The sequence below is a fragment of the Pelobates fuscus genome, chromosome 13, assembly GCF_036172605.1.
Source record: "Pelobates fuscus isolate aPelFus1 chromosome 13, aPelFus1.pri, whole genome shotgun sequence".
Taxonomy (NCBI): Eukaryota; Metazoa; Chordata; class Amphibia; order Anura; family Pelobatidae; genus Pelobates; species Pelobates fuscus.
In genome coordinates this window covers 70,484,372-70,556,460 of record NC_086329.1, presented here as the reverse complement: position 1 = coordinate 70,556,460, position 72,089 = coordinate 70,484,372, and the positions used below count along the sequence as shown (strand labels likewise).

The window sequence follows — 72,089 nt, the reverse complement described above, 5'->3', positions numbered from 1 at the left end:
TGGCTACTACCTCGGCTCTTGGCTAGTACTCTGGCTCTCGGCTAGTACTTTTGCTAGGCTAGTACTTTTGCTTGGCTAGTACTTTCGCTCTTGGCTACTACTCCAGCTCAAGTAGTACTTCAACTTTTGGTTAGTACTCCTGCTTGGCTAGTACTCCAGATCAAGTAGTACTTTGGGACTTGGCGAGTACTTTGGCTGTTGGCTCGCACTCCATCTCGAGTAGTACTCTGGTTCTTGGCTAGTACTTCGGTTTTGGCTAGTATTTCGACTCTTGGCTAGTACTCATACCCCTGCTCAGCTAGCATTCCAGCTCTCGGGTAGTATTCCAGCTTGGTTAGTACTGTGGCTCTCGGCTAGTATTCCAGCTCTAGGCTAGTACTCCAGCTTTGCTAGTAATCTTGACCAGCTAGTATTCCAGCTCTTATTATTATTATATTACAGATTAAGTACAGCGCACACATAAAAATAATGTTTTGCAAAATCATCTTAGCGAACAAATATGAAGATTCAGTTCCACCGTATTGCCATATTGTGTTAAACCCTCCAATACTTCACAGTACCCCAATATCGGTGGGTCCTACACTAATTCCAACGTGGAGACAGATTAAATAGTGCTAGTGCTAAATAAGCTAAAGTGTATTTTAATAATCTGCTGTAAGAGCATTGTGAATATATAATGCAATATCAATGTGATAAACACAATTCAATTCAGTGTCTAGACTAAATAATTAAAGTGATAGTGCTCTGGTGTATATACTCACTATGCATATAATAGATCTGCTCTATGAAAATTATAATAAAAGTGACATTACTATCCAAAAACCTCCTCAAATAAATACCTTCTTGTAGTCACCTCCAAAGGGGCCTCTGAAGTATTCCTGCTCGGCTAGTACTCTGATTGACGTATGTTGACATCAGCATTTCACATCCTCCCTGGTTGCTATGGTGACGGGATGCCTAGCACGGTTGCCATGGTTTCCCAGACGCTGCTGATTGAAATTCCACTGCAATACCGGCGCCGGCCAGTAGGTGGCGCTGTGTGGAGAGAGGCAGAGATAGGAAGTGACATCACCTCCCCCTCTCTCTACTCTCTGATTCCGCAGGGGAGCAGCTCTGAACTCTATCAGGCAGCAAGTTCAGCTCCAGCCTTTAATCAGCCAACAGATCAGGTAAGTGAGGGATGGAGGGGACACAAGTAGGAGAGCAAGGAGAGACATAGATAGGGGTTAATATACTGAGACAGAGACAGATAGGGGTTAATATACTGAGACAGAGACAGATAGGGGTTAATATACTGAGACAGATAGGGGTTAATATACTGAGACAGAGAGACAGATAGGGGTTAATATACTGAGACAGAGAGACAGATAGGGGTTAATATACTGAGACAGAGAGACAGATAGGGGTTAATATACTGAGACAGAGAGACAGATAGGGGTTAATATACTGAGACAGAGAGACAGGGGTTAATATACTGAGACAGAGAGACAGGGGTTAATATACTGAGACAGAGAGACAGATAGGGGTTAATATACTGAGACAGAGAGACAGATAGGGGTTAATATACTGAGACAGAGAGACAGATAGGGGTTAATATACTGAGACAGAGAGACAGATAGGGGTTAATATACTGAGACAGAGAGACAGATAGGGGTTAATATACTGAGACAGAGAGACAGATAGGGGTTAATATACTGAGACAGAGAGACAGATAGGGGTTAATATACTGAGACAGAGAGACAGATAGGGGTTAATATACTGAGACAGAGAGACAGATAGGGGTTAATATACTGAGACAGAGAGACAGATAGGGGTTAATATACTGAGACAGAGAGACAGATAGGGGTTAATATACTGAGACAGAGAGACAGATAGGGGTTAATATACTGAGACAGAGAGACAGATAGGGGTTAATATACTGAGACAGAGAGACAGATAGGGGTTAATATACTGAGACAGATGTGGGTAGGGTGCCCCTGTGTCCCGGATCGTCCGGGACAGTCCCGCATTTTATGGGTCTGTCCCGTGTCCCGGGCACTTTCATTCTGGGACAATTTAATGTCCCAGAATGAGCTGGGACCCGTGTTAGTAAAGAGGGGGCCTGTTGGCTTCCCCACTATGCCAACGCCGTAGGCCCCCATTTGCTGCCTCTCGGTGGAGATGTCCCTCCCTCCCTCTCTCGCTCCCCTCCCAGCGCTTCGAGGAAGTGAGGTCACACGCGATGATGTCACTTCCTCCCCGCGCTCTTTGAAGACAGCAGCGCAGGAGAAAAGAGTGAGAAGCTCCCAGGACCAGGTAAGTGCATACAGACAATCATTCTTCTGGCCTTATCTCCAGTGCTACTGTATTGTTTACCAAAATTCCAAATAAGTCGTTCCTCTTCTGTTACCATAAGTTAATGACCTGTATACCTACAACCCACTCATTTGTCTGATCCTCCAGTTTTCTAATTCATTTCTCATCTGATTAACTCAACTTTTGGTCGCCTGACACTGGGCATGCTCACTCTATGCATGGAGACATCCAGTGTCACCCAAAACCCCATAGGGTTTGAACCTCTTCAGCCCAGCGGGAGGGGGGCCGTGAGGGTGCCTAATGACCATATTGTGCCAGGTAAACAAGTTTGTTTTCTTGGCACTATAGTACTCCTTTAATTTCTAGGAAATTCTTAAGTTATCTTTTTGATAGTTATCCAGGATTCTAATATTTCACTTAATACTACTTTGTTGTTTTAGATAAGAAATTAACATTTTTTTCTTTTTGCATTCCATATAATTGAAGATAAATGATTATGATCCAACATAATTCATTCTTTTATTTATGTTTTTGGATTTGTAGTTGGTATATATGGGTCATTATACTGGCTTGATATATCTTTTTCATATTTGGAAATTCTATAGCTCTTTTGTTCTTATTCATTGATAGAATCTTTGTGCTAATCCTATGTTGCTTTGCTTTCCATATGAAATTTGTTAGGCTAGATTGTAACATAAGCCAATAATTTGGAAGATATATAACCATCTAGGGAGAATGATACTGATAACAAGGTTGATGCGACCCGACCATGATAGTTCCACCTTCCTCCATTCTTTAAGTGAAGGGTTTGTTGATTTTAGCATCTCTAGAAAGTTTATTTCAATTACCGTACCGTAGTCTATTTAGATTTTTGGGGGTGATTTTAACACCTAAATATGAAAAGCTATGTTTAATCCAATCAAAATTATAGAGACTTTTGAGCAGATTGTGTTGATCTTTTTTTTTTATATTTGTAGGAAGAATCATATATTTTTCTATATTAATTTTGTAGTTAGAGACTTTACTGTATTCACGAAATTTTTCAATAAGATTTGGTAATGATTCCTCTGGATTCCTCTAAGCTAAAGATGTTTTGGTGACTATAGTGCCCCTTTAAGATCAAAATACCCACACTGGAAAATTCAGCTGGAAAGAAATGTATGCTTCCAGTTCAGCTTCTCTGGCCTTATATTTGAAATTTACTTTAATGCCCTCTTTAGTAAATAACTCTGTTAGTGTCTCTGAATTGAGAGATAGTAGCCTAATTAGTGTCAACAGCAATTTGCCAAATTCTGCTAACTCCCACACATTTTACACATACATAATGTTTTATGTGTTGTTGTACCTGTTTGTCACTGTTTATCTGTCTCTGTTATAACAACTATGTTCACATCTGTTTGCAGCAAACATCACACTGGATAGGACACAACTGACTGAAGGTAAGGACTATTATTAACCATTATTCATATTAATAAAGGTGAAATCCCTCTAAAATAGTTTGGTTTGCTCAACTTTATAACCAGCCTCTAATTGTGCTGCCATTATAAGATTTTAAAAAATGTGACAATTTTCAAGGAAAGTCAACGTATTTAAAGCGGCACTGTCATGCCGAACTTACCTTTCCTCAATCTCTTCCTCTTCTCCCCCTCTCTCGGGATCTGTTATTCTTTTCTTCCTGTCAAAGTTCCTTGCAGTGATATTTACTTTCAGGGGACACATGACATTTGGCTGTGATATCCGGGGAATGCATGGCAAGGTTTACAACACCTGGTACGGTAAAGAGAAACTCATAAACTCTAACATTGTCAAACCTTATTTAACTTTTTTGTGTCACAGGGTGGAAGATTGAAAGTAGAATGATTGGTGTTCTTGCTAAGTGTCTGCCTGCACTCACCAATCTGTAAGCTGTCACGTGAAGAATACCCCCAATCAGGGCCGGACTGGCCTACCGGGATACCGGGAAATTTCCCGGTGGGCCTCGGCACCTGGGGCTGGGCTGACAGCCCCATTCAAAACTGAACAGGCTCCTGTAATCCCGGCCGGCTACGTGTGAGCTGTGCGGACAGGACCCCATGAAAGCAGGGGGAGCCAGGCGGCCGGCACAGCTCACACATGGCCGGACGGAATAATAATAATAATTGGGGCGGGGCTTAGCGTGCGGCGGGGGGGGGGGGGCTGGTTAATGCAGCATGGGAAGCAGGAAGGAGTCCCTGCTTCTCCAACAACCAGTCTCCAGGAGCTCCAAGGGATGTGGAGGTAAGAAGCAGGTCAGTGTGTCTGTAAGTGACTGTCTGTGTGTGTATGTATGACTGTCTGCCTGTGTGTGTGACTGTCTGCCTCTATGTGTATGTATGACTGTGTGTGACTGTCTGCCTCTGTGTGTATGTATGAATGTCTGCCTGTGTGTGTGTATGACTATCTGCCTGTGTGAGTGTGTGGCTATCTGCCTGTGTGTGTGAGGCTTTTGGGGTGTGTGTGGCTGTCTGCTTGTCCCTGTGTGTGTGTGGGTGCCTGCCTCTGTGTGTGTGGATGTCTTTGTGTGTGTGCGCATCTGCTAGTGAGTGAGCTTCTGTGTATGTGTGTGCGCATCTGCTAGTGAGTGAGTGAGCTTCTGTGTATGTGTGTGCGCATCTGCTAGGGAGTGAGCTTCTGTGTGTATGCACCTGCTAGTGAGTTTTTGTGTGTGCCGGCTAGTGAGTGAGCTTGTATGTGTGTCAGTGAGCTTGTCTGTTGGGATTGTGTGTGTGTTAGTGAGCTTGTCTGTAGGGAGCATGGGTATGTCTGCTCCTATCTGTGGTGAGCATGTGTATGCAGTGAGCTTGTCTGTAGTAAGCTTGTGTGTGTACCAGTAACCTTGTCTGTGTGTGTCATTTAGATTGTCTGTCAATGAGCTTATTTGTGTGCATCAGTAAGATTGGCTGTGTCTGCATGTGAGTATGCCTTACTGTATAATTTACAGTTGCAAGAAAAAGTATGTGAACCCTTTGGAATGATATGGATTTCTGCACAAATTGGTCATAAAATGTGATCTGATCATCATCTAAGTCACAACAAGAGACAATCACAGTCTGCTTAAACTAATAACACACAAGGAATTAAATGTTGCCATGTTTTTATTGAACACACCATGTAAACATTCACAGTGCATGTAGAAAAAGTATGTGAACCCTTGGCTTTAATAACTGGTTGACTTTGGCAGCAATAACTTAAACCAAACGTTTTCTGTAGTTGCAGATCAGACGTGCACAACGGTCAGGAGTAAGTCTTGACCATTCTTCTTTACAGAACTGTTTCAGTTCAGCAATATTCTTGTGATGTCTGGTGTGAATCGCTTTCTTGAGGTCATGTCACAGCATCTCAATCGGGTTGAGATCAGGACTCTGACTGGACCACTTCAGAAGGCGTATTTTCTTCTGTTTAAGCCATTCGGTTGTTGATTTACTTCTATGATTTGGGTCATTGTACTGTTGCAACACCCATCTTCTGTTGAGCTTCAGCTGGTAGACAGATGGCCTTAAGTTCTCCTGCAAAATGTCTTGATAAACTTGGGAATTAATTTTTCCTTCGATGATAGCAATCCGTCCAGGCCCTGACGCAGCAAAGGAGCCCCAAACCATGATACCCCCACCACCATACTTCACAGTTAGGATGAGGTTTTGATGTTGGTGTCTTTTTCGCCACACATAGTGTTGTGTGTTTCTTCCAAACAACTGAATTTTGGTTTCATCTGTCCACAGAATATTTTGCCAGTACTGCTGTGGAACATCCAGGTGCTCTTGTGCAAACTGTAAATGTGCAGCAATGTTTTGTTTGGACATCAGTGACTTCCTCTGTGGTATCCTCCCATGAAATCCATTCTTGTTTAGTGTTTTACGTATTGTAGATTCGCTAACAGGGATGTTGGCATTTGCCAGTGACTTTTGTAAGTCTTTAGCTGACACTCTAGGATTCTACTTCACCTCATTGAGCAGTCTGCGCTGTGCTCTTGCAGTCATCTTTACAGGACGGCCACTCCTAGGGAGAGTAGCAGCAGTGCTGAACTTTCTCCATTTATAGACAATTTGTCTTACCGTGGACTGATGAACAGCAAGGCATTTGGAGATACTTTTATAACCCTTTCCAGCTTTTTCAAGTCAACAATTCTTAATCGTAGGTCTTCTGAGAGCTCTTTTGCGCAGGGCATCATTCACATCAGGCAATGCTTCTAGTGAAAAGCAAACCCAGAACTGGTGTGTGTTTTTTATAGGGCAGGGCAGCTGTGACCAATCCCATCTCATTGATTGGACTCCAGTTGGCTGACATCTCACTCCAATTAGCTCTTGGAGATGTAATTTGTCTAGGGGATCACATACTTTTTCCACCTGCACTGTGAATGTTTACATGGTGTGTTCAATAAAAACATGGCAACATTTCATTCTTTGTGTGTTATTAGTTTAAGCAGACTGTGATTGTCTATTGTTGTGACTTAGATGATGATCAGATCACATTTTATGACCAATTTGTGCAGAAATCCATATCATTCCAAAGGGTTCACATACTTTTTCTTGCAACTGTAATTACCCTAAAAGGACTAATATTTTGAATTGAAAAATAAATATTCCAATAATATATATATATATACCGGTGTGTGTGTGTGTGTATATAGATATGTGTGTGCACAATGACTTATGGGGCTGCCATAGATTTTTTTTTTTCCAGGGCTGCTTCGTGTCCCCAGTCCGGCCCTGCCCCCAATCCCTTCTTTCTCCAGTCACTTCTAAACAGCGAACGTAGGAAACGTATCCCCTGTGTGCAGATTACTTTATACTGTTATGTGTTGTCCTCCTTTTTTTTTTTTATTGAAATAAAGGTGAAGATGATATGGCTTGATATCATTTTCAATAATAAAACAATTCTCCTAGGTCTGTATTTCTCTTTGCTAGTTTTTGTTTTTGTTTTTTGTAATGTTTCTGATTTGCACACAGTTTGAAATATTCCACGTTAAAGGCATGGCTGAACGTGACTGATGGTTAAAATCAAGTTATGCAGGTATTGGTTATATTTAAAAAGGTTAATGGGAAATGGAAAATGAATTCATATCCTGCTTGTGTCTTTAGACAGATTTCAGGATAGTAAGCTCATTCATTTAACCCCTTAAGGACGGCTGGCGTACTATGCCGTCCTTGGGGACCCGGCTCTAATCGCCGACGGGCGGCGTAGTACGTCCCCACCATACAAGGGACTTGCCTGTTCGGTGGGTATCCCCCGCCGGCGATCCACTGATGACAAGCCCATGCTTTGAATATACTCTATTGACTACAACCCTCTGTTGCCTGTCACTCAGCCACTGCCTTACCCATTCAACAATATTGGAATCCAAAGATTGCAGTTTATTGATAAGCCTTCTGTGTGCAAGTGTCAAAAGCCTTACTGAAATCTAGGTAAGCAATGTCTACTGCAAGACCCTGATCTATTATTTTAGTTACCCAATCAAATAAATCAATAAGATTAGTTTGGCATGGTCTCCTTGAAGTAAACCCATGTTGTCTCTGATCTTGAAATCCATGTGTTTTTAGATGTTCAACAATCTGATCCTTTAACATGGTTTCCATAACTTTCCCCACTACTGAAGTAAGGCTTACTGGCCTATAGTTGCCCGACTCCTCCCTACTACCTTTCTTGTGAATGGGCACAACATTCGCAAACTTCCAATCTTCTAGGACTACTTCTGTTAACAATGATTGGTTAAATAAATCTGTTAATGGTTTTGCTAGTACACCACTAAGCTTTTTTAATAACTTTGGGTGTATTCCATCAGGTCCCATTGACTTATTTGTCTTTACTTTTGGCAGTTGAAATAGAACCTCTTCCTCTGTAAACTCACATGTAACATATGACTCATTTGTCCTTTCCCTAAATGAGGCCCATTTCCTTCATTTTCATCTGTAAATACTGAACAAAAATATTCATTGAGGCAGTCAGCTAGACCTTTATCCTCTTCTACATACCTTCCTTCTTTTGTTTTGAATCTAACTAAACCTTGTTTTACTTTCCTTTTATCATGTATGTATCTAAAAAAAGTTTTGTCCCTTTTTTTTTTTTTAAATTAAATTTTTTTACTGGCTCTGCTATTTTCTCTTCTGTGTGTGATTTGGAAGCTCTTATAACTATGTTTAATTATGTTTTAAAGGGACACTATAGTCACCTGAACAACTTTAGCTTAATGAAGCAGTTTTGGTGTATAGAACATGCCCCTGCAGCCTCACTGCTCAATCCTCTGCCATTTAGGAGTTAAATCCCTTTGTTTATGAACCCTAGTCACACCTCCCTGCATGTGACTTGCACAGCCTTCCATAAACACTTCCTGTAAAGAGAGCCCTATTTAGGCTTTCTTTATTGCAAGTTCTGTTTAATTAAGATTTTCTTAGCCCCTGCTATGTTAATAGCTTGCTAGACCCTGCAAGATCCTCCTGTATGTGATTTAAAGTTCACTTTAGAGATTGAGATACAATTATTTAAGGTAAATTACATCTGTCTGAAAGTGAAACCAGTTTTCTTTTCATGCAGGCTCTGTCAATCATAGCCAGGGGAGGTGTGGCTAGGGCTGCATAAACAGAAACAAAGTGATTTAACTCCTAAATGACAGTGAATTGAGCAGTGAAATTGCAGGGGAATGATCTATACACTAAAACTGCTTTATTTAGCTAAAGTAATTTAGGTGACTATAGTGTTCCTTTAAAGAAAACTAGATCAGTTTGGGAAAAAAGAACAGATCCTGAGCGAGGAAGAGAAGAGGAGCGATTGGGGAATGGCATGACAGTGCAGCTTTAAGAGTTATTATAGTCCCAACCAATGTGTTGTTACGTCTCGGTTGTTTTTATAATTCAGTATGGACTTGCAGACTCCAGCAGTGTAAATCCTTGTGCCAAGATTTCCTCCTTTGTGTGTAAGCTACTGATTATAATAAATAGAATGTGAAGACTTCAGTATGAAAGTGATACACGGGTGCAACCGTTTTTGTGGTGATTAATGAAACTATTTATTTAGTAAAACCTTTTTAAATCATTAAAAACCTTCATTGACATGTCTTGCTCTTTACACTAGGAAAGTTATCTTGGAAGGAACTCCACTGCCTCAACAATCCTTTCATAAGCTGATCAAGGACGATTTGCCGTAAGTAACTCAGTAATCTGAACTCCCAGCGGAAATGGAAAGGACATTGTATTAGTAAGTTTGCCTTATATATTGTAAATATTCATGGGTTAATTCGCTATACAGGAATATTAGATAAATGATAAGAAAATTGCAAATGTTAACTAGAATATCAAAAAGAGCTGAATAGTTGGAGAATTTTTCCAGTTTTCCCTTGTGCCCCTCTCCCCACTACTCTTCTATGGGAACCACTGGATTGGACAACAGTCATCTTTTCTAGGGCGGAGTGTCTGGTCCCAAGAGACTGACCAGGCATTGGATTAAAGGTAAGTTTTAGAGCCTACATGCAGGGCCGGTGCAATGATTTCTGACATCCTAGACAAAGATCCATTTTGCCGCCCTCTCATGTCACTTACTCGTTGACACACACACACACACTCGCTGGCTGACAGACACACACACACTCGCTGGCTGACAGACACACACACACACTCGCTGGCTGACAGACACACACACACACTCGCTGGCTGACAGACACACACACACTCGCTGGCTGACAGACACACACACACTCGCTGGCTGACAGACACACACACACACTCGCTGGCTGACAGACACACACACACACTCGCTGGCTGACAGACACACACACACACACTCGCTGGCTGACAGACACACACACACACTCGCTGGCTGACAGACACACACACTCGCTGGCTGACAGACACACACACACTCGCTGGCTGACACACACACACACACTCGCTGGCTGACAGACACACACACACACACTCGCTGGCCGACTGACTGAGACACACACTCGCTCACTGACTGACTGAGACACACACTCTCTGACATACATACTCTCACTCACTGCCTCTCTGTGAGAGGCGGCCGGAGAGTCTGGTGCGTAACCGTCTGTTCCACCCTCTGCCAGCCCAGCCACCCCATCACCCTCTGCCATCCACCCTCTGCCAGGCCTATCACCCTCTGCCAGTCCTATCACCCTCTGCTATCCACCCTCTGCCACCCCATCACCCTCTGCCATCCACTTTCTGCCATCCCTATCACCATCTGTATTAACAAAAGAAAGATAGGCACACCCGATTAATAGCCATTAACGGTGGACTAAGAAAACTAATACACAAAAAGGGTGCTCACTCCAAAAGCTCAATTTCCAAAGAGCTACTAATATAATCATTTAATAATGAAAGGAGGAGCACAACCAATAAAAATTCAAAAAGCTTAATGAGAAGAGGGCGAAGCATGCTCCCTTGATAAAGGCTGATAGTGCCGAAACATTGCGGGCTATTTCACCCTCTTCTCATGTTCCTTGATAGGGTCTGTGTTTGTTATGTATTTTTTGGTTCACTATCTTATACAGGTATCATAACCTTGCTCTGTTGCATCAGTGGTTACACCACGTATTGTTGATTTATTTAGATCAGAATTTTCTTCTTTTTGATCTTTTTTTCTTTGGTCCTAGTCATTGCTTACATATTGGGTAGATATGTTTAAGTATATTGACACTCTATGATGTCCTTGTTGATACTTGTTATATGTGTGCCTGTACAATAACTTTTTTTGCATTTTTATTGGTTGTGCTCCTCTTTTCATTATTATATCCCTATCACCCTCTGCCAGTCCAGCCACCTCCATCACTCTCTGCCAGTCCAGCCACCTCCATCACTCTCTTCCAGTCCTATCACCCTCTGTCAGCCAAGCCAAGCCAAGCAGCAATTGCCTAAAACACCTGCCTTGCAAAGACTTCTCATCGAGCTGCATTGGGAAGTCTGTGATTGGACAGACACAGAAAGTCTGGCGGGGTTAGAAGGGGGGGGGGGGGGGGGATGGAGCTTGCAAAGGATGCTGACAAGAGGTCTGCAGGTTTAGCAAACTGTTTTCATTTTTTTTTTCAACTTGTATTTTATTGATATTTTTTTTTTTTGGCGTGAGAACAACATAGAGAACGACAAAGGATCTACAGCTGATTTTTGATATACCGCAAGCAAAAATGCTTAATTAAACATATGCATTTTTGCATATGGGCTATATCTACAAAACAGCGATTTTTATTTATTTTGTATTTGGGCAGGGGAGTGTCCCTTTAATTTATTTATATATCTTGTGAATCTGTTGTACAATGCAGCTGAAATTGTTGGCGCCTTTAAAATAATATTGTGGGGGGGCAAAAAGAAAATGTGATAAATGAATGTGGTTTTCATTTAACATTACATTTATTTCATTCTAATGCAGCGTTTTCCAATTGGTGTTCCGCGGAACCCTAGGGTTCTGCGAGAACAAAACTGGGGTACTGCCATGATTCGCCACATCAAAGATGGCCACTGCTCCCTGCTGTCCCAGGACAGTCAGAAACAATTGTTTTTTGTAAAAGTGTATGGGGTACAGAAAAGAAATGGGAAAATTGAATTTGTAAAGCAGGTATTACTTTGTCGACATAATTGACCGGTTTTCGGTACATTCATAACATCGTCATTCGTTTTGTAGTACGTCAATAAGTTAAACACATAATATAGAGCGCAGTACAATAAACAAAATGGTAACCCATAGTATAATGTGCCTTTAGGGCAACATAAAATATGAAACAGGCTCTGGTACATATTAGAACTCGCCTTTTACAATTGTTATTGATACACAGGTTACAACAACTTTGATGACGTCAAAGCGTGTATTAAGTGGCATCGTAGTTGTTCAACAGCACTTTACAACTTTAGACAGTAACAAAAAATCGATATTGCATTCTATTGTTCAATTTGGGTAATTGTACACATATTCATATATTATGTAGGCATACATTACATACACATATGTTAAATAGATTTATTCCCACGTCTCAGGAGTTGGCTTCTCCCACCCCATGTACTCTTTATTATGCTATTACATCTTATGTAACATATGGGGTATGTTGTGCTGTGGATCTGTAGAATTGTGCTGTGTGTGTGTGTGAAGGTTGGTGGTGACTGTGTGGCTAAACAGTACCTGCTTGTCTGTATTGAAACCTATAACATATGATGTTGGGGAAAGAAACTATTTACAATGTGGGTAGCTCTCATGTGCGACACCGCCTCCCATCCAGGAATATCGAATTTGTAGATGTATTACTAAACCTTCAAGCCATTTACCAAACACTACCAAACACGTATATAGTACAGGAGGGACCCCGTCTGGGATTGATTGGAAATCAATGGCCATTTTTATAAAAAGAGGATATATACTAAACTGATATAGTGCTCTGACTATTTTATTTTTTAGTTTTTAAAGGGCACTTTGTCAGGGTATTTATATCGGCAGACATTTTGTGCTATGATAGAAATTAAAAGTGTATATTCTGAAGTCACTCTGAACAGACCAGACTCCATCTTGTTATTTTCAAGTTAACAAAGAGACACGAAATTTCTATCCCTTCTGTAACTAACCACTTGCCAGAGCTAAAGGAATGTATAGTATAAACAAACCAAGTGATAAGAGACTGTCTAAAATGCTAATGGAATAGAATAATTCTAAAACCCAGACATTTGTGACAGAGAAGATTAAATAATTAAATTTTACTTTCTATATCTAACAAGATCCCATTGTATTGAAGGGGTCAGAAATAGTTTACGAACGGTCATATTAGAAATTACAGTAGGAATTGCAGACACATAGTCTGAAGAAAATTCAAGAAAACGGTTTGATCTGACAGAAAACTTAAATTATGAATAACCATAAAGATAAGGAAAATGACGTCAAAATAGCCACCAGGAAAAGTTAACTCTTTCCTGGATAGGTATGTTTAGTGGGACGAGACTGCCCTCTATAGACCAAATACTAAAATTGTTATTTAGAAGATAATCACACCTCCAATGTTTCTATTGGTCTACCACCTAGTGACGAACAGAGAATCTGTTCCTTTAAAAGTTAAGACAAAAGGAAGAGAGAGGTAATCAAGAAAGTCGGAAGCAAGCAGTAAGTAGCAAGCAGAGTCAGAGCGAGAAAGAAACATTCCTTGACACTTAACTACCTGAGAACATCTGGTGAGAATTTCTACTTAACTGGTAATTATACTGGCTTCATTTAATTAATTTAAATTAATTGAAATTTTCTAATAGCATGATATATGACTAGATAAATCATGATCAGATTTCGATATTCAGACATCTTAGTTACTAAAGAATATATATGGTTATAGCATCCCAATCTGCAGATGGGATTAATAATAATTATATATATTAATGTGATTATTATCACATGATAGCATGTCGTGATATTTATCCAGGCGTATTGATTTATTTTAAAAGAAGATAGAGTATCTGTTTAGGCAAATTAAAATTCAGCTTGTAGAATTTGATAGATTTCTTTTATTGGATGGTTCCAGGAAGTGACTAATGAACTGTGTTAAATGTTATTTTATCTAAAATTACATAAGAATAGATCTTAATTACCTAGGAGGTCTAGCCAGCATTGAAAGGGTTATTCTAACTATCAGCTAAAGTTGTTACGACCTTACGCTGCACTCTGAGGAATTCTGTTTTCTGTGTGAAACTTTTTCTCTGTGAAGCCCATCATAAATCTTCTTGACAACTAATGTTGTAGATTCTAAGCTGTGTTAACCGTTGGAAAATATATTACCATTTGTATTGCATATTCATGTTATACTGAAAATTTAATTGATTATTGTCACGCATGTTATTCATTATTATTATTTAAAATGTCACAATAAATTGTATCTATTTTAATAACAAATTGTGATTTTATTTATATGAAATACATTTCACTTACACGATAACGATCTTTGGAATCTGAGAATTGAAATAGTGGGCACTGTTTACTATTATTATCCCATAAATATCCCCGCAACTTGTTTTTAATGTTATGTGAGTGCAGAGCCTTTCTATAATGAGTTACCGTATATACTCGAGTATAAGCCGACCCGAATATAAGCCGAGACCCCTAATTTTACCCCAAAAAACTGGGAAAACTTATTGACTCGAGTATAAGACTAGGGTGGGAAATGCAGCAGCTACTGGTAAATCTCTAAATAAAATTAGATCCTAAAAAAATTATATTCATTAAATATTTATTTGCAGTGTGTGTATGAATGCAGTGTGTGTATGAATGCAGTGTGTGTATGAATGCAGTGTGTGTATGAATGCAGTGTGTGTGTATGAATGCAGTGTGTGTGTATGAATGCAGTGTGTGTGTGTGTGTATGAGTGCAGTGTGTGTGTATGAGTGCAGTGTGTGTGTGTATGAGTGCAGTGTGTGTGTGTTTGAGTGCAGTGTATGAGTGCAGTGTGTGTGTGTGTGTATGAGTGCAGTGTGTGTGTATGAGTGCAGTGTGTGTGTATGAGTGCAGTGTGTGTGTATGAGTGCAGTGTGTGTGTATGAGTGCAGTGTGTATGAGTGCAGTGTGTATGAGTGCAGTGTGTGTGTGTATGAATGCAGTGTGTGTGTGTATGAATGCAGTGTGTGTGTGTATGAATGCTGTGTATGAGTGCAGTGTGTATGAGTGCAGTGTATGAGTGCAGTGCTGTGTGTGTGTGTGTGTGTGTGATGCAGTGTGTATGAATGCAGTGTGTATGAATGCAGTGTGCATGAGTGCAGTGTGCTTGTGTGTGTGATGCAGTGTGTATGAATGCAGTGTGTATGAATGCAGTGTGCATGAGTGCAGTGTGCTTGTGTGTGTGATGCAGTGTGTGTATGAATGCAGTGTGTGTGTATGAGTGCAGTGTGCTTGTGTGTGTGATGCTGTGTGCAGAGCCTTGGTGGGGGTGGCCATTTTTATTATTTTTTTTATTATTTTAATACTAATTGTTTTTTTTTGTTATATAAATTTTTTTTAATTATTATTTTTTTTATTATTGTTTTAATATTTTTTCATTATTATTATTAATAATATTTGTATTATTATTTTCGTCCCCCCTCCCTGCTTGCTAGCTGGCCAGGGAGGGGGGCTCCTTCCCTGGTGGTCTAGTGGCATTGGCAGTTCAGTGGGGGGAGAGGGGGGCTGGCAGAGCTGTAACTTACCTTTCTTGCAGCTCCTGTCAGCTCTCTCCTCCTCCGCGCCGTCCGTGCAGCTCCCTCTGTCAGCTCACACTGTAAGGCTCTCGCGAGACTTACACTGGGAGCTGACAGAGGTGCTGAACGGACGGCGCGGAGGAGGAGGAAGCTGACAGGAGCTGCAAGAAAGGTAAGTTACAGCTCTGCCAGCCCCCCTCTCCCCCCAGTCTGTATTATGGCAATGCAAATTGCCATAATACAGACTATGACTCGAGTATAAGCCGAGTTCCGGTTTTTCAGCACAAAAAATGTGCTGAAAAACTCTGCTTATACTCGAGTATATACGGTATATAGTATTTTAACTATATTTTATTTTGACTGTAGCAACAGATATCTATATAATTTTATATAGCCAAAGCTGTAAAGCATATTTAGCTAGCTATATAGAAAGATGGATAAGTGGATTTTTAGGAACTTGTATCTTCAAGTACTCGAGAACTAAGACACTAAAGCATCCTATCATAGTGGATGATCCATTATATTTAGGATTTATCAGATACCGTCACAATCCAGTTCAGGTGCAGACAGGACACACATTGCATTGGTGGAGAAAACATATATCATAGTGTTCTGTTATAAAGAGTGGTCGAAAGAACTAGAATTGGGGCAATCATCATGAAACCACTGGAACCAGCAGGCATATTCTAATGGTTATTCCTCCCTTTTTACATTTTTGTACCACTGTTTAGAACAGACACTTTGATAACTCTCTCACATGTAGGGTTGCCACTTGACTGGTATTTTACTAGCACAGCCGGTATTTAGGTTGTATGTGTAACGGATCAACTGGCACCCCGACTGGGTACCTCCGTTGAAGGATGCTCCTAGCGCTTACAGAGGGCTCCAAGCGCTCCGCAGACACCGCAACCACCGCAGACCCCACGAACCGCCACAGCTTAGTTGGGGTCTTGCCGTCTCCTACCCACCCTGGACCTACGACAAGGCTCCAGGTTCCAGTGGGTGAACCTCTCCTCCCAAGAGAGTGAAGCAGGAACAGGCTCTTTAAAAGAGCCTAGAAGTGATTATCCAAGGGAGCATGCAGAGCATAGCAATCCCTTGTAGTGATATAGCAATTCCCTTAATAAGAGACAGGACTCTAGATTGAGGGTGAAGAAGAACTCTGATGTTTAATGGCAGGTACTCTGCTTTTATGCAGTGCTCCCCTGCAAGGGAGACACCCACAGCAATTAGGCATTAACCAATCAAATATCGGTTGCATCCCACATATTCCCTCCCCTCTGCTTGGGAGATAATTGAGTTTCTTACTGTATAAACAGAAAAAAGTGGCCAGATAATATTATTTACAAGAGGACAGACAAGGGGGTAACCCTAATTGAATTAGCAGAGAAGAGGAAGGAGACGTCTGTCACTCAACAAGGTAGGTATATCTATACAAATCAAGGTAGGAGAGAAGTCGAAAAATAATAATACTTTAATAATAACACAAAAACATAGTGTAAAAACTAGAGCACAAACAGAAGGATAATCACTCCACCCTATCCATAACTACTAGTCTAGTCCAATATGACAGACCGAAGTGGTTGGAAGGGAGGAGAAGGGTATCAGGGGAAGGGGAGGGGGAGTGGGTAAGAGGAGACTAGGCTAAATAAAGTGTAGGGTGCCTAGAAAAAAGTAAAGCTAATTCCAATTCCTACAGAGTAATAATAGCAATATCGTAGATGACCAGTCAGGATCACTAATAATTGAAAATAAGATCTGTTGACTGGATCATTAGGCGTAATGTGACACTATAGTTGTTGTCCACTAGGGGTCACTAGAGAAATAAATCCTAGACCTATTGGTTTACTTCATTCACAAAATAATATCAAGTGTCAATGTGTAAACAGATAGAAACATTACAGTATCGGAAGATTGAACAAAGTGTAACATATCTGTCAGTATTGCAATTAGATAGTACTGACAGGGCACTACAACTGGTTAAAACCGTTGCGTGCTTGGTTACTCCTGTGCTGGAAGGGTGTTAAGTGCATATACGATCGTGCGGTATTAACACCTGGCAAGGACAGTTATTTATTAGGTCTACTGCGTGGTCTCTTACTCACCGTGCTTGATAAGATTATATGTATCAGATTGTACAATATAATCACAGTATCTAGTTTGCAACGGTAGTATACTCGATACGTGATGTTATCTGTTACTCCTGTGTGACATACAATTTAAGCGTACGATCTATCAGTGCGCTAACAGTGCTTAAATTAGCAAGTATAGCTCATATGACACAATAAATAGATTTAGAAAGACATAGAATAGGAATAGTGCCTTCATGGGCACTGGTTATAGTAAAGAGAGTATGCCAATAGAGCCGCACAATAGTAAATAGGTAAAAGATATTGCATATACTGTGGAATAGTTTAGATGAATCAGTACCCAGATCGGTATTATAGTTACTGACCAAGTCTCAACTGGAAGCAATTTAAGCTATATGGAACGCAAGGCCTTAATAAACTTACAACAACTAACAGAGGTTATTATCAAACCAGCCGACAAGGGGGGCAATATAGTTCTTATGAACAGGTCTGAATATGTCACCATGTGCATGGCACATCTGAGTGACTCTACTCACTATAAAACCCTTCCCTCTGACCCCACGAGTCTGTTTATAGGTGAACTAGAGACACTCCTAAATTACGCTTTGGTCAAACAGGTTATTAATCAAGACAAATTCCGGTACTTGTTAACGCACAAAAATCCTACCATCGCAACATTTTATTGTCTGCCAAAGTTACACAATGGCATTCGTCCCCCTCCTGGCAGACCCATTGTATCTGGGAATAACTGCCTTACCGAAGCCCTCAGTAAATTTATTGAGAAAATTCTTCATCCTATGGTGCTTAAACTACCATCCTACTTACAAGACACCAAATCCACACTTCGAAAACTACAGGACATGACAGTTCCACCTTATACCCAGCTGGCAAGTCTGGACGTGGTCGCATTGTACACAAACATTCCACATGAGGCAGGCCTACGAGCATGCAGATTCTTTTTGGATAACGCTGCATATAGCGAGCCCCAAATCACATTCATTCTAGCCACCCTGGAGTTTATTCTCAAACATAATTATTTTGTTTTCAATAGCCAGTATTATCTACAGATCTCCGGGACCGCCATACTTACGCCAACTTATTTTTGGGGTGGTGGGAACAGTGCATTGTTTTGACATCCCGTTTTAACCACTTTCATCAATACATTATAAGCTGGCACAGATATATAGATGATCTGTTACTCATGTGGTCAGGTTCTGTTCCTGCTTTTGAAGAATTTGTGAAGGCTCTCAATGACAACAACATCAATCTGAAACTAACTCATGTTATTGATGAGCATGAATTAGTTTTTTTAGATCTTAAGATTTTGCTACAACAAGACGGGACTATCCAAACAGAACTATTTAGGAAAGCCACCTCGACTAATAGTCTGTTACATTGGGATAGTCACCATCCATATAAATTAAAAGCTTCCATTCCTTATGGACAGTATCTACGAGCATGGCGCAACTGCTCGGTTGACCAAACCTTTTACGATGAATGCAAAATATTAAGATCGCGCTTTAAGGAACTTGGTTACCCGAACCGAGTTTTAAAAAGGGCATTCCAGCGGGTATGTGATGTGGATAGGAACTTAAGTCTTCATTCCACCAAGCCCAAAGTGGAACAAAAGGCCCCACGCTGTATCGCGACTTTCGATCAGGGCTGGGCACCTATGTCCAAGATTCTTAGAAAGAACTGGCCCATATTATTACATAACCCTGAATTATCCAACGTGCTACCTGACTACCCTTCTGTAACAGCACGCAGACCTCGCAATTTACAAGATTAATTGGTTCGCAGCCATTTATCATCTCCCTCACCAGCCACGAATTGGCTAACAGACACGAAGGGAACCTACAAATGCGGCCATTGCAAGGCCTGCCAATTCATATTACCTTCAAAATCAACTACGTATACACAAACCCATATCACCATGAACTACAGCACCACTAGGGTTATTTATCTAATCACATGCAACTGTGGAATCCAATACATTGGAAAAACGTTTCAGCAGTTCAGACGCAGAATTTTACAACACGTGGCGTCCATCCCCAGTGGCAAGACACATCCAGAACTTCCATGCTGGCAAATCCGAATTTCTGAAATTTCAAGCAATTGAAAAACTCTTTCCCAATCCTAGGAAGGGCAACTTTAATAAAGTTCTACTGCAAAAAGAATCGCAATGGATTTTTTTATTTAAGACCTTGGCTCTTCTCGGTCTAAATGAGGAAATCAGTTTTACACCATTCATAAATTAAGTAGCTTTCAACATCGGGCTTAAGTCCACTATCATTAATGATGACGATCATTTTTTAGTTATTGCCTTAATGTCCATGTTTTCAGTTATCAGAATATGTATTACATCATCCTCAAGATTGGCACCAGTATACTATTTTTTCTAGTATGCAGTCTTTACTATAGCATGAGCCTAGCATGCCTATCTATACATTTTATATCTATGGGCTCATTATCTTGCTAGACCTTATACATCTAGTCTGCAGACTGGCTAGTGTACTACTAGCATTCACTACATAGTGTTACATATGCCCTATTTGGGTACTGCTAGAAACCCTTAATTATGGAACTTTTCCTCCACTAAGGGATCTATAGAAGTTTGATATATCCGTTTTGAGCACTCCTGGCCACCGTACCAGCTCATCAAGCCCCCTCCCCCCTGTGCTCCGAGACAACCAATGAGAACTAAGGGCGGGCTTTTTAAACTTTACTTGCCTGGGGAGCAAGTTCCCCCTGACGAGCCTCTAATCCAGGCGAAACGCGCGTCGGGTTTACACCGACATCATCTTGACATCGTCGTCTACTTTCCGTCATTCCCCACTTAGACTCTATTCCTCCAAGTATCTGACGATCTGGTCTCAGCACTTGCCTTACTAAAGTTTATCTTGGCTGTTTAACAGCCCTATAGGCAGATAATAGACCGAGTGTGTTAGCTGAGGATACTACCTACCGATCATACTTAATAATCCTTTCAGAACTTAACGTTTGGGAATCTAACATATCGACCAAGTTAAATTGGAAAGTAACTATCATACCGGTACTGATTCATCTAAACTATTCCACAGTATATGAATTGGAAAGTAATTATCATACCGATCTGGGTACTGATTCATCTAAACTATTCCACAGTATATGCAATATCTTTTACCTATTTACTATTGTGCCGCTCTATTGGCATACTCTCTTTACTATAACCAGTGCCCATGAAGGCACTATTCCTATTCTATGTCTTTCTAAATCTATTTATTGTGTCATATGAGCTATACTTGCTAATTTAAGCACTGTTAGCGCACTGACAGATCGTACGCTTAAATTGTATGTCACACAGGAGTAACAGATAACATCACGTATCGAGTATACTACCGTTGCAAACTAGATACTGTGATTATATTGTACAATCTGATACATATAATCTTATCAAGCACGGTGAGTAAGAGACCACGCAGTAGACCTAATAAATAACTGTCCTTGCCAGGTGTTAATACCGCACGATCGTATATGCACTTAACACCCTTCCAGCACAGGAGTAACCAAGCACGCAACGGTTTTAACCAGTTGTAGTGCCCTGTCAGTACTAGCTAATTGCAATACTGACAGATATGTTACACTTTGTTTAACCTTCCGATACTGTAATGTTTCTATCTGATTACACATTGACACTTGATACAATTTTGCGAATGAAGTAAACCAAACTCCAGCACAGGAGTAACCAAGCACGCAACGGTTTTATTCAGTTGTAGTGCTCTGTCAGTACCAGCAAATTGCAATACTGACAGATATGTTACACTTTGTTCAATCTTCCGATACTGTAATGTTTCTATCTGTTTACACATTGACACTTGATATTATTTTGTGAATGAAGTAAACCAATAGGTCTAGGATTTATTTCTCTAGTGACCCCTAGTGGCCAACAACTATAGTGTCACATTACGCCTAATGATCCAGTCAACAGATCTTATTTTCAATTATTAGTGATCCTGACTGGTCATCTACGATATTGCACTGTAGGAATTGGAATTAGCTTTACTTTTTTCTAGGCACCCTACACTTTATTTAGCCTAGTCTCCTCTTACCCACTCCCCCTCCCCTTCCCCTGATACCCTTCTCCTCCCTTCCAACCACTACGGTCTGTCATATTGGACTAGACTAGTAGTTATGGATAGGGTGGAGTGATTATTCTTCTGTTTGTGCTCTAGTTTTTACACTATGTTTTTGTGTTATTAATAAAGTATTATTATTTTTCGACTACTCTCCTACCTTGGTTTGTATAGATATACCTACCTTGTTGAGTGACAGACGTCTCCTTCCTCTTCTGAGTTTCTTACTGTATCTACTCAATTATCTCCAAGCTAAAACTTATACATTTTTATACATTTTATAACTTTAAAACTATACATTCATCTTCACATATTAATAATCAGCATACTTGAAATATGAACATACTCAAAAATCATGCAAATCCTTCCATTAGTTCAAAGGTTAGTCGCAAGTCCTTTGTGACCGACCGCAGGCACATTTTCATGCCCAAAACAGTTCCATGGATTTGGGCTGTGTGGTCGGTCTATTTTACAACGAGAAAATGACTAAGTCCCATTCGAACGAGCGTTCGCATCTTCGAACGGGACTTAGTCTCCAGCCGCGGTGTCGAAGTAGGTATGGGTCACCTGACCGCAATCGAATAAGTTAAAATGGCCGCCGCCACGTGTTCGTTTGTCGAATGGCGGCCTTGTCGACGACTTCGGCACTTCGACTGCATTCGAAGTGCCAGTTTAAAAGTTGTAACACTACTCCAAAGTATTTAAAGGGCCAGGAACAGCATACAAAAATCCATTATGCCCAAATATAGTTTGTAAAGCGCAATACATCCCAGGGCCATAGTCGCAGGGCAGGAGGCTGGCAAACCGGCCCCTCCAAAAACCAGTGGCAAGGTTACTTTCGCCACAGTATGGCCGGTGCCGATTTGCAAAAATGCCAGCAATGCAAAGGCCGCTATTTTTTTTCTGTGCTGTGCTCTGTTCTCAGGTGATGTGGATCCAGTGGGGTAGCAGCAAGAGAAGTGCACCCTGTCCATCCAGGTATCCATACTAGGTACCAGTGTTTATTTTACTGTAAATGCATGTAATACTTTATTGCCGATTTGCAGTACATCCTGAGGGGAAAACGTATTCACATAGGATCCTCCTGCTGTCCTGCCTGACAACTTTTTCTCCATCTCCCTGTTGTGCTACCTGGCTCCTCCTTCCCCATCCTTCTGCTTTCCTGCCTGGCTCCTCCTTACCCATTCTCTTGCTTTCCTGCCTGGCTCCTCCTTTCCCATCTTCCTGCTGTCCTGCCTGGCTCCTCCTTTTCCATCCTCCTGCTGTCCTGCCTGGCTCCTTTTTCCTCATCCTCCTGCTGTCTCCTTTTTCGCCATCCTCCTGCTGTCTTGCCTGAATCCTTTTTCCCCATCCTCCTGCTGTCTTGCCTGGCTCCTCCTTTCCCATTCTCCTACTGTCTTGCCTGGCTCCTCCTTTCCCATTCTCCTGCTGTCTTGCCTGGCTCCTCCTTTCCCATTGTCCTGCCTGGCTCCTTCTTTTGGATCCTCCTGCTGTCATGCCTGGCTCCTCCTTCTAGATCCTCCTGCTGTCTTGTCTGGCTCCTGCTTCCCCATCCTCCTGCTGTCCTGTCTGGCTCCTCCTTTCTCATTCTCCTGCTGTCCTGCCTGGCTCCTCCTTTCCCCATTATCCTGCTGTCCTGCCTGGCTCCTCCTTCCCCATTATCCTGCTGTCCTGCATGTCTCATCCTTCCCCATACTCCTGCTATCATGTCTAGCTCCCAGTGGAGTCTCTAGGATTCATTTTTATGGGGGGCACATGGTGGTCCAGGGACAAAAGTAGGGGGGCACATTTAACCCCGCCCTCGCCGCAGTGTAACCCCGCCCCTGCCGCATGTTAAGCCCCACCCCCGACACAATGTGTTGTTGTTTTTTTAATAATCCCTGGTGGAGGATTTATTATTTTCCACCAGGGATTATTAAAAAAACAAACACATTTCCCTTGATACAGTGCCATAGTTGGCACTGTATCCATATACACACACAGACTGTGGAGTCCATACACACACAAAAGCTTCCTCACTAGCAGGCAGACACACACACAGACTGCTGAGTCCATACACAGACACACAGACTGCTGAGTCCATACACAGACACACAGACTGCTGAGTCCATACACAGACACACAGACTGCTGAGTCCATACACAGACACACAGACTGCTGGGTCCATACACAGACACACAGACTGCTGGGTCCATAAACTGACACACAGACTGCTGAGTCCATACACAGACACACATACTGCTGAGTCCATACACAGACAGACTGCTGAGTCCATACACAGACAGACTGCTGAGTCCATACACACACACACACACACAAACACAGACTGCTGAGTCCATACACACACACACACACACAAACACAGACTGCTGAGTCCACACATACACACACACATACACACACACAAACACAGACTGCTGAGTCCATACACACACACACACACACTGCTGAGTCCATACACACACACACACACACACACAGACTGCTGAGTCCACACACACACACACACACAAACAGACTGCTGAGTCCATACACACACACACACACAGACTGCTGAGTCCATACATACACACACACACACACACACACATTCTGCTGAGTACATACACACAGACTGCTGAGTCCACACACACACACACACACACAAACAGACTGCTGAGTCCATACACACACACACACACAGACTGCTGAGTCCATACATATACACACACACACACACACAAACACATACTGCTGAGTACATACACACAGACTGCGGAGTCCATCCACAGACACACACACACACACACACACACACACAGACAGACTGCGGTGTCCATCCACAGACACACACAGACACAGATTGCTGAGTCCACACACACAAACACACAACCTTTCTCACTAGCAGACAGACAGACACACACACACACACACACAGCAGCAAGGGGTGTTGCTGAACTGCGGGGGTGGGGCTTATGTGCAGTAGGCGGGGCTTGGTTTGAGGGCGGAGCTTGTCAGTGCCCCAGCATCTTTCCACAGACAATACCCAGCACTGCATTCCCTCGGACTGTAATAGACTGTTACAGTCCGAGGGAATAGAATTTAAACACATGGCCAGCAAGTTGCCCTTTTGGGGGGGCACAGCATGATGTAGGGATGCCCCACCCTAGCGACGCCACTGCTAGCTCCTCCTTTCAGTCCTCCTTGAATCCTCTAGAGGAGGAATTAGAAAAGGGACAAAAGGTGAAGTTCATATGGAGAAATTTATGGTGTGGGGCAAAATATGGAGCAAGTTAAAGGTGTGTGTGTGTGTGGAGGGGATATGAGAAAAGGGGCAGAGGTTGGTGGGATATGAAGAAAGTGGAAGGCGTGTGTCTAATGAAAAGTCAGCTAATACGATTAAAATACTGTTGAATGTCTGATTATATAAGAGAAGTTGGGGGACGGGGGACTGAGAAAGGAGACACAAAGTTTGGAGAATATAGAAAAAGGTGAAGGTTTGAGGGCAGATTATGAGAAAAGGGACAAAAGGTGTGGGGTGAATATGGAGGAGGTTTTGGGCAGAATGGGGAAAAAATGGAGGATAACACAATAAACGGGTGGTACGATACACAAAACGAGTTAAGACTAAAGATGGGATAAGAAACACAAAAGTGGTGTTAAGAGACACACAGGTGAAGATAGATAGATTTTTTTTTTCTAAAAGAGACTATCTAATGCACAGCTTACCAAACTTTGTGGTGCAACACATTAGTGTGTCGGCCACACAATTTGAGTGTCGCATAGAGGTGTCCGACAGGAAGGGGAGCACATTGCACAACGTTACCCTCCTGCTATCACTTCGTGTAGCATTGTCGAGCTTCTGTTTCCCCTACCTGGTCTGACAGGAATCGCTCACTGAGAGCACAGAACTGCGTGTCGGAAAAGGATGCGTGTCTGAAAAGTGTGCCACCAACGTAAAAAGTTTGGAAAGCTCTGCTCTAATACTGAGATGGCCTCTGTTAATGTGCCCTGGAGAGGGGTCTCTCTATTATTATTATTATTGCTGGCATTTATAAAGTGCTGTGGGAGGTTTTGTGAGTGCAACCTGGTGCTGTGATGTGGAAAGTGCTGTGGGTGCAATATGATGATGTGGGAGCAATCTGGTGCTCTAGATGATGTTGTGCATGTTGCCTATTGCTGTGGCCAAATGCAGATTCTACACTGTTATGTATAATTCAGTTATAGTGAATTAAAAGTATCACAAAAAAATAGCTCAACTGGAAAAACTGGAAAATTACCGCCATTTGATTGGTAGTATGGGCGGGGAGAGGGAATTTTCACACGCCCCGTCTTGCCTCCTGATCCACCCACCAGTCCGTATTGGACGCTGACAAGGGGAGGGGTCTCCCTCCGTCCCTTTATAAGGAGTCTTCCTCTCAATTACCGGCTTGCTCTTGACAAAGGTGTATGTAAACGCCGAAACGCGCCTCGAGCTGTACCATGCCGATGCATATTATTTGCTAGAACTATTTCTTTTTTCTTTATTTTTATCTTTAACTGGGTTACCATGATGCCTGTACTTATGTGTACCTAACGAAGTTAGTGGACTGTGCTCCTCTGTTCTACTTATGAGGGATAGCTTGAGGATGCCTCGAAGCAGCAGGTAGCTTTGCCATTTTTAAGTTCAGTTAGTGAGCTGGCTAGGGCATACTAGGGTGCAGTGTCTCTAGGCTATTTCATTCAGGGCGTTTTACCGTATATGGGTTTCACTGGTGCAATTTGGTATGTACTAGGGGGGAAGTCCATCCTCTTTTTCCAATTTCGTTCACTTCTATGGATCAACTGAGTTCTGCACCCAGCTACTAGCAGCCACTTCAGTATACCGGCTGTTTACCACTTATACTTAGTAAGGTCCACTAGCTACCGCCTCTGCGACTGATTTAAATTAGTAGACCAGTACCCATAGGAACCTATCCAGTGACTTCTACCTCCTTTACAGTTACTGGGATTTTTGTGTTTGGCTATTGGGTTGGGTCCTCACTATCTTTAGAGGTGTTTCCAACAGTACCATCAGGTGTCTGGGGTTAACGTGACGTTACTTGGGGATCTATTAAGGCCCATATAGTATGAGCTACGTTTAGCCCCTAATTACCTGTGTTTTGTCTTCATGCCATTAGTTACCGGGTATTTTAACTAGGTGAAGTTTTCACTTTTCTCATGATTGCTACACGTTGTTTTTTGGAGTTCATTTGGGTATCTAGCAATTTTGCCTTTACTTTAATTGAATTTATATATATTTTTTTGATTGTCAATAAAGGTCCCCACCATTTTTTTAGCTATACTTACATTTGGAGGTATCTGTGGATTGGAGTAGATCCCACCTCCTCTTTTGGAGTTGGCGGTCTACCCCATCTTTTTGTATGTTTTGCTAAATATTTGACCTCTTCGAATTAGTACTTGGTGGCAAAACCCTTGTTGGCAGTCACAGAGGCCAGACATTTCTTGTAGTTGGTCACCAGGTTTGTACACATCTCAGGAGGGATTTTGTCGCACTCCTCTTTGCAGATTCTCTCTAATTCATTAAGGTTTCGAGGCTGACATTTCGCAACTCGAACCTTCGGCTCCCTCCACAGATTTTCTATGGGATTAACGTCTGGAGACTGAACCACTCCTTTGTTGCCTTGGCTTTGTGTTTTTGCGGTCTTGCATGGAGCACCAGACAGAGGAAGACTGACAGTAATTTTGTGTTTCCTCCATTTGCAAATAATCGCACCACCAAGCTGCTTAGCGATGGTCTTGTAGCCCATTCCAGCCATGTGTAGGTGCACAATCTTGTCCCTGACATCCTTGGACTGCTCTTTGGTCTTGGCCATGGTGGAGAGTTTGGAATCTGATTGATTGATTCTGTGGACAGGTGTCTTTTATACGGGTAACGAGCTGAGATTAGGAGCACTCCCTTTAAGAGAGTGCTCCTAATCTCAGCTCTTTACCTGTATAAAAGACACCTGGGAGCCAGAAATCTTGCTGATTGATAGGGGATCAAATACTTAATTCACTCATTGACATGCAAATCAATTTATAACTTTTGTTGACATGCGTTTTTCTGCAATTTTGTTTTGTTCTGTTCTGTCTCTCACTGTTAAAATACACATACCATTAGAATTAAAGACTGATCATTTCTTTGTCAGTGGACAAACGTTCAAAATCGACAGAGGATTAAATACTTTTTTCCCTCACTGTGTGTGTGTATGTGTATATGTGTGCGTGTGTGTATATATATATACCGTTAATTTCCACTGGGGAATGCATTTTATTTATATTTTTAGGTATTTAGGGCATTTCCTCCTATACGGAGTATTGAAAGGCAGAGATAGCTACAGCTGGTCTGATTGTTCGCTGTGACATCACTGTGACATCATCCTTGCTGAGCACAGTTCAGTCAGTACACACTGCTTAAACAGTAGTCACTGCTTAGCTGCTGTGGTGATCACGTGGCTAAAGATGGCAAATAGTAGAACAATTTTTTCCTGTTTTCCATGTGTATGCTGTGATGTTAGTAAAAGGCTTGATTTTCTGTATAAGATTCCAGTTCTACATATAATTAACTGAGTTTTATTATGTTAACCAATTCCCCAGTGTAGTCCAGGATGGGGGATAAAGAGAATACAGATTGAACATGTTATCTGATTAGTAATGGTGAACACTGGGGAGGTTACACTCAGGTCTATCATTTTATTCTTTCTTCAATATTTAACCCTTTCATGGCTCCAGTTTTAATGTCCAAAGCACAGTGACAGCATATGGTTACTGTATCGGTTTTTGTGGTATGAATTCCTTGACCCTTATTCATTTCAGTTAGTGGTATGTCAAGTGAAAGTACTATAGAGTATTGTTATTAGGATGCTTATACACACATATATCCTGTATATGTATATAATAAATATATCCGGACTGAAAGACAGCACTGAGACACTAATACTAGCAGCACAGGAACAGGCAATCGGCACCAGATCAATAGAAGCAGAGTCTACCACACCAGACAGGACCAGAGATTCCTCGCAGACAATCCAGCACATAGTAACCACGCTGAGAGCCACAAATAACTTGTGATCCTGTTCGTCTGGCAAAGAGACTTTTTCTGATTCTTTTAATTTCTGCCTTTTCAGGTCAGCGGAACACAAGTAATCGATGTTATCGAGCAAGGAGCAGGGGCACACCCAGGTACATTAAAACACTTTGTGTGTGTGTGTGTGTGTGTTGTAAATATATAAATATATATTGGATACATATCACATATCCCATTAAAGTAACCAAACTACCCATCATTAACCTGCTTACACCATTTTTATATCCACTTTGTGACTTACTGTAGACTAGATGCTGCTATCATGACTGGCTTCAGCTATCGTGGTTTTACTTTTCGATGTCTGTCTTTCATTAACCTCGATTGAGTGATACTGTCTGCTGCCATTTGTAATTCTTATTTTGTCTTATTATTAATTTGCAGATGGTCCCCAGATTCCAGTTGCTTCTGATAGTGATTCATTCTCCTCACCAGATGAGGACAAGTTAGCCACTTTTGAGAAACAACTCGAAGATGAGTACAAAGTTAAGAGCGAAGCAGAAAAGCTGATAAAGGCGTATTCTACCGACCGCTCCAAAGTATGTTTGGCATATTTTATTTTATCTTAAAGATAAACTATATCTTTATTTATTTGCATTTTAGAAAACTCCTTCCACTTTCTGCAATGTGTGACTTTTTCCCACTCGTGATGGGATCCTAGCTAATTTTAGTTGATAGCAGGCTGGGGATCCAGGAGCTAATGGACTCTTTCTGCTCCTGGATCGGACTGAAATTAAAATACATCATTTTGTGGAGTTCGCCTACGGCTCTCTCTCAGCTGAATAGTACAAGGCTCTTCCTTCCACTTTTTTAAGTACAAAGATATACACAACTCTCGTTTTTTTTAGTTATTTTGATTTGATGTATTTACAAGACATATTGGGGGGTGGATAGATGGTGAAAGAGAAATAAGAAACAAAACCGTGGGTGAGAAAAAAAAACGTGGAAAGACATGATAGCAAAGGATATAAAGGATGTACAAGGAATAGGCAGCCATAAGTAAATACCATAAGAGTGAATGAAAGTAAAATACAGGATAAATTGAAACGTCCCAGAGAGCACATTCTGTCTAATTAGAAGGGGCTGGCATTTCAGATAAGGTAGGGATCAAGGTAAAGATTGGTAAACGAGTATTCCCTAACATCCTCTCCATCTACCATGATGTTGTCTTCAAATAGTTTGTTAATAGCGGAGGGGTACAATATGTTGATGTATAGTTTCCACATTTGCTAAATCCTTTTTGTTAGCTTTCCTTTTGCCGTTGTTGTAAATAGTGTGTCGGTTCTGAAAATGTGAAGTAATTTGGTGGTAAAGAGGGAAATATATTAAATCTCTAGGTGAAGACCAACAATAGAGGAGAAATGCAAGGAACATTACAGTGTTAGAAATACAAACCTGTATCCCTAATGCTGAGGTGCCCCTGTCCCTAGTCAAATACAAGAAACCAAGAGGGAGGCACTCATCTAAACATGCATACTTATAAGGGTGCTGCTGGGGCCAATTCATACAACATACAAGATCCAGCGCACTCACTAAACAATAATTTAAGTATTAACATGTAGCCGTTTTATTTAAAATCACCTTACCTAGTCAAAAATAATGGGGGATTAGTTACATTATATGATCATACGTTGCATAAGCCTGCCACAACTCCAATGTTTTTGCCTAGTTGAGGTGGATTAATCTCATAAGAGCATACATTAGGTTGCTAGATTAGGACCAGCCAAGAATGGGGTACATTGACGTTGTGGCAGGCTTATGCAATGTATGATCATATACTGTAACTAAATTCCCATTATTTTTGCCCAGGTTAGGTGTTTTTAAATAAAGCGACTACATTATATGAGCCTTGAGATTGCTATTTGGTGAATGGATGAGTGCGCTGGATCTTAGTCAAATACATGTCATCGTCCCCCTCCCCTCATGTGCAATACAAAATAATAGTAAAGTTTTGCTTACCTTTTCCACCTCTCTACATCCCGCAACATCAGTGAGGAAACGTGGCATCATTCTTGATGGTCCAATCCAATGTTCCTCCTGGGTTGCATTGGAGATCTGATGCTTTTCTATGAGCTTCCGCGACACATGACCGATTTTTACTTGTTGCTGTGGAAGCACCTCTAATCATTGTCAGTATGACAGCCTTTAAAGGTGAACTTAACCTAGCAATAACTTCTAAAAAAACCTGCACTGTTTTACATTGCAGGATTAAAAGGGAAAGGAACTCTGCACCCAGGCCATTTCACTGAGATTAAGCGCCTTGGTGACTTCATTGTCTCTTCAAAAGGGTTTTAAGGGACAGTGAAAATTAAACTTAGCTCATGTATACATGGTGGTGTGGGGTAATAAACCTAAACGTCCAGTCTTTGTTTATCTTAATTATCCATTTGATTTTTCTGCTTACAGGATCAGAAACATCTCAGTGATGCTCAGAAAATACTCCATGACAGCAAAAGAAAAATAGAAATTTTGCGCATGTTGATTCTCCAACATAAAGGTAAAGGTTCAGTGATGTCATATGTTCTGTGTATTGTGAATGTGGTTTGTGTTCTGCTCTCTTATAGAAAGCTAGGTTTATGGGGAAACATACAGCTCTTGGAAGTGTCAGACAAAGGGAATTCAGCTATGATTCAAATGTTATTTCTTGTATTATTTGCAAATAATGGAATCTCCCAAGAATATTGCACTAACGCGTTTCGACCGTTATGGTCTTTATCAAAGTGCTGTAGTGTGAAACAAATTTAGCGTTTAAATACATTAAAAAAGGCGCGCATTGTGATTTCTTCGCCTGTTTTTATATATTCCGTGATATGACATATTCTTATATATATGTAATCCTTTTCAATAATTTTTACTGTGTTAAAATTAGTAAAATATTTTATTCCAATAAGCTTCCCCACCAAAGTTCCGAATAGCAGTACAAAGCATGGATAAATATGTATAAAATGGATGTTCTTTACACTGTTTATTTACATTATGGACATGGTACAAAAGATATTTGAGAAAAACTCATTGATGCTGACCGGAACCGGAGTTTCGCTGGAACGCAAAGGGAACATGACCGCTGACCCGGAAATGCCCTGTGACACGCAACGTGACCGGAAGCCGGAAATTAAATGACGAGGAGTAACAGCCGGAAACCGGAAGTAAACCGGCGAAGAAATCACAATGCGCGCATTTTTTAATGTATTTAAACGCTAAATTTGTTTCACACTACAGCACTTTGATAAAGACTATAACGGTCGAAACGCGTTAGTGCAATATTCTTGGGAGATTCCATTATATGCTATGCTATGCAAATAAAGTTTGTTCCTGTACTTCCTGACTTGGTTTTCATCAATTGACACAAGGGGATTCTGACAGAGATAAACTTAACCTGCCTTTCCAGCATTGCGGTCTCCAGGAAATTATAAAAAGGCGCTTATAGTCTGAGCCGCTATTTAAGGCTCAGCACCACGTGAGTGGTCAATTTTATATTTATTTCATTTCATTCATTTTATACAGGCTATACTATGTCTTTTATTTTATATTTTTAGGACATCCAAGACATATGGTAATATTGCCTGTTTAATATATTTTATCTATTTTATATTTGGTGTATAATTACTTGCTCTCACTATACTATTTACGATATTGCTTTATACACTTTCTGTGTGATTTGGAGTGACTCACACTTGGTGATTTGAGCACCTTTTACCAATATTCCTCCTTTTTTACTGTGTTTTATTATAACAGGCTATTTACCCAAGATTATTTTGACACTTTTAACGTAGCGATTTCATCGCCAATCTCTGCTAAATATTGGAGTAAAAGTGTTTTTTTTCTCTATTTTGGCATATACACCAATAACAACGGTTTTGTAATGTGTATTTCGTAAAGCTAGTGTGTGCTATTGTGTTCAGCTACATCTGCTGAGTATAACGATACCCCCATTGTATGCCTTTGGCACTATTCTGTGAATCTACAATGCCATATAAGAGACAAGGCTATTTCAGTTTCTATAATTAGAATTTTCATATAATGATTTGACGGGCCTATGTCTCATTTTGGAGTATTATAGCAGTTTGACTGTTTAAATAACCCCACAAAGGGCTTTCATTTGATAAAGCAGATACCCCAGGGTATTTTATATGGCGTATATTGTGCCCTAACTTGTCACCATTTTTTTACGAATTTATGCCAATGTTTGTGGTGAAAGGAAAAAAAATATTTCTTACACTTGATATGTGTCACTGTCATAATATCCCCAAAAGTATGCTCAGTTACATCTTCTGAGTAAACCAATATGCCCAATGTATGACCTAGACACTATTTTGTGATGTTACAGTGCTGTAAACGAGACGTGACAAGTTCAGGTTTTTAAGTGTGAATTTTCATGGTGTTTTGATGTGTCCGTGTCCCACTTTGGAGCTCTTTAGCAGGCAAGCTAGCCTAACACCGAATTCACCAATTCCCCACTATTTTCCGCCCACCCCAGCTAGCTAAATATATAATTTTAAAATATTTTAATGAATTAATAGAATAAATATAACCCCGGAGGATTCAAAAAGATAAAAATTAACCCTCAGGGTTTAAAAAAATAAAAAGCTGATGACTGTAAAATGTAGTCCCTGCCAATTGGCAACTGTAGTCAGTGATCAATTGGCATGAAAGGGGTTAATTATATTAAAGCAGGTGAAAGGGGGTGGGATTTAACTTAAAAACTTTTATTTACAGGGAGAAGCAGATCATCACTGATCCGTCTCCATGCACTTCACACTGGCCGCGGAAGAGTCAGAGGCTGTCAGAGCGATCACAGCTGCAGGGACAGTGCGATCGGGGGCTCCCAGTCTGCGTTGAATACCGAGACAGACCAGAGGAGCGTTAACCCCGCGATTGCGGTGATCCAGGGTTAACTTTAATAAATGACAGAACTTTTCCATCAAGGTTCCTTTAGGCAATGACAAGCTTGATGGGAAATTTCTGTCTGTGGTCGGAAAGCGGTTAAAATGTTTTGTGTTTGAAACAGTGCACTGAGACATATAGAAATATGTAGAGAAACCTTATAGAAATTACCCGTTTAATACTGTGACACCTGAAACTACCATGTCGATTTCCTTTTTACCATTAATATAATAAAATTTAATAATTTGTGTCCTAGAAACACCTACAATAAGTCCATTGGAGAAACGCATTGAGGAGTTGAGCCACCGATTTGCGATCGAGCGTGCCGTGGCTGAAGGAGCCAAACATGCCATCCAGAAATTGGATGGAAAGCCGCTTGTTGAGGTCAGTTACAAAGTGTATTCTCTTAACCATTTCATCCCCAGAATGAATAATGGGCCTCCAATGTCTGTCAAGGGGTTGGAAGTTGCAGTTTATTGGCATTAGCCAAGTAGCCATGGTATAGTATTATGACTTATAAAGCGCCAACAGAATCTGCTTTATGAATAATTTATATTCTCTCTTCTGAGACCTTAATTGTTTGAAGTCTTTATTGGTCCATTTGTTCTGTATTTTATTCTGTCTCTATGGTGCTTTATTTACAATTCTCCCAATTGTTTAATTCCCATTTAGTTTTATTAAAAGCCAATAGCATAATATCAATCTATGGAAATCTATGCTAACTAGTTTTTTCTTTTCCATTCAGCATTTAAGTTAAATACGGGTTTTTTTCAATAAACTGATTTGTAGGAAATAAAAATCTGAATTACCAAACTGAAACAAACCTAGATAAGCTCTGACTAAAGCCGAGATGGAATTTCTCCAGATCACTATTTTTAGTTTAAATATTTGCAGTTCAGATTTCAGACTTTAGTGATTAATCCTGAGTTTTATACATTGAACATGATGTGGAATTATAACACCCTTTATAAATACAGTGAAAGTATGAGCCACACTTGTAGGACTTGTGTGTCTAACCTTGAACATCAGCTCATGTTAGACAGCAGCTTCCAGATATTTTTGCCAGCAGATAATGTCTGTCGTTCTGTTGATCCTTTATCTTTTTTTTTCACTTTTTAACAGGCACAATCAATACTACAGGCGTCAAATGAAAAGCTGGACCTCCTTAAATATTCCTTGCAGGAACGAGTGAAAGAACTTCCTGATGGCCACCATAGGAAGAGTATAACCACCGAGGAACTGTCCCTTGGTTCAGTCAAATCCAAGTCCATAGCACTAACCGGTAAGTTGTTTTGTCTCTGAAAGATCTGGGAATAAACGAAACAAGAATATTTAACATTGAAATATCCGAGCATGTTTCCATCTGTGTGAAGTCTGACTGGAGGAAACTCACAGTTAGTCTACTGATATTCCAGCAGGATTTATTCTATGTGACGTGTATGCAAGTTTAAATGTGACCGGTGACATTTTAAATGATAACAATATGTAACTCTTAGCATCATTCTTCCAAATGTACTGAGCTAGCTTTCTGCATAACTTTTTATTGAGTGAATTAATAGCATAAACTAAGTAAACAAGTTAAGCATTACACTTTGAGGAATATTTTACTAATGGGAAATTAGATAAATGACTTTACTTACTGTCTAAGACACAGTTTATAATCATCTGAATATGTGAAAATGACATGTTACTGAGAATTTGCACTTTTTTGGTATTCTCATGAATTCAGTTTTACTTTTTTTTTTTTTTATTATCTTAGAGTCCCACTAAGTGTAAAGGTTAATCCAGACGTGGACTCCTTGTTCACTTTGCATAGAGGGGTTCCAACTTGTATAGCGTGGACTTGTTGCATTTTGGTTCTGAATTACTCCTGTGAGTGTTTAGAAATATCTAATAATGCAAATAGTATACGTTTCCTCTCTAATGGCACCAGTGAGATAAACCTTGTCTGACTACCAAGCAGGGACTAACTGAAGTTACTGAGTTTTTATCTGTTTGTAAGTTCAGTTTTGGTTGATTTATATTCTGATAAAGATGTAAAAGCTGCCTAATCATTTCATATTCTGTGTGTGCTACTTTGACCAAACACAAAGTTTTCTTTAACATCAATGTGAAAGTGTAATAGCCATTGTTACAATATTTATTCTGATTGTTTGACAGGTACTCTGAAAGTGTGAGTAAAGGGCTGTCACGGTATTCTGGAGAATGTACCTGGCAGACTAAAGGACCCGTCAGATGTTCTCCCTGGCAGGAGTCCACGTCGAGGAAGATTCTTATTAATGAACCGGATCAGAAGAAACAACCGTGGCAGCAATCAGAACATCCAAGAGACTTTTGACTTTTCTAGTACAGTGATTTTTATCTTATTAATCCCGTTATGTGTACAGTGACGCTCAATAACAGTGCTCAATATCTGGGGTATCGAACCTTTCCCTGCTACAATTGTTAAACTACATATCCCACCATTTACTGACAGAATTTATAATCATAGTCCAGTAACATTTGACAAGGTCCAGTAACATGGTTAGACAAGGTCTGTATAGGAATCTTGGATCCTTTAACTCTGTAATGTTCCTGTTTGGGGAGAATGGAGGCGAAATACAAATATTATTATCTAATAGGATTCTCCGTCCTTCACAAAGACCCTGCCAATCAATCACAATACTGAAAGTGTTGTCAAGGAGATCAGTTTTACAAAACATATTTCCAGATATCCCTCCACAATTGCCTTTTTCCAACAAATTATTTTACAAATTCTGAATGAAGTGACTCTAAACTTTAAAAGTGAAGGAAACATTTACCAAAGATTCTTCAAGCTGGGAATCCTATCTGTCAACTTTATATCCTCCTCTAAACAAGTTACAAGTTGCCTTTTGAAACGTCCTCCTGGTCCATGGGGAGAATACTGGCTCACAACACCCCTTACATTATCGTCTTATCTAATCAGTAGACGAGATCTCGACTACTTTACTCATTGATGATTTCATTGTTTCTTTGGGATTGCGGCTTTACCATTCTGAGACTTGAACACAGCTCACAGCCTGACTTTCAATTTTATGCTCTGGACTTTCCTGATTATTTGTTAATGCACTGTTTTGGGTTAATTTTTTATCATCCATTTAATTGCCATTAAATATTATTATTACATGTATCTAACAATGACATTGTGATATATAACAGTACATTATTATGTAATCCTGTACATTCATAATAAATGCTAATAGTATTAAACAAATACAATAATACACAAACGTTACTGTATAGTAGAAAACATGGAATAGTGTGACAAAAAATATATAAATAAGATAGGCCCACCTCTCAGATCACCAGTAAAATCCTTGACATAATGTCATACCCAGGGGTGTATAACACAGGAGGGTCTATGTAGCAAACCTCATAGGAAACTGTAGCACTTCAATATATGTGGAGTATAAACTGCAAGAAAGCCTCCTTAATTCAGTGTGCCAAAACAAGGCTGCAGGGTGTTACCTCCTTAATCCAGTGTGCCAAAACAAGGCTGCAGCATGGTACCTCCTTAATCTAGTGTGCCAAAACAAGGCTGCAGGATGATACTTCCTTAATCTAGTGTGCCAAAACAAGGCTGCAGCATGGTACCTCCTTAATCCAGTGTGCCAAAACAAGGCTGCAAGATGGGACCTCCTTAATCTAGTGTGCCAAAACAAGGCTGCAAGATGGTACCTCCTTAATCCAGTGTGCCAAAACAAGGCTGCAGCATGGTACCTCCTTAATCCAGTGTGCCAAAACAAGGCTGCAAGATGGGACCTCCTTAATCTAGTGTGCCAAAACAAGGCTGCAAGATGGTACCTCCTTAATCCAGTGTGCCAAAACAAGGCTGCAGCATGGTACCTCCTTAATCCAGTGTGCCAAAACAAGGCTGCAGGATGGGACCTCCTTAATCTAGTGTGCCAAAACAAGGCTGCAAGATGGTACCTCCTTAATCCAGTGTGCCAAAACAAGGCTGCAGCATGGTACCTCCTTAATCCAGTGTGCCAAAACAAGGCTGCAAGATGGTACCTCCTTAATCCAGTGTGCCAAAACAAGGCTGCAGCATGGTACCTCCTTAATCCAGTGTGCCAAAACAAGGCTGCATGATGGTACCTCCTTAATCCAGTGTGCCAAAACAAGGCTGCAGGATGGGACCTCCTTAATCCAGTGTGCCAAAACAAGGCTGCAGGATGGTACCTCCTTAATCTAGTGTTCCAAAACAAGGCGGCAGGATGGTACCTCCTTAATCCAGTGTGCCAAAACAAGGCTGCAGGATGGGACCTCCTTAATCCAGTGTGCCAAAACAAGGCTGCAGGATGGGACCTCCTTAATCCAGTGTGCCAAAACAAGGCTGCAGGATGATACCTCCTTAATCCAGTGTGCCAAAACAAGGCTGCAGGATGGTACCTCCTTAATCCAGTGTGCCAAAACAAGGCTGCAGGATGTTACCGCCTTAATCCAGTGTGCCAAAACAAGGCTGCAGGATGGGACCTCCTTAATCCAGTGTGCCAAAACAAGGCTGCAGGATGGTACCTCCTTAATCTAGTGTTCCAAAACAAGGCTGCAGGATGGTACCTCCTTAATCCAGTGTGCCAAAACAAGGCTGCAGGATGGGACCTCCTTAATCCAGTGTGCCAAAACAAGGCTGCAGGATGATACCTCCTTAATCCAGTGTGCCAAAACAAGGCTGCAGGATGTTACCTCCTTAATCTAGTGTGCCAAAACAAGGCTGCAGGATGGTACCTCCTTAATCTAGTGTGCCAAAACAAGGCTGCAGGATGGTACCTCCTTAATCTAGTGTGCCAAAACAAGACTGCAGCATGGTACCTCCTTAATCCAGTGTGCCAAAACAAGGCTGCAGGATGTGACCTCCTTAATCCAGTGTGCCAAAACAAGGCTGCAGGATGGGACCTCCTTAATCCAGTGTGCCAAAACAAGGCTGCAGGATGGGACCTCCTTAATCCAGTGTGCCAAAACAAGGCTGCAGGATGGTACCTCCTTAATCCAGTGTGCCAAAACAAGGCTGCAGGATGTTACCGCCTTAATCCAGTGTGCCAAAACAAGGCTGCAGGATGGGACCTCCTTAATCTAGTGTTCCAAAACAAGGCTGCAGGATGGTACCTCCTTAATCTAGTGTGCCAAAACAAGGCTGCAGGATGGTACCTCCTTAATCTAGTGTGCCAAAACAAGACTGCAGCATGGTACCTCCTTAATCCAGTGTGCCAAAACAAGGCTGCAGGATGTGACCTCCTTAATCCAGTGTGCCAAAACAAGGCTGCAGGATGGTACCTCCTTAATCCAGTGTGCCAAAACAAGGCTGCAGGATGTTACCGCCTTAATCCAGTGTGCCAAAACAAGGCTGCAGGATGGGACCTCCTTAATCTAGTGTTCCAAAACAAGGCTGCAGGATGGTACCTCCTTAATCTAGTGTGCCAAAACAAGGCTGCAGGATGGTACCTCCTTAATCTAGTGTGCCAAAACAAGGCTGCAGGATGGTACCTCCTTAATCTAGTGTGCCAAAACAAGACTGCAGCATGGTACCTCCTTAATCCAGTGTGCCAAAACAAGGCTGCAGGATGTGACCTCCTTAATCCAGTGTGCCAAAACAAGGCTGCAGGATGGGACCTCCTTAATCCAGTGTGCCAAAACAAGGCTGCAGGATGATACCTCCTTAATCTAGTGTGCCATAACAAGGCTGCAGGGTGTTACCTCCTTAATCCAGTGTGCCAAAACAAGGCTGCAGGATGGTACCTCCTTAATCTAGTGTGCCAAAACAAGGCTGCAGGATGATACCTCCTTAATCTAGTGTGCCAAAACAAGGCTGCAGGATGATACCTCCTTAATCTAGTGTGCCATAACAAGGCTGCAGGGTGTTACCTCCTTAATCCAGTGTGCCAAAACAAGGCTGCAGGATGATACCTCCTTAATCTAGTGTGCCAAAACAAGGCTGCAGGGTGTTACCTCCTTAATCCAGTGTGCCAAAACAAGGCTGCAGGATGATACTTCCTTAATCTAGTGTGCCAAAACAAGGCTGCAGGGTGTTACCTCCTTAATCCAGTGTGCCAAAACAAGGCTGCAGGATGATACCTCCTTAATCTAGTGTGCCAAAACAAGGCTGCAGGGTGTTACCTCCTTAATCCAGTGTGCCAAAACAAGGCTGCAGGATGATACCTCCTTAATCCAGTGTGCCAAAACAAGGCTGCAGGATGGTACCTCCTTAATCCAGTGTGCCAAAACAAGGCTGCAGGATGGTACCTCCTTAATCCAGTGTGCCAAAACAAGGCTGCAGCATGGTACCTCCTTAATCCAGTGTGCCAAACCGAGGCTGCAGGATGGTACCTCCTTAATCCAGTGTGCCAAAACAAGGCTGCAGGATGGTACCTCCTTAATCCAGTGTGCCAAAACAAGGCTGCAGGATGGTACCTCCTTAATCTAGTGTGCCAAAACAAGGCTGCAGGATGGTACCTCCTTAATTCAGTGTGCCAAAACAAGGCTGCAGCATGGTACCTCCTTAATCCAGTGTGCCAAAACAAGGCTGCAGCATGGTACCTCCTTAATCCAGTGTGCCAAAACAAGGCTGCAGCATGGTACCTCCTTAATCCAGTGTGCCAAACCAAGACTGCAGCATGGGACCTCTTCCATTGTGCCAAACCGAGGCTGCAGTGGGAAACCTCCTAGTCCCACATTGTTGTCATGCTGTAGGTTTCCACGTGTTAGCGTAGTGAGACTATTCAGAATCAGGGAAATCCATTAGATATCTCAGTCTTGAGATTTACAAAAAAAATGGCGCTGCTCCAAAGTAAAAACCAAGTAGACCGTTTTAGTCAGCCAACAATCTGTACAGGTGTTGCAATGTATAGCAAAGTAGTTTTAAAAAGAAAAAGAAGCTTTTTACTGCTACTTTGCCGTACTATTATACATTGCAACACCTGTTCAGATCGTTTGATGGCCATTGTTCCATAATAAGACATTTTTAACATTACTCTATACAGCAGCTCACAAACTACATTTTAAGTTGGTAGACGGGCCTTATGCCCTACAATGGCCTTATTGATCGTAAACTCACTTACCTGATTCTATTGGATTGGTTACACAAATTATTTATTGAAGACACCTCTGTAAAACAATTCTTCCAAATCTGTGGCCAATATGTATTTACAATAAACATCGCTATCCAAATGAAAATCAAAACCACAATATCGATCTATATCCTGTTCAAAATTTGTAGCAGGTCAACACCAAACTACTCTACCCACATATAAACTTGGACTCACTCATCGTACAAACTCCATTCTTTACATTATTTGTTAGACAAAAAAGACCGACAGCAGGAACATCATTTTCAACATGTTTTTAGTGAATTGGTTCTAGTGTTATTTCACATATATCTCTTTGCTTATATTCAGACTGTATTACCTGGCTGACTATAAAGTTGTCTAGTTTTTTTATTTTCTTTTGCTTTTTTTACAGAATACAGGAGATTAGACTCCTTTGATGAAAGCAAACCTCTAGAGCTTTGTGTAAAGCTAATAGATGAACCTTTATATTGTCTGTGTATTGACCAAAGCTACGTAGAAATGTTCTTTAAATTAAAATACTCTTAGCCTTTTAAGTTTAGTTCCTGAAATTTCCTTACAGGTGAAGTCCGTACTCAGCTGAAGATCGATCATATTCCAGTGGGTTCAACAAGTTGGAAAACTGTTTCTAACCCATCCTGGAATAAGACATTTAAACTGGATTTAGATAAGGTACATATGGCATGCGTGTATTATTTTTTTTAGCTTGAATTCATTTTTGGCCCCAGGTAGAATTAATACGTTATAAATCTTCAAATCCTGTAAAGAGTTGTCTAATTGAACTCTTATTTCTAAACCTTTTAGGACCCTAATGTGTCAGACAGTTAAAATGTAGAGTTGTTTAACATTGGGTTAGTTTATCTTTCTCTCGATATTGTTAAAGGATTTTTTAAACAATCTGTGATATATTGCATATTTTAGAAAACATTTGCCACCTTGACTTTTTATAACTTTTTAGTTAAAGGCATTCTGTCAAGCATTAACTAACCACGTTGTTTAATTGCTTATTTTCCCCAATACACAAGCTTGCCATGTGGATAGAAAATGTATAGGTGCAAACTGATTTTATGTTTACATACCCACCACGTCTGGGTCTGCTTAATGCTCTGTACACCTGACCTGGAATGAACTGCGATTAATCTCTCAAAGTTAGCAAGTCCTGCTGTGTCAAGCACACACATGGAAGACTAGTAGTGTGGCTAGTAATAGGGCAAAGAATATAACACTTTAAACAAATTTATATCTATTCATTTACTAACCTCAATATATTGATGAAAAATAATTTTGTTTTTTTTTAATGTGAAAATGGTAAAATGTGGTTTAAATGTGTGGAAATGGTTCCTTACGAAAACATGATTGGCCAAAAACTTTTTTTGTTTAAATATCTATTGTTCATTTAATTTTTACATAGTCTCGGGAGCTAGAAATATCCTTATATTGGCATGATCAGAGATCACTGTGTGCCACAAAGACTCTGAAGTTGGAAGAATTCCTGTTGAACCCCAAACAGGAACTGTGTCTACAACTGGAACCACAGGGCACCCTTTTCATCAAGGTGAGAATCAATCTCTGGCCACGATAAATTTATAGTTATATTTTAATGTAATAATACAGAAAACAAAAGAATGATTACGTTACACAACTTTACAATTAAAAGATAGTGGATTTTCACACTTAGTGAATAAGTGTATAAATATAAATCAAACTGTACTGAAGTGTAAACTGAAATGCACAACTTAGGTAACAATAGGTGATTTGAAAGCATTCCTTAAGTCAGCAATAGTAGTAACTTGGATTTTTAGCTTAAAGGGACTCTGTTTTCAATTCATGCAATTTGCCATTTATTGAATAAACCTTTGTATATACGTCATATTACCTACATTACCACTTATAGCATCTTTAGCAATCTTTGACTTTTTTAGATAAAGGACACTATATTAAGTTATAGACTGTCTAAACAAAGGGCTTCACTTATTGTGATTAGCTGTAGAAGAACAGATTTGAAGCTGTTTACTTTTCCATTTGTGTGTCTGTTTTTATGTTGGTTTGGCAAAATAAGATATTATCATTTACTTCCTGCAGTTAACTCTTTCACCTTGTTTTGGAATAGGTGACGTTTTCCAGTCCTTTCACCCAGAAAAGGCCAAAGCTTCAAACAATTAAGAAATTAATCTCCTCAAAACAAGGTAAGTGTATGTTTAACATGCCTCGTATTAAATAGCAAACTGCCCATGGGCCTTTAAAGGCATCTATCAGGCAGAAATGATTATTGATTGGTTACTGACAAGCGGCGAACCCTTGTACCCCAGTACTAGCCCCCAGTGTGATAGAACACATCAAGCTTGTCAAGCAGTGTGAATGCACTCAGTAACCAGTGTGGGATTTCACATTTCATTATCTTACAGGTAGAGAAACTGATACGTATACATCCATTCTAACAACCATACTGCAGGATGTACATCTTATAACATATACAGTATACACAGATTAAATTACTTATACCTACCTGAAGATCATCATTTTCACTGGATGCCATTCCCATTAACGACATTGGTATTATTGGTTATTGTAATATTATAAACCATAACTCACAATTAATACATTCAAATAAAGTTCTAGGCTTGGAGATTGTGTTCCTTCTTTTTTTTCTTATGCTTTTTACTTTAGAGTTTTTGGATTATGATGTAAGCAATTAATCCATTATTGATCTCTGTGTATCATATACAATACTCAAGTTATGTTCTGTGCTACTTTTATAGAGGAGACCACCGAACCAGCTCCACTGGAGGATGCAGCTATTGATGCTCATTCGCTGCCAGAATCGGATACTGAGAGCGTGGATTCATCGGCGCCGGCTGTGGATACTGAAACGGAAAAGACCATCCAGCCAGCTCCAGAAGAAGATGTTGTTACTGACAATCCTATATTGCCAGTAGCCACTGAGAGCATGCGCCCATTAACACCTGATGCTGATACCATTACAGAAGAGACCTTCCAACCACCTCCAGTGGAAGCTACAACTATTGACAATGTACCAGTAGTGGACACTGAGAATGTGGATTCAACACTACCAGCTATCAACACCATTAGTGAAGAAACTATCCAACCACCTCCAGTGGAAGCTAGAATTTTTGACAATGCTCCACTGCCAGTAGCAGTAGAGGACTCTGTGAGCATGGAACCATTACCACCAGCTATTGTAAGCTTGCTAGAAATGACAATCCAACCAGCTCTAGAAGTTGATTTAGTTACTGACCCTACTCCATTGCCAGTAAAGGACACGGACAGCGTGGAGCCATCGGTGCCAGCTGTTGATGAAATTACAGAAAAGACAATTCAACCAGCTCCAGAGGAGGATGCAGCTATTAATCCTCAATCACTACCAGTAGAGGACTCTGAGAGCATGAAGCCATTGCTGCCAGCTGACGATGAAGATACAGAAAAGACAATCCAACCACCTCCAGAGGAGGATGCAGCTATTAATCCTCAATCACTACCAGTAGAGGACTCTGAGAGCATGAAGCCATTGCTGCCAGCTGACGATGAAGATACAGAAAAGATAATCCAACCAGCTCCAGAGCAGGCTGTAGTAATTGACACGCCTCAAGTGTCAGCAGTGGACAATAAGAAAGTGGAATCATCACCACCTGGTGCTGCTACTGATATGGAAAAAGCATCCAAACATCAACAGAGAAAGATGCAGTTATTGATATTGATAACATTGCAGAAGAAACCACTGGACCACCAAAGGGTTTAGTTCGTGACGCTGTTCCATTGGCAGAAGCAGATGTGGAAAATCCATCATCATCAGCTGGGTATTGAGATATTCATCTTTCTCATCAATGCTGTTAACGTATACTGTGTGTTATAGGAGAATTTTGTTTTGGGTCTTTGTTTTTTCATGGGGGAGGGGACTGTATGTAATTTTAAATATATTTAAAACGTGTTCTTTTCTTTGCAGTATTCAGCAAGGAGCTCGGCTGAGCATTCAGGATTTTGATTGTCTCTGTGTGCTGGGAAGAGGAGCATTTGGAAAGGTGGGTTATGGTGTGAATTCCACTTTCAATATAAAAGGTGTCAAGATAAATGCTAGGTAACAATATATATATATATATATATATGTGTATTTTGCATTTCAGGTTCTGCTTGTTGAGTACAAGCGTACAAAGAGCAAATTTGCTTTAAAAGCCCCAAAAAAACAAGACATAACTGGAACTAAAAGAGTCCCAAGGTCAGTAAATGGAGGGTACTTATCATCCTAATTTTTTGATTATTTTTTTGGATGGTGATACTATTTGTCAGTTTTTATTTGTGTGCAAGAGTTGCCTTTAAAAAAGTGATTAATTGGGGGCAAGGCCTATGCCTCATGGTAGCTGGTTGCCATTTAAAATAAGAAAAACTACCACAACAAGAGGACTTAGTCTTAAAGTAGAGCGACAAAAGTTTAAAAATAAAATCAGAAAGTATTATTTCGTTGAGAGAGTAGTGGATGCATGGAATAGCCTTCCAACTGAGGTGGTAAAGGTTAACACAGTGAAGGAGTTTAAGCATACATGGGATAGGCATAATCCTATCCTAGCCATACGATAAGGCCAGGGACTAATACAAGTATTTAGAAAATTGGGCTGACTAGATGGGCCGAATGGTTCTTATTGGTCACATTCCATGTTTCTATTTGCATCTTGACAGTGCTCCTCACAATACTCCTATTTTAAGCCTATTCTTGAGGCAATCTGCATTCACAATCAACACATTCGGTGCCCTACCAGCTGCTAACACTGAATGGTACGGTCCGGTTTTTAGAGGTGCCGATGCCTTTATCTCCGGCGAAGCCGATGAGGCTTAGTGAAGGCACCAGGCAGGAGAGGCGGCCAGTCTTCTGACCTGTGAAGCACAACTCTCTTGCAAAGACCTACTGTGTCCCCCCTGGGCGGGTGGGGGTTATCCCGGTCCCCACTGCGCTACCTGTCACCTGTCTGGAATCGTACAGCAGTGTATTGGAACGCAACTCTGAATGCAGGATGGTGGAGGTACTCTCCCATCAGGGGCATGCTGTAAATATGACAGAGTAGCCCTGGAGTGACCCCGTTGAGCACTCTATGATAATATTGGAAGCTATCTTTAACGACTTCTGGCCTAAGCTAACAGCCCGAGAAAAACTGTCCCGGCTGAATTCCCGATCTCGAGATCAGAGGCGACAGACGCGAGATGGTGACAGGACCCTGTGGGCATTACTCAACCGCAAGCAACTGCTCCTCGTTTCCACGATACTCCTGGGCTGAAGGTCAATAAGGGCTTACTCACCTTGCATCAACCACACCAGCAATCAGCGATAAACCATACCACTCTTCTGCTGTCCCTTAGATGGGAAGGACTTCAACTTTGTCATTTCTCAAGCCCGTGGATCAGGGATCCAGGCCTACACAAAGGCCTGGGGCTATGGAGTTGCCTTGCCTCACCGTTCTATTACAGCTATTCTTCGTATCCAGAGACTGGGAATTGGCTAAACATGGGACTCACTACAGCATATAGCCATTACACCTCCTGTATGAGCTTTGCTGGGATTCCTGAAGGACTCCAACTCCCATTCTGCCTTCAGCTGTTCAGTCAAAAAATGTTATCATTGACTTTACTTTAGTCTTACATTTTTTTTGTATTTTTTTTTTCGTATAATTTATGTTGCGTGGATGAGACACTCTGGTAGAGCTTTTAGATGCAGTAGTACTCCTCTGGGTAATGGCTTAGCATGTGATTTGGCATTCTTACCCTATGTTACTTCATCAGTTGTCACCGTGTCTGGAAAAGCTACTCGTTAGCAAGCCTCTATCTTAATATATACCCAGACATGACTCTAGCTTGTTATTACTATATTCTAAAAATGTGCGTTTACTCTACATGCCATGCTGAAGCTTTATACAATTTCTTATTGCTAGGCTTGTAAATGTTGTCGTGGCACTACAAGTATGAATGTTGTTATTTGCACAGCAAAAAAAAAAAAAGTGATTAGTTGAATTATTCCATTTTTATTTCCAAGGCTTATATGTGAAAAGGAAATCCTACAGACTGTGAGCGAAGTACAGCATCCTTTCCTTGTTAACATGTTGGTAAGTTTCCAGACTCAGGGTCATTTTTGTTTTTTAATGGAGTATGCCGCTGGTGGGGACTTAATGACCGATATTAGGAACAACAACTTTCAGCCATTTTCCACAACCAGAGCTGTGTAAGTAACAATAGTTTTTGGATTATGGAAACGGATTGTCGCAGTTTGGTTGGTAAAGGGTGCTGACTGCAGCAGCAATCACTGTAAGTAGGAAATTAATACCCATATAAATACAAAGCAATGAGGAAAGATAACAAGTATGTTAGCTACACGAAAACAAGTGGGTAACACAAATGCAAAACAAGAGAAAAGGGAAATTTAATATGAGGAAACTGGAGGCCTCTGGGTCTCTGACCTTCTGGACACAGGATCTCCAGGAGCAGGACACAGGGAGCAACTCCAGAACAAATCCAATGAATTGACACAGAAAGGGCTGGGCTACACTAAAGAGGGAGAACATCATCCTAAGGAAAGGCCTGCTGGGGACAGTCAGATCTCTTCAGTCTGAGGACAGCAGCCTGCAACAGCACCACAGAAAGGTGTTGGCAGTATGAGGTACTGCACCAAACTGCAGAGATCAGAAAACCAGCCAATATTCATGGACTCGTGACACCAAGCTAGACATCCTAACCAAATGTAATAAAGGGACACTATAGTCACCAGAACAACTGCAGATTATTGTATCTGTTCTGGTGAGTAGAATCATTCCCTTCAGGCTTTTTGCAGTAAACACGGTCTTTTCATGGAAAATGCAGTGTTTACATTACAGCCTAGTGATAACTTCACTGGCCACTCCTAAGATGGCAGCTGGAAGTGCTTCATGGGAAAGTGCTGTACAGTGTACAGTGCCTCTGCATGGAGACAATGAACTTTCCTCATAGAGATGCATTGATTCAATGCATCTCTATGAAGAGATGCTGATTGACCAGGGCTGTGATTGGCTTGTGCTGGCCCTGATCTGCCTCTTTGACAGTCTCAGCCAATCCTATGGGAAAACTATGTCAGCCAAGCAGGCAGATCAGGGTCAGAGGCAGCTGCAGACTTGAATACAAGTATGATGTTACTCTATTTAGAGAGACCATGGGGCTAGATGGTGGATTTAACACTATAGGGTCAGGAATACAGGGTTGTGTTCCTGACCCTATAGTGTTCCTTTAAGGTGGACTAGAAATTTGAAAACAAAATCAAAAACAGATTAAGCTGACTGTTAATACAGAAGATACAAGACATTGCAGGAAATATATCTGAGCACAGATTGACACATGATTGGTGGAATCAAAATTTTCAATGGTACAAAAACTTCATTTCCTTCCCTAAAATGAAACTAACTTATTCTCTTTTCTACAGGTTTTATGCGGCGTGTTGTGTGCTCGGCCTGGATTTCTTGCATCAAAACGATATTGTTCACAGGTAAGTGTACAGGAAAAAATAAAGTTGAACATACATAGTGAACAAAGAGCTGTGTGTTGCAGGCGCTTAGGTAGTGATTATGGTAAATTGCAAAACGCTACAACACTCTGGTGGGAGTCCCTTTCACCCACCACAAATTTGTATAGTAAAATAGAAAGGGAAAAACGCTAACAGCAGTTCACCTTAGGAGTGGATCATTCAATAAATTTGTTATACACCTACCCTTAGAAGGGTGACTTGATGCTGTCTTAACAAAATTGCGTGTAGTACGTCCAATTCAGGTAAAAGATTTTATATCTTCTGTATTTATGTGTATATGTACCTGAATTGGACACAATTTTGTAAAGACAGCATCAAGTCACCCTTCTAAGGGTAGGTGTATAACAAATGTATACATACATAGTGTCCCCATAAATATTATCTGTGTTATTTTAATGTATTGTGATCAAAATGCTGTGTCTGTGGTTTGATTGATTAGTTATGTTATTATGTTAACTGTTTGTCTTATAATAGTTAAGTCTTTAAATCTAATCTTTAAAAAGGCTAAAAAAAAAACATGTAATTCAAGTGCCTCTAGTGATATTGAAAAAAATAAAAACTATTTTTCTGTATTTTAAATCCAGAGATCTCAAATTGGAAAACATTGTAATTGACATAGATGGATTTGCCAAAATTACAGACTTTGGTCTTAGTAAACAAGGTAAAAATTAGTTTATATTAAACAAAAGTCATTTCTCACAAAGTTGCAGAATTTTACTTTACCTTCAGATAACATCCAACTGCAAACCGAATTAAAAGTATGTATGAAACACAAACCGTTACTCACTAAAGTCCGATTGGCTTCGTACTTAATGGGGCAAACCCATCTGACTGAAATTTGTCAGAAATGCAGCGAAATTTTCCAAAATTCTTTCCCCTAGGCATTTATAGAAACCAGAATGAAAATAGTTAAAGCCTTGGCAACTGCAAGGGTTAATTATGTTGCAGTTGGTCAAAATATATAAATAAAAACCCTGTGGGGACCATTAAGATCCCCATATGACTATAAGGAAGTTTAAAACATCCCCCTTCCCTTAACTGCCATAGGGACTGTTTAAAACTAGTGACTGGGCAGCCAATGTCCATAGTAAATAATTGGGAGCACATAGTCCCTTGTATCCCCACCTGTAGGCATTTGGTGGGGGGCTAAAAATCAATAATGCAGGTCGACAGTTGGTGGAAGGCTACTCATTTTATACTGGGAGAACCTAATGTCCCCACCACATTCATTAGTGCTGGGTAGGGGCTCTAAATATTTAAAGGAGCGCTAAAGGATCAGGAACACAAACATGTATTCCTGACCCTATAGTGTTAAAACCACCATCTAGCCCCCCTGGGCCCCTCATGCCTCCCTAAATATAGCACAATCTTACTTGTATTCAAGCCTGAAGCTGTAGCTGTGCATATGCTGTTTGTCTCAGACTAGCAAGCTGCCTGCTGGCATCATCAGAAGTTGTTGCCAGAGCCAATCACAATGCTTCACAATAGGATTGGTTGAGACTGTCAAGGAGGCAGATCTGGGGCAGAGCCAGCACAATTCAAACACAGCCCTGGCCAATCAGCATCTCCTCATTGAGATTAATTGAACCCATGCATTTCTATGAGGAAAGCTTAGTGTCTGCATGTAGAGGGAGAAGACACTGAATGTTTGGATGCATTTTAGGCAGCCATGACCTAGAAATGATCTCTAACAGCTATCGGAGGAGAGGTCAGTGAAGTTATCATTAGTCTGTAATGCAAACACTGCATTTTCTCTGAAAAGACAGTATTTACAGCAAAAAGCCTTAAGGTATTGATTCTATTCACCAGAACAAATTCAATAAGCTGTAGTTGTTCTGGTGACTATAGTGTCCCTTTAAACAATGGGGGTTGAACATGCCATTGTCCAACCCTCCCCCAAAATTGATTGTCACTATTGGGTCCCCAATCCCCTCTTTTACAATGAATTACACCTACCAACCCCTTTCATTATAATAAAATTGGGAGGGAGGCATTAAAACTAATATCTTTGAAAGAAAATAAATTATACTTCTCTTCTGAAGTCTTTTTTTCTTGTAAATCTTATCTTCAGCCCCAAAAAGGCTACTTTAGTATCCATCATCCTGCAATGTAACACTTACAAATCCCAATTGCAAAAACCTGCCCACAAAATTATAAACCTGACACAACTTAAATAAATCTTTCTTTGTCCTGCGAGGGCTAGTGCAATATGAAGCTTTAAAGTGGGAATTGCCTTTATAAAGGCTTTCCCACACATTGAATTCTCATTAGAGCACTCTGATTGGTTGGCTTGTCAGCCACAGATTCGTAAACACCATGTAAAACTTTATACAAAATTACAGAGAGAATCTGCAGCTGCAATGCACCAACTCCTTGCAGCAATATTCTAATATCACTTATAACATATACTGTATATCAGCAACATCTATCTGTATCATACAATAGAAACAGAGTGTTGGGAAAAGTGAAAATCTGGTGCTGCTATCACCTATGTGCACCACTCAACACATATACAAGTGAAACAAAGTGAAATATAAAATGGTGAGAGCACTCTAAAATATTTAAAATTACCAATACTTCATAGGGCTTATTCCTGTCTACTGGGAATCTGATGTTGTACCATCTGATGTTGTCTTAGTCTTTTGTTATAAGTTAAAGTCTCAGATCTGTCTTGTAGCGTTGGCCGGCAGCACAGGGCTCACCGCGGTACTGGAACTTGAATTTCAGGTTCCGGTTTCCAGCGGGACTGAAAGGAAGTGTCAACATCTATCAGTATATTTACCGATGCACATTTATCTTTTCTCTTTTTCTGAGGGATGGGATATGGAGAACAAGACAGAACATATTGTGGCACCCTGCATTACATGGCACCGGAAATGGTTTGCGGTAAACCATACACAACATCTATTGACTGGTGGAGTCTCGGTGCAGTTATTTATATAATGCTGTGTGGAATGGTAAGAATAGCTAATTTTTACCAGTTTGTAGGATTCCTCGTTTATAAACCAAAAATACCTTGTGTGATGTCAAACAGTCCATTGATAATAGTGATAGCATTTCAAACTGTAGACTGGTAGGGGTTAAAGGGAAACCTGAGCACCATAACTACTACAGCTCATTATACTGTGTATCTAAATATCAGAACCCAATAACTCCCTCTTCACTTTATCCAAACTTATTTTAACCCTATAGAAAAAAAAAAAAAAAAACAGATGTATGGTACAAACAGGCGCTGTGTAGATGTAACGATAAGTGCTGCTAATCTCCACAGTGAAAACAATCAGTAAATTTTACAAATATATTCAGACATAAAAACTAAACTAAGTGGACAACGCACTTGTGTGATATCAATCTATGAAATAAACATTTAGCACAATAGTGAGCACTAGTGGTGTGTAAGGGTAAAAAATTAAGGAATATACCATGTATATGATATCCCAAATGTCTCTGTAAGGGGAAATACTCCAAATAGTGTAATACAGTTTGAACATAAAATAAATATAAAAAATAATGTTATTGTTGCATTACACTTAATGAGCCTATGTGCAACTGGCTCAGGTAATTCAACATATGTGGGATGGAAATATCCCTGGAGTCAACTGTCTTGCAGGTTCACCTGGTGTCTGGACGATCGTTGGGTGACTTTCTCAGCAAACACTCTTGCTTGTGCTCTTGCCCTGCTTCCCCGCTCTCCCTGACAGGGCTTGTACGAACACTGGCTCCAGTGCTTTGTTGACCTTCCTCCCCTCTCTGTGTCCCCCGACATGCCCATGTCCTTATTTATTTATCCGCACACACCACTAGAATGTTAACTATTGTGGTGAATGTTTTTTTTCTAGATTCATATCACACAAGTGTGCTGTCCACTTTGTTTAATTTTAACCCTATAATACTCTCTCAGTTTATTTATATTATATTTATTGGTTCTGCTTTGGCAAACCATTTACATTAGACATTACCCACCGTAGATCCCATGCCAACCCTGCACTTTTTCTAACTGTAGTTTTTCTATTAGTATCCCTTCTCAGGTAACAGAAGAGAGGTGAGGTATAATATTGTCTATTCAACGCCGCACTATCCGAGGTTCCTGACTGCAGAAGCACGATCAATATTAAGAAGTGTAAGTTGCCAACACATAGTGCTTTCTAATTTAGATAGATTGAGTTAGCTCGTTCTTGGACCCTCCAGGATTAAAGTTCCTGCTTCTAAGCAGTACTACTCTTATGGCTTATCATGCTATAATGATTCCATTGTGTGTGAATGTGGGCTCGGGCAGTTTGATTTGTAAGGCTCTGGAAACACAGCTGGTCCTGTGTGAATATTCGGTGTGTTAGATTGTAACAGAGAACAACAAGCAGTCACAAACACATGGATCTAGTTACAGAATAAAACCGGTTAGAATTCCATGTGGTGAATGAAATAATAAGCATGACTAATACCATCGATCAGGGCAGAGCTATGTCCGGGCACCAGAACACGATGCCATGGCGATATGGTGCCTTCTGTTCATTGAGCTCTGTACTAACGTATACAGCCTGAGCTCATAAAAGAAGATTTTACAGAACCTGCAAGAAAATGCCTTTAATTCTCAGTTTTTTTTCAGTTAAAATAACATTTTCCATTTTTCTAAATTTTCTTTTACAGCTTTTGCATAAAGATCCCAAAGTCCGTCTAGGAGCCAGCGAGAATGATGCCTGGGATCTGAAGAGCCACCCTTTTTTTAAAGTATGTCAAATAGAAAGACACATTCTAGCAGCTAAATAAATATTAGGTTTTAGTTGAGATTTTTAACCAAATATACAATATTTCTGGAGTTCATGTACCGTATTTAACGGCGTATAACACGCACTTTTTCTCCCTGAAAATAGGGGGAAAATCGTGGGTGCGTGTTATACGCCGATATCCCATAATTACTTACCTGTCTTGAAGCGTGGGCCGGTGTTCAGCGCGCACCGCGGTACTGGAACTTCAATTTCAGGTTCCGGATTCCGGCGGGACTGAAAGGAAGTGTGCACATTGTGTGCACACTTCCTTTCAGTCCCGCCGGAAACCGGTACCTGAAATTGAAGTTCCAGTACCGCGGTGTACGCTGTGAAGCCGGCCCACGCTTCAAGACAGGTAAGTAAATATGGGACAAGAGGGAAAGTGCACTAGGGGATACTATGCGAGGGGGGGGGGGGAGAATACTATGGGGGGGGGAGAATAATATGGAAAGGGGGGGGGACACTATGGGATGAGGGGGGGAAGAATACTATGGAAAGGGGAGGGAACACTATGGGATGAGGGGGGGAACACTATGGGAGGGGGTGGAGAATACTATGGGAGGGGGGGAGAATACTATGGGATGAGGGGGGAACACTATGGGAGGGGGGGGGGAATACTATGGGAGGGGGGGGAGAATACTATGGGAGGGGGGGAGCACTATGGGATGAAGGGGGGGAAATTTCCTGGAATTTCCTTCTGTGTTATACGCCGATAAATACGGTATTTTATATTTAATCATTCAGGGATCATAGGAAAATTATACCCAGCATCTCCTTGTCCCTATGGAAAAGCCACCCCTATTTTCATATCTATTATTCTATATTCTTAGTTTACTGATTGTATAAGAGTACACACTACTTATCTTCCTCATCCTTTTCCCTTAAACTTTTTGAATTTTTAACAGCAAATAGACTGGTTCGCATTATTGTTTAAGAGTGTCAGGCCGCCATGCGTACCATCCATCGAGGGACCAGACGACGTCCGCTACTTTAATAGAATGTACACATCATGCGCCCCCATTCTGACACCGCCAGGCGAGTCTGAGTCACTATCTGATGTAGAGCTGGAGCTATTCAAAGATTTTGACTGGGTTTCCGATAGGATTTAAAGCTGGAGATAGACATGGATGGACTTCGCTGGAATCATCATATTAGCATTGTTATTTATTCCAATAAAAGTATTATTATTTCCAATTGATTCAGTATCTAATTGTGGATAATGTGCATAATAGATGGCATGAAGATCAATTGATTAATAGAAATAAAGATAGAGGAAAAGTAAGAAAGAAAATAGAAAAAAGTCAGCAAATGTTAAAAGGGAACATGCCTTCCTGGAAAGGGTGTTTGTATGAGTCTCATACATTGCGAACAGTAATCAAAAATTGGATCAATTTCACTATACACTAATCAGCCACAACAATTAAACCACTGACTGGTGAAGTGAATAACATTGATTATATCATTAAAATGGCACCTTGTCAAGGGGTGGAAATTATTGGGCAGCAAGTGAACCGTCCGTTCTTGAATTGACTTGTTCCCCTCTCCATTCGGTTATCCATCTCCCCCCACCCCCTGTTTCCTGAATAATGACGAGAGTCTCTCTTTTTTACCCCCCGACCATCCCCTGGCTTGTTAACTTCAAAGAACTAATTAGCTCAAGTGCTTTCCCTTGGTGGCTGCGATTTGTTTAACTGAACACACGTGCTCTAGTGAATGGCCATTTTGTCTCCCTAACGCAGGCAGTGGTACATGGTTGTCGAGCGTCTGAAACCCCTTTTCGGAGACGCGTCCCCACACACTTTGTGTGTCTTTTTCCCCTTTCCCAGCCCTCTGTGCACCTCTAACCCCCTCCAAACCCTCTGTGTGCCCTTTGGTTTGTGGTTTTCTCCTCCAGATTTTGGGTTACTACCTGTAGGATTTTGTACCTTATAACTACACATCGGCTATATATTTTTCAGCATGTCATAGTTCCATTAGAGTGTAGTCGGGAGTCATATCCTTCAGGGTGTCTGGGTAACTTGGGGGTAAACGTGCATGCTGTGTGCACGATCCAGATTGAATTACACTTTTCATGCTTCCATTCACTGTATAATATTGAGCTCTCCTCTATAACACTACTATCGATATAGTGTTGCCACTGAGGCACAAGAGGTTAACACTAGTTGCAACATTTTGTGGTTCTCTGTGGATACAGGTAGACTTATATTAACTACCTCCTGTGTAGAGACAAATTTGCTCCTACTTTAAGACTTTTAGTGGACATGCCACTCTACTAATACCCTAGCAACTAATAAATGATTTTCCCTATATGATTTAGCACTGGAAATATGAGAGGGCATTGTCTTTAAGTTCTTGTTTCAATATGTTGTTCCTACATTTTTAATTGTTATTTGTTTTTTTTTGTAAACTTATATTAAACGTAAGCTCTTTAATTAAACAAGGCTATCCAACATCCTTTGGGAACAACTTTCTGTAATTATAATTAGGCTTAGGCCCTTTTAGTTGGATGGTCCATTATCAAGGGACCCATACCTTTTTCTTCTCTCTATTATGTACCTCTAACAATAATAATAATCATCATGACAAAAACTTTACGTTGTCCAGGAACACTGTTGCTTGGCCATTTGACAACGCAGTAGGTCAGATTTGGCTACCTGTGGCACACAAGGTTACCTACCCAAGTGGGCCAGATGGGAAGATCATAGGCTTTCAACGTCTGAACAATTCTCTCTCATACTACCCGAAATAGAAAATGTTATTTGTCATATTGTGTTTTTAACAAGGCTGGGTAGTAGGAGAACGACGAGGCACGCAGTGAGGCAACGAACCTCATACCTCATACGCATTCGGTATTCCAGATGTTTTGGAATACACCTCCCATAATGCTGGCAAAGATGTAATTTACAGCATCTGGACTGCCTAAGGTTACCTACCTCTGATCACAGTACACAATGTTGATATCGCCATGCAAACAGGAGAAACTTATCACATGACAGGTGCCACTTCAATAATCCACCCTGGACGCGAGCCTCAAACATGGGCTTCTTCATTCCTCTTTATGTACTTCGTGCCCCATAGGAGAACATGCTTGTCAAAGTTGTGACATACACACAAATATAATGGTTAGAGTAAAATGGCATAACAGACACAGTGCATGCAGACTTGCGTGCCACATATTTACAGCAGACAGACACAAAGATTGTGAGAGACACACCGTATTAAATATAAGAATTGGGAGTACTATACATACATAATGCACAAAGACACGGAGATTACAGAATTCAGTGACAGACGGATTTGGTTGCAGATGTGGGACAGTCCCTCTGGCTGGGGTGCAGTTTCTCATCCACCCCTGCTGAGTGACTAGATGGCTGGGCTTTTGTAGCAAAAAGCAGGCCATGGCGTCTGAGATCTCTGAAATAAATGTTTTGTAGTCAAATTAGGGCTGTACACATCTAACACACAGGCCCCACATACTGCACAGCCCCCTATTTAGTACACTGCCCTCCCCCCCCACATCTAACACACAACCACCCATCCCCACAACTAACGCACAGCACCCTAATAGACTGCCTCCTACATCTAACGCACAGCCCCCTAATACAAAGCACACCATGTACTGCACAGACCCCCCCAATATACTGCACAGACCCCCCAAATATACAGCACAGACACCCCCAATATACAGCACAGACACCCCCAATATACAGCACAGACCCCCCAATATACAGCACAGACCACCCAATATACAGCACAGACCACCCCCATACTGCACACCCCCCCCCATAATTTTAGAATTAGAAGACCACCTCACACTGCACAGACCACCCCACACTGCACAAACCCTGCCATACCGCACAACCCCTCCATACTACACAGACCCCCCCAATACTGCACAACCCCCCCATACTGCACAGACCACCCCATACTGCACAGACCCCCCCCCATACAGCACAAACCCTCCCCATACTACACAGACCACCCCAATACTGCATAGACCCCCCCATACTGCACAGACCCCCCCATACTACACAGACCACCTCACACTGCACAACCCCCCCCCCCCCCCCCATACTGCACAGACCCCCCTCCCCCGGATGGCTGAGTGTTGGGAGCGAGACTGACCTGATAGATGTCAGGATGCACTTGAGGATCGGACACAGCGCATGCGCACTAAGGGGTAGGAGATTTCTCAGAAGCACAAATGGCCATCAGATATCTATACCCCTAAGTGCGCACGCGCGGTGTCCGCAGGCAAGCCACAGCTGATTTTGTGCGCGCGTGCGCAGTATGGGGTATAGAGATTTGACAGTGAAAGGGACCATCAGACCTCCCTACCCCCATACTGCGCACGTGCGGTGTCTGTGCGCGAGGCTGTCCTTGCTGGGTAGGCGCGTCTGCAGTGTGGGGCAGGGAGATTGGATAAATGCTCGTCTCTCCCTGGACGCTGGTGCGCACGTGCGGTGTATCCCGCTCTGTGTGCATGACGGGAGTACTTAGCCGGCGTGCACACTGGCCCGTTACATCCCCTACCGCACACCCCCTCTTGTTGGTCCAGGCACAGTGTGTCCCGGTGGACGACTGCTTGGTTTTTCACATGCGCAATGGGCGGCCTCTTCTCCCCGTACTGTGGCTGAAAATTTCACCTACCTGACCTTCTACGCCTCCTCCTCCTCCTCCAGCTGGGAAACGTCACTTCCGGTATAGAATTCTGACAAGTTATAGTGAAATGATAGAACACCGGTCTATTTTCCATGTTAAAGTCAGTTCAAACAGACGAACGCCAACCATTCGAATTGTCGAATGAACTGTTGAATGGTGTTAGAATTGTCGAATGGCATTCAAATTGTCGAATGCATTGAAGTCTGGAGAAGGTAAAACTTCAGCTGAATTAAAATGGTCGCCGCCACATGTTCGTTTGTCGAATGGCGGCCTAAAAACTGAAACGGGGGTGTTAGTTAATGAAGACAAGGAAAAGGCAGCAATTTCAATTAACCGTTTAATAATCAGAGATTAGAGTTGAAACCTATTATTCACTTATACAAAGTGTAATACCACAGGGTATTTTTACAGGACTGTGTATATTTATACTTCTTAAGCATCTGGAGTCCGATTTAGGTATTGTTGCTTTGTCTCTTTCAGTTCTAATTGCTTGTGGTACCCTGCAGTGAGCAACTTGTTTTTTTTGGTGTTTGAATATCTGAAATATAGTGGACTCGCAGGTCCTAATAGAGGTTTATCTTCTCATGAGGAGATTAGGTCTTCTCAGGTGGGGTACACTGTTGTGTTTTTTGTTTAGGATTATCTCGTTGTAATATGCTTTCGCAGTATGGATCGTGTGGGTTACGTAGGTCCTATGTTGGGTTTGCATATAAAGGTATTAGTGATGTGTATGAAATATCCATATGGGCACATATGTCGGTGGTTCCTAAGGGCTCCGAGGTTCCGATCACTTAATTTGTGCTCCTTTGTAAACTGCATTCTGCGCAGTGTATTTTTGGGTAAACAGTAATTGATATGTAGGTGTAGCTCTCGTGACAAGGTTGTCTTGTAGTCGTGGGTGGTTGGAGCGAGTGGCGTTTGTTTTCAGTGTGTGATGGGCTCCCAGGTCCATCCCAGTTATGTTGTTCTCCCTCCTCTCCTTCATGTGTCTTATGTCCTAGCTTTGTGTAATTCAGTCAGCTGAGTTGTTTGTATGTGCGATGTGGGGTTCTGTACCAGAATGTCAATAGCTTATAGTTCATTTCTTGGTATTTTGAACTAATCGTAGATTTGTGATGAAGGATGAGATTTTTTTCCATTGTGCGTCGGTGAAGACTTGGTCGGTGATGTTTTCCCATTTTTCTTTATTTTCTTCGTGTTGCCTGCTGACCATCCGTGATTAGGTATTGGTAGAGCGTCGCCGTTGGTTTCTGGATTGGTGTTTTTTTGTCGCAGATGTCCTCAAACCACGTGAGGGTTCTGTGCACCTCTTGTTTGTTCAGTAGTGTGTGATAGAAATGTGTCAGCTGGGAGTATCTGAATCTGCGCATGGGCGTTGGTGGGCCTTCCATCAGTTGTTCCAGGGGGGTCAGTCCAGTGGTGGTTAGCGAGTGGGATGAAGTCCGCCCCTTGTAGAAAGTCCCAGGCCTTGATCGGTAGTCCTCCTCCTAGTGTTTGGTTGTGCGTTAGCGTGGTCATCGGGCTGGGTGTTGGGGAGATGGTCGCCGTATTCCTCATTGTTGACCATCATGTTCGGAGGGTTTGGCTCGCCGGGGAGGGTGCGCTGGGATAGTTGTTTCGTGGCGTTTTCTGATTCCATAGGGATGCGAAAATGGATCGGCCGCATGATTCCTTGTCCAAGGTAACCCACTGTTTGTATCTTGGGTTAGTGTGCCACTCCAGTATCCGTTGTAGGGCTGTCGCTTGGTGGTACTTGCGTAAGTCTGGGAGTGCCAGCCCGCCTTGTCTCCTGGTCTTGCATAGTATTTCATATCTTAGTCATGGTCTGCATCCTCTCCAGACGTAGGTCAGGAATGCGGTTTTTAGTGTTGCGAAGAAGGTCATCGGCAATGCCACTGGGATGGTATGGAACAAATATAGGTCTGGTATATTCATTTTGATGACCGCTATGCGGCCGAACCACGATATGTGTGGGTAATTCCATGTTCGGAGATCATGTTGGATGCGCGTGAGGAGTGGAAGGAAGTTTTTCTGGTAGGTGGTGTTGGGGTGCGCCATCACCCATATCCCCAGGTATCTCATTTGGGTTTGGCACCACCGGAACGGGAAGGTCAAGGCTATATCTCTGTGTTCCCCCGTCGGGTCCGTGATGTTGAGCAGTTCGCATTTGCTTAGGTTAAGTTTGAGGCCCGAGAGGTGCCCGTATTTTTCAAGTTCGTCCATTAGGCAAGGTAAGGTGAGTCTTGGGCGTGTAATGAAGAATAACATGTCGTCAGCGTACGCTGCAACCTTGTGGGTGGCGGTTTTCCCAGTGTAGCCTGAGATATTAATATTTCGTCGGATTGCCTCCAACAGGGGTTCCAATGTTAGTGCGAACAATAGCGGGGATAGGGGGCAGCCCTGCCTCGTACCGTTTCGAATTGGGAAGGACTCCGTCAGGGCTCCGTTGACGCGTACCGCCGCCGTCTGGGTGCTGTAGATCGCTCCGATCCATTTCTGTATGTTGACGTTAAACCCCAAGAGACGTATCACCGTTTTCAAGAATGTCCAGTCTACTCGGTCGAATGCCTTTTCGGCGTCCGTGGATAGAAGGAGTGGGGATCTGTTTTGTCTCGCTAAATGTTGTATAGCGAGGACTCTCAGGGTGCTGTCTCGAGCCTCTCGCTCCGGTATGAACCCTGTTTGATCGGGGTGCACTAGTGTAGGCATCAGGTTGTTAAGTCGGGTGGCTAATATTTTGGTGAAGAGTTTTGTGAAGGCAGCAATTTTAAATAACTATTTCTCCTCCGTATATATTAAGGGAGAACCCATGGCAATAGATGTGCAAATGATTGCTACTAAAAACTTGCAGAATAATTGTAATTGGTTAACTCAAGACAAGGTGGGAGGTAGAGGGGCACTAGAGGGTCCTCCAGTGCCAGGAAAACAGATATGTTTTCCTGGCACTGGAGAATCCCTTTAACTATAAACCTTAAAAGTTAACTTTTATAATCACTATATGTTACAGTGAAATGGCTTCACCTCGATATTACTTACTAATTGCATCTCCTGGGAGACACCTGCTGGTAGTTTTTGTCTTGGTTTTTTTCACTTTTTCTTTAGCATTGTTTCTTTTTACTACCTACCAATTAAAGGGCCACTATAGTGCCAGGAAAACATACTCGTTTTCCTGGCACTATAGTGCTCTGAGGATGCCCCTGCCGCGTTGGATGGAGAGCAAGGGGTTAAATCTTACCTTTTTTTCCCAGCGCCAGGGTCCCTCGGCGCGGGGAACTCTACTCCTCCTTTCCCCGTCATCGGCTGAATGCGCATTCTTAATGCTTTCCTATGGACGCTGGCGTCTTCTTATATAGTTACATAGCTGAAAAGAGACTTGTGTCCATCAAGTTCAGCCTTCCTCACATTTGTTTTTTGCTGTTGATCCAAAAGAAGTAAAAAAAAACCAGTTTGAAGCACAATTTTGCAACAAGTTAGGAAAAAAATTCCTTCTTGACCCCAGAATGGCAATCAGATTTATCCTTGGATCAAGCAGTTATTACCCTACATATAAAGATGATATCATTGAATATTCTGTTTTTGCAAGTATGCATCTAGTAGTTGTTTGAATATCTGTATGGACTCTGATAAAACCACTTCTTCAGGCAGATAATTCCACATCCTTATTGTTCTTACAGTGAAAAAATCTTTCCTTTGCCTTAGACGAAATAGTATTTTTTCCAGTCTAAACGCATGACCTCGTGTCCTATGTAAAGTCCGGTTTGTGAATAGATTTCCACACAATGGTTTGTATTGGCCCCAAATATATTTGTATATTGTTATCATATCCCCTCTCAGGCGACGTTTTTCTAAACGAAATAGGTTTAAATTTGTTAACCTTTCTTCATAGCTGATATGTTCCATTCCTTTTATTAATTTTGTAGCCCGCCTCTGCACTTTTTCTAGTGCCATAATATCCTTCTTTAGAACAGGTGCCCAAAATTGCACAGCATATTCAATATGTGGTCTTACCAGTGATTTATAAAGAGGCAAAATTATATTCTTGCCCCGAGAATGAATGCCCTTTTTCATGCATGACAATACCTTACTGGCCTTGGCCACTGCTGATTAACATTGCACATTGTTGCATAGTTTGTCGTCTATAACAATTCACAAGTCCTTTTCGTGTTCTCCCTAATTCGCTTCCATTAAGGGTATACGTTGCTTGTGTATTCTTTACGCCGAAGTGCATAACTTTGCATTTTTCAACATTAAATTTCATCTGCCATTTGAGTGCCCAGTCCCCCAGTCTATCTAAATCCCTCTGCAGCAAAGTAATATCTTGCTCACATTGTATTATTTTACAGAGTTTTGTGTCATCTGCAAACACCGAAACATGACTTTCAACGCTGTCTTGAAGATCATTTATAAACATGTTAAATAGAAGGGGTCCCAGAACAGACCCCTGAAGGACACCACTTGCCACCTCTGTCCAGCTTGAAAATTTACCATTAATGACAACTCTTTGTACTGTGTTTTTAAGCCAATGTTCTACCCAAGAACAAGCATTTTCATCTAGACCGATTTCCTTGAGTTTGAACACTAATCTATTATGTGGAACTGTATCAAATGCCTTGGCAAAATCCAAATAGATCATATCCACTGCAACACCCTGATCTATACTTCTACTTACTTCTGAGTAGAACGCAATCAAGTTAGTTTGACATGACCTGTGCTTCATAAAACCGTGCTGATTTTTGATGATAAACATGTTCTTCTCAAGGAATTCTTGAATATTATCCCTTAATAACCTTTCAAATATTTTCCCAGCCACAGAAGTTAAGCTCACATGTCTATAATTTCCAGGCAAGGATTTTAAACACTTTTTGAATATAGGAACCACATCTGCCTTCCTCCAATCCTCCGGAACACTTCCTGAAAGAAAAGAATCTTGAAAGATTAAAAACAGAGGTTCACTTATTTCTACACTTAGTTCCTTAAGTACCCGTGGATGGATACCGTCAGGCCCTGGAGCTTTGTTTATATTAACTTTCTTTAGTTGCTGCAGCACCTTGTCTTGAGTTAACCAATTACAATTATTCTGCAAGTTTTTAGTAGCAATCATTTACACATCTATAGCCATGGGTTCTTCCTTAATATATACGGAGGAGAAAAGGTTATTTAAAATTCCTGCCTTTTCCTTGTCTTAATTAACTAACATCCCCGTTTCAGATTTTAGTGTACCTACACTTTCATTCTTGTTTTTTTTTTTAGAATTTATGTACTTAACCCCTTAAGGACCAAACTTCTGGAATAAAAGGGAATCATGACATGTCACACATGTCATGTGTCCTTAAGGGGTTAAAAAAAATGCTCTGGGGTTGGTTTTGCTCTCTTTAGCGATCATTTTTTCATTTTGAAGTTTAGCAAATCTAATTGCCCTTTTGCACGCATTATTTGCTTCCTTATATCTTTTATAAGATGCATCTGATTTGTCCGATTTAAATGCTTTAAATGCCCTTTTCTTATTTTTAATCTCTTGTTTTACTTCTCTACTAAGCCACATTTGTTTTTAATAGTACGGCATGGGGAGCGAACCTGGTCACATACCATAGGTATATAGATGACCTTTTTTTTATATGGAAGGGAACTTTAAGTGATCTGAATTTTTTTTTAATTAGTATTAATAATAACAACTGGGGTATTGAACTAAATAGCCAATTTAGTACTAAGAGTATTAATTTCTTATATTTGGAGATATATACAGAAGGGGATACCCTTAAAACAAAAAAAATTCTTTAAAAAAGTGGACGCTAATAGCTATGTTTTATATAACAGCGGACACTATACGCCTTGGTTAGACAATATACCAAAAGGACAACTACAAAGGATCCGTAGAAATTGCACTGATGATAATATTTTTAAAGAACACGCTAAGATAGTTTTAGACAAATTTGCACAAAAGAAATACCCTGACACATTACTTAAAAAAGCATTTGAAGAGACCAATACATTAAATCAGCATGAATTAATTTCCAAATGTAATACAAATAAAAGATCTGATAATTCAACTTTAATGCCTTTGGTCCTAGATTTTAATAATGATAATAAAAAAGTGAAATCTATTATAAACAGACACTGGCACCTTCTTAAAAAAGATAAAGAGCTATTGAAAGTGATCCCTGACAAACCTTTTATTACTTTTAGAGGAGCACCAAGTTTTAAACGTATGCTAACTTTTAACCACCCTAAAGTTGAAGTAACTACTACTTTTTTTAAAAATAATAAAAATGGCTTCTATTCATGTGGGAAATGTGCGGGATGCAAATGCAGTAAAAATAGAACTATTAAAGGCATTAGCAAATTTAAAACAAAGCAAAAAGAAGAGGATTTCCAAATAAATGATTTCATAACTTGTTTTAGTAAAAATCTTATATATCTTTTAATTTGTCCGTGCGCAGGGGCGGACTGACCGGTCGGGCACTTCGGACGTGGTCCGAGGGCCCGGCCGGGAGGGGGGCCCGCCGCAGCCGTGCACATAATGTGCACGGCTGCAAAGTTATTTCAGTGTGGAGATCGGGGAGATCGGGGCCCGGGCCGGCGCTGTAATATCCACTTACTGCTGTATCAGGAGGAGGAGGGGCCCGGTCCTGTGCGCGGAGGCGCGTCGACGTCACTACGTGACGTGATGACGTCGACGGGCGCCGCCTGCACGGGACCGGAATCCACATGGGTCGGTCATCTTCACATCCCAGGCCCAGCAAAGAGCCAGGTAAGCCACAGACCCACAGGGCCCCCGGCCAGCCACAGGGCCCCAGCCACAGGGCCCCAGCCACAGGGCCTCAGGCCCCAGCCACAGGGCCCCAGGGCCCCAGCCACAGGGCCCCAGGGCCCCAGCCACAGGGCCCCAGCCACAGGGCCCCAGGGCCCCAGCCACAGGGCCCCAGCCCAGCCAGCCACAGGGCCACAGGCCCCAGGCCAGCCAGCAAGCCACAGGCCCCAGGCCAGCCAGCAAGCCCCAGGCCAGCCAGCAAGCCACAGGCCCCAGGCCAGCCAGCAAGCCACAGGCCCCAGGTCAGCCAGCAAGCCACAGGCCCCAGGCCAGCCAGCAAGCCCCAGGCCAGCCAGCAAGCCACAGGCCCCAGGCCAGCCAGCAAGCCACAGGCCCCAGGTCAGCCAGCAAGCCACAGGCCCCAGGTCAGCCAGCAAGCCACAGGCCCAAGCCCCAGGCCCCAGCCAGCAAGCCCCAGGCCCCAGCCAGCAGACCCCAGGCCCCAGCCAGCAGGCCCCAGGCCCCTGCCAGCAAGCCCCAGGCCCCAGCCAGCAGGCCCCAGGCCCCAGCCAGCAGGCCCCAGGCCCCAGCCAGCAGGCCCCAGGCCCCAGCCAGCAGGCCCCAGGCCCCTGCCAGCAGGCCCCAGGCCCCAGCCAGCAGGCCACAGGGCCCCAGGCCCTGGCCCCAGGCCACAGCCCCAGCCAGCAAGCCACAGGGCCCCAGGCCCCAGCCAGCAAGCCACAGGGCCCCAGGCCCCAGCCAGCAAGCCACAGGGCCCCAGGCCCCAGCCAGCAAGCCACAGGGCCCCAGGCCCCAGCCAGCAAGCCACAGGGCCCGAGGCCCCAGCCAGCAAGCCACAGGGCCCCAGCCAGCAAGCCACAGGGCCCCAGCCAGCAAGCCACAGGGCCCCAGCCAGCAAGCCACAGGGCCCCAGCCAGCAAGCCACAGGCCCCAGCCAGCAGGCCACAGGGCCCCAGGCCCCAGCCACAGGGCCCCAGGCCCCAGCCACAGGGCCCCAGGCCCCAGCCACAGGGCCCCAGGCCCCAGCCAGCAAGCCACAGGGCCCCAGCCAGCAAGCCACAGGGCCCCAGGCCCCAGCCAGCAAGCCACAGGGCCCAGCCAGCAAGCCACAGGCCCCAGCCAGCAAGCCACAGGCCCCAGGCCAGCCAGCAGGCCCCAGGCCAACTAGCCGGCCAGCCAGCCACAGGCCCCAGGCCAGCCAGCCACAGGCCCCAGGCCAGCCAGCCACAGGCCCCAGGCCAGCCAGCCACAGGCCCCAGGCCAACTAGCCAGCCAGCCAGCCACAGGCCCCAGGCCAACTACCCAGCCGCCGACAGGCCAGCAGCCGGCGACAGGTCGGCCACAGCAGCCAGCCACAACCCAGCAGCCGGCCACAGGCACCCACAGCCCTGCAGCTGGCCACCACAAGCCAGCCGGCCCAAAGGCCAGCAGCCGCCCACAGGCCAGCAGCCGCCCACAGGCCAGCAGCCGCCCACAGGCCAGCAGCCGCCCACAGGCCAGCAGCCGCCCACAGGCCAGCAGCCGGCCACAGGCCAGCAGCCGGCCACAGGCCAGCAGCCAGCCACAGCCCAGCAGCCGGCCACTACAGGCTGCCAGCCAGCCTGCCTATAGCAAGCCCACAGCCTGCCAGCAAGCCACAGGCCTACAGCCAGCAACAACACAGCCTGCCAGCAAGCCACAGGCCTACAGCCAGCAATAACACAGCCTGCCAGCCAAAGCCAGTAGGCACACAGCCTGCCAGGTGCAGCCTGCCAGCCGGAGCCAGCAAGCCCACAGCCAGCAAGCCCTCAGCCTGCCAGACGCAGCCAGCAAGCCCTCAGCCTGCCGGCAGTAGCCAGCAAGCCCACAGCCTGCCAGCCGCAGCCAGTAAGCCCACAGCCTTCCAGCAAGCCCACAGACTGCCAGCCAGCAACAGTAATTAAGGTAAGAGGAGCCAACTTGGCCTAGGTATCAGCGAGCTATGTTGTGCTGCTATATTGTGAATAGGAACCAGAGTGTTGGAGAGACCCCCCTCCAGGCCCCATTGGACTCCATTGTAGTCTCTAATGGGACCTGGAGGAAATTCTTTCTAACACACTCTCTAAAGGACACTGAGATAGCCTCTGCTAGAATGCTTCCCCCCCCCCTCCATGGTCCATTAGCCCTCAATTGTAGTCTCTACAGGGGCCTGGAGGCGACTGTTTCTAGCAGGGACACTGAGATGGCCTCTGTTAGAAAGACCCCCTTCCAAGCCTATTAGACTCCATTGTAGTCTCTAATAGGGCCTGGAGGAGATTCTTTCTAACACACTCTCTAAAGGACACTGAGATAGCCTCTGCTAGAAAGACCCCCCTCCATGGCCCATTAGCCCTCAATTGTAGTCTCTACTGGGGCCTCAAAGGGATTATTGCACTTTTGTTCCTTGTGTCTAAAGATTGTGTAGGGTGTGGCTGGAGGCGGTGCATGAAGGCGGGACATGGGTGGTGCTTGCTGCGGAGTATGGGTGGGGCCTGTAAGGGGGCCCTTGATTTATTTTGCCCGGGGGCCCTGAGGGTTCTCAGTCCGCCCCTGTCCGTGCGGATTGCAATATGTGGGCCGGACTATTCGCCCTTTACACAAAAGAGTGTATGAACATATATACAATATAAAAAGGGGTTTTGAACAACACAGCGTTTCAGCTCATTTTAAAAGATACCATAAACAAGATCCTAGTGGCTTAACATTTCTAGGGATTCAGATAGTTAAAAAATCTTGGAGAGGTGGCGATTATATTGCAGACATTGGGAAGGAAGAAATGAAATGGGTGCATAAATTAGGTACCTTAGAGCCCAATGGACTTAACATAGAATTTGATTTATATAATTTCTTATGATGAGTCCTTTCTGTCTGGTACTATTCTAATGTTTCTTCTGTTTTTTAAATAGATTTTAAATATACATTTTTTCATTTTTGGTCTATATTATTATGTGTTTGTTTTGTAATTCTCTATTAAGTAACATCTATCTCTCTCTTTTTTTATCCCTCTTGAAGTAGGATATTTTTATCTGTATATGCATATTTGAACCCATTATTTTCTTTTGATCCAATGATATTATCAGTTTACATTTCATATAGTGGACGTTTTTGCATTAAGAGACATTTCCATAAAGAGACATTTAGGCGATATGCCCTTGAGTTCACGGACTTGTTTTTATTATTGGGACTAATTATGTGCATTTAAAAAGAAACCACGCCCACAGTGATGGGTATATTATGTGAGTGACGGCAACCACCTGAACGTGATCTGAGGAAGCCGCCAAGGCGAAACGCGTCATCACGTTTTTTGGACGCACGACGTCAGTACGTGCTACTAGCACCTCCCATTCCCGGAAGCATTCTAACACTGTAAAGACCGCAAGTGCATGCCGCGAGTCCAAAGTGTGTGGAGATCTATCGACGCTTTCCAGGGAGAGGGGTGATTAATTTTATATTGTTTTGAACCAATAAAGGGCTTTTTTTGATTCTGGTGCCGTCCTGCTTGTTTTAAAGCACACCATCCGACTTCTACAGAATCCTACAGAAAGGATTTCAAAGCATCATAAGCTAGAGCAGACTTTCTTCTGCTCTGCCATTGTGAGTTGCCAATCTATTTGTTATTTTGATTTATATTCATCATATGGATTTACACTATATTGTCTTTTTATTCCCTTTATTTATATGTGGAGCGTTTTAAAAATTACTCCTTCATCTGCAGCTGTTTCAATATTGTGAGGAGTAAGTTGTTCCTTTGGTTATATTTCACTAAAGCACAAATTCACTCAATATATAACGTTGGAATTAATATATTTGCACTTTAAGTATATAACCTATTGTATTTGCACTTTATTCATTATCCTTTTATTAAATTTATGTACAGACTGATTTAAAATTGTTAAATTAGCACTTAAAGGCACAGCGCACTTTTTTCTGCACATACTATTTGAGTGGTTTTAGAGTTATTTTCACTTCTATTAGTGCTTGCTAGCCTTTGTTGTGATATTTTAATTACTTTCATTAATTGTATAGCGCCATTTTTTTTACTTGATTTTTTTGTACTGTTCCACATTTGTTTTAATTTGTTTCTTTTATATTTATTTCCCAATGGTACATACTGAGAAATGTACATTTCTAATATTTGTTGGAAGATGATCCATTGATCCTCAGTGTTGTTTTTTCACTAGTTTATGCCAGTCAATATATTGTAATGCTGCTCTTAATTTATTGAAATTGGCCTTTTTAAAATGATATGTTTTAGTATACCACATGTGCTTTTGTTTTTTTGAGTTTATATGAAAATCACTGTGAGAAGCGCGGAAGCGCCTCTAGCGGCTGTCAATGAGACAGCCACTAGAGGCTGGATTAACCCATTTGTAAACATAGCAGTTTCTCTGAAACTGCTATGTTTACAGCAGAAAGGGTTAATCCTAGATGGACCTGGCACCCAGACCACTTCATTAAGCTGAAGTGGTCTGGGTGCCTATAGTGGTCCTTTAAATTAATTAGGGGTTACACCCTGTTTTCTCCCCATTACCACCACTGTGTCTCTTTTGATCACATAGGTTCTATTCTGGATTTAGTAGTGAGTGCAGAGCCTTTATATAGTATTTTAACTATATTTTATTTCGACTGTAGCAACAGATATACATAATTTTATATGGCCCAAGCTGTAAAGCATATTTAGCTAGCTATATAGAAAGATGGATAAGTGGATTTTTAGGAACTTGTATCTTCAAGTAATCGAGAACTAAGACACTAAAGCATCCTATCATAGGGGACCAAGGAAGCATCACTAGCCAATCCATTATATTTAGGATTTATCAAATATCGTCACAATCCAGTTCAGGTGCAGACAGGACACACACTGCATTGGTGGAGAAAACATATATCATAGTGTTCTGTTATAAAGAGTGGTCAAAAGAACTAGAATTGGGGCAATCATCATGAAACCACTGGAACCAGCAGGCATATTCTAATGGTGACTCCTCCCTTTTTCCATTTTTGTACCACTCTTTAGAACAGACACTTTGATAAATCTCTCACATGTAGGGTTGCCACCTAACTGGTACTTTACTAGCACAGCCGGTATTTAAGGTTGTATGGCCGGTGCCGATATTGCAGAAATGCCAGCAATGCAAAGGCCGCTATTTTTTTTTCTGTGCTGTGCTCTGTTCTCAGGTGATGTGGATCCAGTGGGGGAGCAGCAAGAGAAGTGCAACCTGACCATCCAGGTATGCATACTGGGTACTGGTGTTATTTTTCTGTAAATGCATGTAATACTTTATCGCTGATTTGTAGTACATCCTGAGGGGAAAACGTATTCACATAGGATCCTCCTGCTCTTCTGTTTGGCTCCTACTTTCATTCCTCCTGCTGTCCTCACTGGCTCCTCCTTCACATCCACCTGCTGTCCTCACTGGCTCCTCCTTCACATCCACCTGATGTCTTGCCTGACTTCTCCTTCTCACCGTCCTGCTGTCCTGACTGGCTTCTCCTTCCCACCCTCCTGCTTTCCTCACTGGCTTCTACTTCACATCCTCCTTATAACCTGCCTGGCTCCTCCTTCCCTGTCCTATTGATATATCCTGTCTGGCTCCTCCTTCCCTGTCCTCCTGATATATCTTGTCTGGCTCCTCCTTCCCTGTCCTCCTGCTGCCCTGCCTGGCCCCTCCTTCCCCCATCCACCTGCTGCACTGCCTTGCTCCTCCTTCCCCATCCTCCTGCTTACCTGCCTGGCTTCTCCTTCCCCATCCTCCTACTGTCCTGCCTTGCTCCTCCTTCCCATCCTCCTGATATCCTGCCTGACTCATTTTCCCCATCCTCCTGCTTTCCTGCCTGACTCCTTTTTCTCCGTCCTCCTGCTGTCCTGACAGGCATCTCCTTTACCATCCTCCTGCTGTCCTGCCTGGCTCCTCCTTCCCTATCCTCCTGCTGTCCTGCCTTGCTCCTCCTTCCCATCCTCCTGCTGTCCTGCCTGACTCCTCCATTCCATCCTCCTGATATCCTGCCTGGCTCCTTTTCCCCCATCCTCCTGCTTTCCTGCCTGACTCCTTTTTCTCCATCCTCCTACTGTCATGACAGGTATCTCCTTTACCATCCTTCTGCTGTCCTGCCTGGCTTCTCCTTCCCCATCCTCTTGCTTTTCTGCCTGGCTCCTCCTTCCCCATCCTCCTGATTTCCTGCCTGGCTCCTCATTTCCCATCCTCCTGCTGTCCTGCCTGGCTCCTCTTTCCCCATCCTCCTTCTGTCCTGCCAGGCTCCTCTTTCCCAATCCTCCTGCTGTCCTGCCTGGCTCCTTTTCCCCCCATGCTCCTGCGGTCTTGCCTGAATCCTTTTTCCCCATCATTCTGCTGTTCTGCCTGGCTCCTCCTTTCCCATCCTCCTGCTGTCCTGCCTGGCTTCTTTTTCCCCATGCTCCTGCTGTCTTGCCTGAATCCACTTTCCCCATCCTCCTGCTGTCCTGCCTGGTTCCTTTTTCCCCATCCTCATGCGGTCTTGCCTGGCTCCTCCTTTCCCATTGTCCTGCTGTCCTGCCTGTCTCCTTCTACCCCATCCTTCTGCTGTCCTGCCTGGCTCCTCCTTCCGGATCCTCCTGCTGTCATGCTTGGCTCCTCCTTCCCCATACTCCTGCTGTCCTTCGTGGATCCTCCATAGGAAGTATTAGAAAAGGGACAAAAGGTGAGGGGGCATATGGAGCAATTTATGGTGTGGTGCAAAATATGGAGCAAGTTAAAGGTGTGTGTTAAGGGGATATGGGAAAAGGGGCAGAAGTTGGTGGGATATGAAGAAAGTGGTAGGTGTGTGTCTAATGAAACGACCGCAAATACGATTAAAATGCTGGCTGTATACTGTTGTATGTCTGATTATAATAGAGAAGTTAGGGGACACAAAGTGGGAAGAATATAGAAAAAGGTGAATGTTTGTGGGCAGAATGGGGAAAGAAATGGAGGATAACATACACTAAATGGGTGGTAAGATACAAGTTAAGACATTAGAAAAATAGGATAAGAAACACAAAAGTGGAGTTAAGAGACACACAGGTGAAGATGGATTTTTTTTATAAAAGACTCTAATGCACAGCTTTCTGAATTTTGTGGTGCAACACATGTGTCGGCCACACTGTTTGAATGTGTCGCACAGAGGTGTCCGACAGAAAGGGGAGCACATTGCACAGCGTTACCCTCCTGCTATCGCTTCATGTAGTGTGGCCGAGCTTCTGTTTCCCCCTACCCGGTCTAGCAGGAAGTGCTCACTGAGAGCACAGAACTGCTTCCTATCAGACTGGGTAGGAGAAACAGAAGCTCATCTACGAGTGGTCCACCTGCTCGGCCACTCTACATGGAGTGAGGTGAGTTTGAGCACGCATAGGGAAGGGGAAAGACAAGGGCACAAGGGGCAAGGGAAGACTAAAAAAGGGCATAGGAGGGGTGGGGGACAGAACAAGGGCTCAGGAGAGGGGATCTGAAGAAGGGCAAATAGAAGAGAAGAAATAAAACGCTGTCTCGACCATCACCGTGTCGGAAATGGATACATGTCTGAAAAAGTGTGTCACCAATGTGAAAAGTTTGGAAAGCTCTGCTCTAATACTGAGATGGCCTCTGTTAGTGAGACCCCTCTCTGGGGCACATTATTATTATTTCTGGCATTTATAAAGTGC

At 42.3% G+C, this 72,089-nt stretch overlaps 1 protein-coding gene across 1 annotated transcript; it reads left to right on the top strand.

The window, feature by feature from the left end:
- The first annotated feature begins 18,734 nt into the window (after positions 1-18,734).
- On the top strand, positions 18,735-54,116 carry LOC134582608 (serine/threonine-protein kinase N2-like). Its single transcript, XM_063439274.1, has 18 exons — positions 18,735-19,103; positions 28,773-28,827; positions 29,114-29,268; positions 31,136-31,226; positions 33,870-33,997; positions 34,736-34,895; positions 41,090-41,167; positions 41,258-41,367; positions 42,107-42,250; positions 42,806-42,881; positions 43,455-44,451; positions 44,657-44,788; positions 46,730-46,915; positions 48,143-48,205; positions 48,829-48,905; positions 51,059-51,201; positions 52,889-52,969; positions 53,913-54,116. The coding sequence occupies exons 1-18, from the start codon at positions 18,735-18,737 to the stop codon at positions 54,114-54,116; spliced, it is 3,249 nt and encodes a 1,082-aa protein (XP_063295344.1).
- Positions 54,117-72,089: the final 17,973 nt, after the last annotated feature.

What these genes read in the sequence shown, in the direction of transcription:
- LOC134582608 (XM_063439274.1), top strand. Translation starts at nt 18,735, where the DNA reads ATGTGGTCAGGTTCTGTTCCTGCTTTTGAAGAATTTGTGAAGGCTCTC. An exon ending in AGGAGCAGGGGCACACCCAG is followed by an intron (nt 28,828 to 29,113) that starts GTACATTAAAAC and finishes ATTAATTTGCAG; the next exon opens with ATGGTCCCCAGATTCCAGTT. An exon ending in ATATAATGCTGTGTGGAATG is followed by an intron (nt 51,202 to 52,888) that starts GTAAGAATAGCT and finishes TTTCTTTTACAG; the next exon opens with CTTTTGCATAAAGATCCCAA.